This window comes from Arachis ipaensis, chromosome B4 (genome assembly GCF_059453495.1).
Source record: "Arachis ipaensis isolate K30076 ecotype BB chromosome B4, ASM5945349v1, whole genome shotgun sequence".
In the NCBI taxonomy this organism is placed as follows: Eukaryota; Viridiplantae; Streptophyta; class Magnoliopsida; order Fabales; family Fabaceae; genus Arachis; species Arachis ipaensis.
In genome coordinates this window covers 63,910,889-63,982,977 of record NC_142439.1, presented here as the reverse complement: position 1 = coordinate 63,982,977, position 72,089 = coordinate 63,910,889, and the positions used below count along the sequence as shown (strand labels likewise).

The window sequence follows — 72,089 nt, the reverse complement described above, 5'->3', positions numbered from 1 at the left end:
AAGGATGAGTTTATGATTACTAGCAAGGCTTCTTCTTCTCCAAGAAATACATATTTGAGGTGAGGAGGGAGAGGCTTCAACTCTTGTTTTGGCTTATCCTCTTCCTTGTCTTCAATGGATATTTCTACCACTTCCTCTTCTTGCTCCTCCTGATGCTTTTGATATTTGTCCTCAAACATTTCTTCTACCAAGCTTTCTATCACATCCACCTTCATGAAATTTTCTTGCTCAGAGGGATGTTGCATTGATTTGAAAACGTTGATGACCATTTGCTCATTATGCACCCTGAAGGTCATTTCTCCTTTCTTTACATCAATAGTGGTTCTTGCTGTAGCTAGAAATGGTCTTCCCAAGATAATTGAGTTGTTTCCCTCTCCTTCTGTGTCCAAGATCACAAAGTCTATAGGGAAGATAAACTCTCCAACCTTCACTAGTAAATTTTCCATAATTCCATTGGGTGTCTTGATTGATCTATCAGCCATCACTAATGACATCCTAGTTCGTTTGATTTCTTCTATTGCAAGCTTTCTCATTAATGAGAGGGGCATCAAGTTGATGCTGGCACCTAAATCGCATAGAGCGTTTTCCAATGTCATCTTACCTATGGTGCATGAAACCACAAAACTCCCTGGATCTTTGAGCTTTGGTGGGATACCCCTTTGGATCACAGCGCTACATTCTTCAGTGAGCATAATGGTCTCCTTTTCTTGCCAACTTCTCTTTTTGTTTATAAGCTCCTTCAAGAATTTGGCATATAGGGACATTTGCTCAAGTGCCTCAGCCAAGGGTATGTTGATCTCCAATTTCTTGAAAATTTCAAGAAATTTAGGGAAGTGTTGGTCCTTAGTCTCCTTGTTGAATCTTTGGGGATATGGCAATGGAGGTGTGAAGTTCACTCCCTGCCTGTGGTCCTTAGTTGGCTCTTCAATTGCTTCCTTCCCCTTTCTTGAAATTTTTTGCTGTTCCTCCTTTTCTTGGCCTTGCTTTAAAGTTTGCTTGCTTGCTGTTACATCCTCATTATTGGCTTCCTCTTTTTCACCCTGCTTCTTGTCATTTTCCTTTGGCTTCTTGGTTGCTTCTTCATTTTTCACCAAGATTTTTCCACTCCTTAGTTGTATAGCTTTGCATTCCTTTTTTGGATTAGGAATGGTGTCACTTGGGAGTGAGCTCACAAGTCTCTCAATAGCAATTTGCTTGGAGAGCTGTCCAATATGCCTTTCCATATTCTTCATGGAAGCTTCCTGGTTCTTTATTATCATCTCTTGGTGCTTCATCATTTTCTCCATTAAGATCTCCAAGTTGGTAATCCTCTGAGAGTCTTGTGAGATTGGTTGGTTGTGGGGTGTTGAGGGTTGAGGATGTTTTGATTGGTGGCTTGGTTATTGGATGGATGATGGTTAGAGTTGGGATAAGTGTTTTGTGGTTTTCTGTATGTATTTTGGTTATTGTTTTGCTGGTTGTTGTGGTTTGTGTTTTTCCAACTGTTTTGGTTTGAGTTCCTTTGCCATGGCTGTTGAGTTTGATTGTGATTGTATTTCCATCTGAGGTTGGGGTGGTTCTTCCAGGAAGGATTGTAAGTGTCACCATAAACTTCATTTGGCCCAGAATTTTGGTTGTGCATATACTGGACTTGTTCTTGCTGTTGATCCTCTTGAGTTTCTTCATTTGTCCCCCATGTGGATGATGGTTGGTTTGTGTTGACTGCTGCAACTTGGAGGCTATCAATCCTTTTGGCCATTTGCTCAAATTGTTGTTGAATTTGCTGCTGCATCATTTTGTTTTGAGCTAAGATTGAGTCCACTCCTTCCAACTCCATCACTCCCTTCCTTTGTAATAGTTGGTATTACCTTTGGTGAGCAAAGAAATACTGGTTGTTAGCCACCATATCAATAAGATTTTGGGCTTCCTCTGCAGTCTTCATCAATTATAGAGAACCTCCTGCTGAATGATCAAGAGCCTCCTGAGATTTCAATGTCAAACCTTCATAAAAATTCTGCAGTCTGTCCCATTCACTGAACATTTCAGGAGGGCACTTCCTGATTAGAGCATTGTATATCTCCCATGCCTCATAGATGGGTTCAGTGTCCATTTGTGTGAATGTTTGCACTTCAGTCTTCAACTTAATGATCCTTTGAGGTGGATAAAATTTGGCAAGGAACTTGCTCACTAGATCGTCCCAATTGTTGATGCTATCTCTTGGGAAGGATTCCAACCATTGAGTAGCTTTGTCTTTGAGAGAAAATGGAAATAACAGTAGCTTGTAGCTATCAGGATGCACACCATTGGTTTTAACAGTGTCACAAATTCTCAAGAAGGTAGACAAGTGTTGGTTTAGGTCTTCCAGTGGTCCTCCTCCATAGGAGCAGTTGTTTTGAACTAAGGTGATGAGTTGTGGCTTTAGTTCAAAGTTTTTTGCATTGACATTTCAGGTAAGAATGCTACTTCCATAATGTCTAGGATTTGCAAATGTGTAGGAAGCCAAAACTCTTCTCTGTGGTGGATTGTTGTTGTTATTGGCTACTCCTCCTGGTGGATTTGTTGGGTTTGTTGAGTGTTCTTCCATGTCTTGGAACTCTTCTTCCAAATCTTCTTCTCCAACAATATTTTTCCCTCTTTCAGCTCTCCTTAATCTCCTGAGGGTTCTTTCGTCTAGTTCACAAGAGGTGTGTATAGCTCCCCTTGTCCCTGACATACAAACAAAGCATAAAAATCACATACAACCAGAGAGGCAATAATACTTCAATCCATTGCTGGAGTGAAATTTTAGTTAGCTTAAGCAAAAATTCAAACAGTTAGTGTGTTAGTTAAAAATTAAAGAAACAGAAAAGAAAAATGCTTGATCTAGGCCTCCACTTCACTTAATCATTGTCAATCTAATTCAATCCCCGGCAACGGCACCAAAAACTTGATGGATATTTTGAAAAACAAATTCCAACACCCAAAACTAACCGGCAAGTGTACCGGGTCGCATCAAGTAATAATAACTCACATGAGTGAGGTCGATCCCACAGGGATTGAAGGATTGAGCAATTTTAGTTTAGTGGTTGATTTAGTCAAGCGAATCAAGTATTGGTTTGAGTGGTTTGTGATTGACAGAAGCTAAATTGCATGAAATGTAAAGGGAGAGGGAAGAATTGCAGTAAATCTAAGAGAACAGAGAGTAAAAGTGCTGAATCTTAAAGAACAAGTAAATTAAATTGTAGAAGCTTAGATTGCAAGAAATGTAAATGACTGAATCTTAAAGTGCAAGAAAGGTAAATTGCTTGAATTATAAAAGGAATTGGGAGTTGGGATTGCAGAAATTTAAACAAGCAGAAGTAAATTGCAATAAACAGAAGAGCCAAAGATGAGTTGAATTTAAGTAGATCTCAAACAGAAAAGTAAAAATGCTTAAAGAATTAAAACAGAAAGTAAATGTAGCTCAATTGCAGAAATTAAAAGAGAGATTAAATATCTCAGGAGTGGAAGAGACTAGAAAACAGGTCTAGATCTCAAATCCTTCCTTGATTCAACAAGAACAATTGCAAAAGAAATGGAAAATTAAGTTGCAGAAGTAGTAGAAGAGAGAATGAAGTAAACAGAATTTGAAATGTAAATCAAAGTTTCTTAGAATTTCGCAGAAAGATTAAACAAGAGATCTCAAGGTGAGATTGAAACAGAATTTCTTCAATTCTTCACCCAAGATCCAAAACAAGAAGTACAGAGTGCTCAAGCAAGAACCAAGAAGAAGAGAGATCAATTCTCCTTCCAAGATCCCAGAAATCCAAATTCAAAGTAAAACTTTCAAAATTACAAAAATGAAAATTCTCAAAGAAGCCAAAAAAGGTCCATTCTAAATCAAACTAACACTTATTTATACATTTCCTAATTTAGATCTAAGAATTTGGGTGGGCTCTAAAATTTGGTGAAGAAATGAATTAATTTGGATTTTTAATAGATTTTTGGCCCATGGTGCACCTCCCAGGGGATGGCTCAGTTCAAATACCAAGCTGAGTGCCCAATGTTGCCTTGTGTTGCCCAATTTGGTGCGCCAGCCCCCTGTCCGTGTTGCGTTACACTAGAGCTCAATTGAAAAATTGAACTGAGCTCTATGTCTTGCCTTGGTGCATCCCATTGTGCGTGTCACATCTCCTTCATCCGTGTCAATTGCGCACATGACAGCTCCTTGGTGCGCTTCTTGTTGTGCCAAAGTGTGGGGGATGGGGGAAGAGTAGCGCTCAGTTGGGAAAACCAACTGAGCTCCCATTGTAGCGCTTTGCTTTGGCTTCAAGCTCCCAGGTTCGAATCTTGGTGGAAGCAAACTGATGCTAATTTCCTTGGAGGGGTTGGGTGCTCCTTCCTTGCTTTTCATGAAGCTCCTTGGTTCGAACCTTGGGAGAGCCATCTTGGCTCATTTTCTTTGCACCAAGAGTAGCGCTCCTCTCCTTGTCTTGCAAGAGTTCCCAGGTTTGAATCTTAGCCAACTCACCTTGGCTTATTTTCCTTGCAAGCTTGGTAGTGTGAGGTTCCTTGTTCGAACCTTGGAGAAGGCTTTTTGGCCAATTCTTCTTGTTTTTCTTGCAAGGAGCGTTCCTTGCTTTCCTTGGGTCATGAGTTCGAGACCTTGTGGCTTCACTCCTTGGAATTTTGCTTTGAATTAATTTCAGAGAACCCCCGATAAAGCTCACTTAGTGAACTGAGCTTTATGTCCTTGCATTGCTTTCTTTGGTGCTCAGTTAACTAAGTGAACTGAGCTTTGTGCTTTGCTTTCTCCTTTTATTCCTTGTGAAGCTCGGTTCACTCACTCAACTTGGCTTCTTTCCTTCTTTGATGATGCCACGCTTTTCTTCTCTTGGGCACGCTCCTTAGGCCACGCTTTTCTTATTTTTTTTCTTTTCTTCACCTACAAGTAATCAAATCAACCAATCAAAGTATCACCAAATTCATAAAGTTTAAAATTCATTCATAATTCAATTAATTTTAGCTTAAACCTCATGATTTTGTATCAATTAAAGGGTGGTTGGTTGATTTAACAAAATATGCAATTCCACTCCAAATTACTTACTTACAATGCAAGAAAATGCATAAAACCTAATAAAAAACAAAGAAAAAGACTAGTAAAACTAGGCTAGGATGACTTGTCATCATGCATCCAGACATATACAAATTGTTGCTGTTCCCATTTTCATTGAGGGACAAGGCTGCTCAATGGCTTGAAGCCTTCCCACAAGGAAGCATCACTAGTTGGGAGGATCTAGTAAATAAGTTCCTAGCCAAGTTCTACCCACATCAAAGGATTATCAGATTGAAGACAGAGGTGCAAACCTTCACACAGATAGATGCAGAATCCCTCTATGAGGCATGGGAGAGATACAAGGCCTTGATTAGAAAATGTCCCCTTAAAATGTTTAATGAATGGGACATACTACAGAATTTCTATGAAGGATTAACTCTGAAAGATTAGGAAGCACTAGACCATTCAACAGGAGGCTCATTGCAGCTAATGAAGACAGCAGAGGAAGCCCAAAACCTCATTGATATGGTGGCAAACAATCAATACTTCTTTGCTCATCAAAGACAATGCCAACCAGCTCAAAGAAAGGGAGTACTGGAGTTGGAAGGAGTGGACACTATCCTAGCTCAACACAAGGTGATGTAGCAACAAATCTAGCAACAATTTGAGCAGATGGTCAAGAGGATTGATAGCCTACAAGTTGCATCAGTGAATGTCACCAATCAACCACCAACTGGGTGGGGACAAAGTGAGGAAAATGATGAAGATCAGTAGCAGGAACAAGTGAACTACATGCACAACCAAGGATCCAGCCAGAATGAATTTTATGGAGATACATACAACTCCTCTTGGAAGAACCATCCAAATCTAAGATGGGGAGATAACCACACTCAAAACCAGCAAACCTGGCAGAAGAATTCAAACCAAAATAACTCAAGAAACACAACTTACACAAACCACAACAACCAACAAAATACTAACCACAATCTATACAGAAAACCCCAAAACAACTACTCCAATTCTAGCTATTATCCACCCAACAACCCAGCCACTAACCAAAACACCTATCATCAACCTTCAGCACCCCACAACCAGCCACAAATACCACAAGATACTCAAAGGATCTCTAACTTGGAGATACTAATGGAAAAGATGATGAAGCATCAGGAACTGACAAGCAAGAAAAAGAGTCCAAAAGGGTGGAAAAATAAAAAAATCCCAACTGAAGGATTTTCAAAGGGAGATAAAGTGCAGCTAATTTACCAGCAGTTGGGAACAAATCAACAATCTGATGATTACTACACTATCAACAGGATACTCTCACTGGAGCATGCAGAGATTGAACATCAAGGCACTGGAAGGAAGCTTACTGTGAGAGGAGACAAACTGAGACATCACAATCATCAACCACCTTAATGAGGGTCCAATGTCAAGATAGTGACAATAAAAGAGCACTCCATGGGAGGCAACCCATGATTTAATATTCTTGCTTTGGTTTTAATTTCAATAATCAATGGTCCTTCTAGCATGAATTTGAGTTCTCATGAGTATATTTGATAATTGCATACATTGTCTTGAAGCATATACTAAACTTCTAAGTTTGGTGTGCCTGAAGGCATTCCAAAATAGCTTCTCAAGCTTTCTTAGGATATATGCTTACTCATTTTGATGGGGTGTATAGCCAAACATTAAGTTTGGTGTTTACATATGCAGAGAATTTCAGAAAAATCATTTTTGTTCATAGGATCAAATTTATGAGTAGATGGATCATACATTGCTTCATATTTTTTTAGCTTATGGTATCATAGTAAAAAATAAAATGTTCTTTATAATGAATGTGCCAATTGTGGCAAATACTTATTGAGTTTTACATGGATCCTTTTGATGTGTGGAAAACGATCCAACACAAAACTCACTGGCAAGTGTACCGGGTCACATCAAGTAATAATAACTCACGTGAGTGAGGTCGATCCCACAGGGATTGAAGGATTGAGCAACTTTAGTTTAGTGGTTGATTTAGTCAAGCAAACAAGAGTTGATTTGAGTGATTTGTAATTGACAGAAGCTAAATTTCATGAATTGTAAAGGGAGAAGGGAGGATTGCAGTAAATTAAAGAGAACAGAAAGTAAAAGTGCTAAATCTTAAAGAGCAAGTAAAGTAAATGGTAGAAACTTAGAGTACAAGAAATGTAAATAACTGAAACTTAAAATGCAAGAAATGTAAATGGCTTGAATAATAAAAGGATCCGGAAGCTGGGAATATAGAATTTAAACAAGAGAAAGTAAAATGGCATTAAACAGAGAAGTAAAGGGTGAATTAGAATGCAACAGATCTAAATAAGAAAAGAACAATTGCTTGAAAATCCAAACAGAAAGCAAAATGTAGCTCAATTACAATGGTTCAAGAGAAGTCAAAGATCTCAGGGTTAGAAGAGACTAGAGAACAAGTTTAGATCTCAATCCTTCCTTGATCCAACCAAGAACAATTGCAAAAGAAGTAGAAAAGTAAATTGCAGGAGAAGTAGAAGATGAAAGCAATAAATGGAATTTTGATTCAAATATCAGTTTCTAGAATTATGCAGAAAAATAAACAAAGAGATCTCAAGGTGAGATTGAAACAGAATTTTTTCAATTCTCCACCCAAGATCCAAGAAAAGAAGTAAAGAGTGCAGAAGTAAGAACAAGGAAGAAGAGAGATCAATTCTCCTTCCAAATTCTCCAAGATCCAAAATCAAAGTAAAAAAAACTCTCAAAATTACAAATGAAAATTCTCAAAGAAGAAAAAGGTTCCTTTCTAAATCAAACTAACACCTATTTATACACTTCCTAATTTGGATCTAAGAATTTGGGTGGGATCTAAAATTCGGTGAAGAAATGAATTAATTTGGATTTTTGATGAATTTTGGCCCATGGTGCACCTCCTAGGGGAAAGCTCGGCTCTTGGCAAGAGCTTTGGCCAAGAGCTTTGATTCCCTTCCTTGCCAAAGTGTGTGCACATTCCTTCCTTGTAACAAGAGAACAAAGCTCTTTGCAAGAGCTTTAAGCTCTTGGCAAGAGCTTTGCTTGTCCTTGAGGTCCATGGTTCAAGCCTTGAGTGAAGCACTTGCTGGCCATTTTCCTTGGCACAAGAGTAGCGCCCAAAGTCTCCCTTCCTTGAGGTGTCCGGTTCAATCCTCGGGGAGTGCAAGAGCTGCCCATTTTTCATGGCACAAGAGTAGCGCCTGAAGCTTTGCTTCCTTAAGGTACATGGTTCGAACCCCATGGAGTGAAAATAAGCCAATCTTGGCTTGTTTTCCTTGTGAGGTAGCGCTGCCCCCTTCCCACTTGGTCTTGGGTTCAAGCCTTGGTGAGTGCATTGTTGAGCTCTTTTTCCTTTGATTTTTCCTTGAAGAAGCCCGAAAAAGCTCTTGGAGGAAGCTCTTGGCAAGAGCATTGTCTTGGGTTTGCCTTGCTTCCTTCTTCCTTGTGCGCTTGGTTAAGCTCTTGGCAAGAGCTATAGGCTCTTGGCAAGAGCTTGGCCTTTGATTTGTTTGAAGTAAAGCTCTTGGCAAGAGCTCTAAGCTCTTGGCAAGAGCTTTGTGCTCTCACTCTTTGTGTGAACCACGCTTTTCCTTTCCTTGGGCCACACTTCTCTTCCTTGTGCACGCTTTCTTTATTTCCTTAGATCATGCTCCTTAGGCTACGCTTTCCTTATTTTTTTCTTTTCTTCACCTACAAGTAATCAAAACAACCAATCAAAGTATCACAAAATTCACAAAGCTTAAAATTCATTAAAAACAAATTAATTTTAGCTTAAACTTCATGATTTTTGGTCAATTAAAGGGTGGTTGATTGATTCAAAGAAACCATGCAATTCCACTCCAAATTGCTAACTTACAATGCAAGAAAGTGCATAAAAACTAATGAAACAAGTGAAAAATGTTTGAAAAACTAGTATAAGATGACTTGTCATCACCCTTAACAGAGAACAAGTTTGGTGTTCACCAAATCTTTATTCAAAATCTAAGGAGCATGATTGGTCATTTAAATAAAGAACATGTAGAATTATCTTTCTTTGTTACTCTGATGCATTCGCATATTTGTTATATTAGCTAGTTAGTTTAGTTAGTTTTAGCTTAGTTTCATTCATTATCGTTAAAATAAATAAGCATTTTCATGAGTTTCACTTCCATGCATAAAAATACCAAGGACTAGGTTAGTTGTGGCCAATTTCATGCAAATAAGTCAAGGAGTTAATAAACAAGCTTATATGAATGATTCCCTTGAAATTTATTGCATAAGATGGCAAGACTTTGAGGAAGTATGTTTGGTTTATGTTAGGTAATGAAGCAGGAAGGCACCAGAGCAAGAAACGGAGCAAGGAAGCTTGAAGATACACCAATGTTGGACAAGAAAGCAGAGGAGTCCTGGGGAATGATCCTGGGAAGAAGTGGCACGTTGTCAGTGTGGGTTACCACTGGCGTGTTTGGTAATAACGCCAAGTAGCCCTGGAGAGTGATCCTAGAGGGCTCAAGCACGTTGCCAACTCCATAATGCATGGACGTGTTTGATGAAAACTCCAGCAACATAGACAATCCAAGGCAAGCCAAGGAAAAAGCTCGAGCACGTTGCCAAGGTGCTGCTTCACTAGCGTGTTCATAGACAACGCCAGGGCTGGAGAGAGCGTTGCCAACGCCAGTTCCTAAAGGCGTGCTCCAAGGCAACGCAGCAAGCAAATTTGGGGCTAGGAAGGAAGCAACCGTGGAGGGCACTTCGAAGCCTTCCACCCATCGAGCACGTTATTCACCCTTGGAGGCTTGGGCGTGTCCAACAACAATGCCAGGGAGCAAAAACCTGGAAGAAAGCAGCTCCCTAGCATGTTCCCAACGCCAAAAACAAGGGCGTGTTTGATGGAAACACCAGCAGCCATGGATCCTCACTCATGCACGTTGCCAACGCTGAGTATATGCGCGTTCTTCAAAACAACGTGGCAAAAAAGCAAGGCCTTGGAGAGGAGCTAGGAAGGCTCGAGCACATTACCAACGCCAGCTCTTACTGGCGTGTTTCAAAGCAACGCTAGGCACTCACTCAAGGCACCCCTGGCCTCCACTCTAGCATGTTGCCAACGCCACCAACAAGGGCGTGTTTGGTGACAACGCCAGCAGCAAGAAAGCTTAGTGCCATTAGGAAGGCTCGAGCACGTTATTGGGCTGGGAGAGCATGGGCGTGTTCCAAGGCAACGCCAAGAAAGGAAGCAGCCCTGGAGAGGTCATCGAACGCGTTGCTAACTTGAAGTAAGGGTGCGTGTTCCTTGGCAACGCAGGCAAGCAAGGATGCTGGGCTAGGAAAGAGCTCGAGGGCGTTGCCAACTTGAGGATGAACTAGCGTGTTCATCAACAACGCCAGCTCTATGTCTCAGCCCTGAGAGGTTTGGCACGTTGCCAACTTGGAGGAAAGGGTGCGTGTCCAGCAACAACTTCAACAAACTTGGCAGCCTGACCTTACCTTCTTTGAGGAAGCATAACTTGAGATAGGAAACTCCAATTGAGATGATTTCAAATGCATTAGAAAGAAGACATTCTGAGCTAACCAATGATGTTTGATAGTCCATATTGACGCAGAGGATTGAAACTCAAATTCTGGGCAACATTAGGCATGCAAGTAAAGTCAAGAAGAAGAAAAGCCAAGTTGTTAGCAACAACTTGGGCTACCAACGCCCAGCACAAAGCCCCCAGCCCAGGAAACTCATGAAGCACGTTGCCAACATGCCTTTACCCTGGTGTGTTTGCCAGTAACGTCCCCATTGGGCCAGGAGCATTCTGAATGAGCTCCTTCTTCCCTGTTTAGCAACAATTCTTCGATTGACTCCTCCCATTGAGCCAAGAACTCAACAAAGAAAAAGCCCACATTGCTAGCCCAATTGAAGATCTCTAAAGGAGTTTTAGGAGGAGTATAAACAGAGAAGAAATTTGTATTAGAGGGGACTTTTTTGACACTTAGACATTTTTCTATTACACTAGCATTTTTACTCTTTACTTTTTCTCACCGGTCTTCTATTTTGTTTTTCTTGCAACTTTGAATTTCAGTTTTAAGAACTTCTTCTTCTTCATTCTTCTCTACACTTAGTTTGATTTTCATCTTTGTAATTGTTGTTGAAATTTGAGCTATGATTCACTAAACTCCACTTTCATTAGGGGGAAGAGCTCTGTTTATTTGAATGGGTTGATAACTTTTCTTTTCCTTCTCAATTCAAGTGGTTCATCCAAGAGGAAACTTGGTGCACGAAATTGTGATGTCCAGGCTCAAACTATTCCTGGCACGTGAGCAACTTGGTACGCGTAATCGTGATTACACGTTCATAATTTGTCACAACTTCGATACAACTAACCAGCAAGTGCACTGGGTCGTCCAAGTAATACCTTACGTGAGTAAGGGTCGAATCCCACGGAGATTGTTGGTATGAAGCAAGCTATGGTCACCTTGCAAATCTCAGTTAGGCAGATATAAATTGATAATGGTGTTTTCGAATTTGATATAATAAAATAGGGATAGAAATACTTATGTAATTCATTGGTAGGAATTTCAGATAAGCGAATGGAGATGCTTTCGTTCCTCTGAACCTCTGCTTTCCTGCTACCTTCATCCAATCAGTCTTACTCCTTTCCATGGCTGGCTTTATGCAAGGGCATCACCGTTGTCAGTGGCTACATCCCCTCCTCTCAGTGAAAAATATGCTCTCATGCTCTGTCACAGCACGGCTAATCATCTGTCGGTTCTCGCTCATGCTGGAATAGGATTCACCCTCCTTTTGCGTCTGTTACTAACGCCCAACAATCGCGAGTTTGAAGCTCGTCACAGTCATTCAATCATTGAATCCTACTCGGAATACCACAGACAAGGTTTAGACTTTCCGGATTCTCTTGAATGCCGCCATCATTCTAGCTTACGCCACGAAGATTCTGGTTAGGAGATCTAAGAGATATTCATTCTAGCTTATTTCATGTAGAACGGAAGTGTTTGTCAGGCACGTGTTCATAGGGGAGATGGTGATGAGCGTCACACATAATCATCACCTTCATCATGTTCTTGGGTGCGAATGGATATCTTAGAAGCGAAATAAGATGAATTGAATAGAAAACAGTAGTACTTGCATTAATCTTTGAGGAACAGCAGAGCTCCACACCTTAATCTATGGAGTGTAGAAACTCTACCGTTGAAAATACATAAGTGAAAGGTCCAATCATGGCCGAGATGGCCAGCCCCCTAAAACGTGATCAATAGTCTCCTAAGATGAACAATGGATTAAAACTGAGACCAAAGATGTCTAATACAATAGTAAGAGGTCCTATTTATAATAAACTAGTCACTAGGGTTTACATGAGTAGGTAATTGATGCATAAATCCACTTCCTGGGCCCACTTGGTGTGTGTTTGGGCTGAACCTAAGTGTTGCATGTGTAGAGGTCCTTCTTGGAGTTGAACGCCAGTTTTTGTGCCAGTTTGGGTGTTCAACTCTGGTTTTGGCTTTTTTTCTGGCGCTGGACGCCAGATTTGGGCAGAGAGCTGGCGTTGAACGCCAGTTTACGTCGTCTATTCTTGGCCAAAGTATGGACTATTATATATTTCTGGAAAGCCCTGGATGTCTATTTTCCAACTCAATTGGAAGCGCGCCATTTCGAGTTCTGTAGCTCCAGAAAATCGACTTTGAGTGCAGGGAGGTCAGAATCCAACAGCATCAGCAGTCCTTCTTCAACCTCTGAATCTGATTTCTGCTCAAGTCCCTCAATTTCAGCCAGAAAATACCTGAAATCACAGAAAAACACACAAACTCATAGTAAAGTCCAGAAATGTGAATTTAACATAAAAACTAATGAAAACATCCCTAAAAGTAACTAGATTCTACTAAAAACATACTAAAAACAATGCCAAAAAGCGTATAAATTATCCGCTCATCACAACACCAAACTTAAATTGTTGCTTTTCCCCAAGCAACTGAAAATCAAATAGGATAAAAAGAAGAGAATATACTATAAATTCCAAACTATCAGTGAAACATAGCTTCAATCAAATGAGCGGGACTTATAGCTTTTTGCCTCTTGAATAGTTTTGGCATCTCACTTTATCCATTGAAGTTTAGAATGATTGGCATCTATAGGAACTTCAGATTTCGAATAGTGTTATTGACTCTCCTAGTTCAGTATGATGATTCTTGAACACAGCTTCTTTATGAGTCTTGGCCGTGGCCCTAAGCACTTTGTTTTCCAGTATTACCACCGGATACATAAATGCCACAGACACATAATTGGGTGAACCTTTTCAGATTGTGACTCAGCTTTGCTAAAGTCCCCAATTAGAGGTGTCCAGGGTTCTTAAGCACACTCTTTGTTTTTGCCTTGGACCTTGACTTTAACCGCTCAGTCTCAAGTTTTCACTTGACACCTACACGCCACAAGCACATGGTTAGGGACAGCTTGGTTTAGCCGCTTAGACCAGGATTTTATTCCTTTAGGCCCTCCTATCCACTGATTCTCAAAGCCTTGGGATCCTTTTTATATCCCTTGCCTTTTGGTTTTAAGGGTTATTGGCTTTTTGCTCTTGCCTATTGGTTTTAAGAGCTTTTTGCTTTTTCTGCTTGCTTTTTCTTTCTATTTTTTTTTTCGCCTATATTTTTTTTATTTTTTTTTTCTGCAAGCTTTGTTCTTTGCTGCTTTTTCTTGCTTCAAGAATCATTTTTATGATTTTTCAGATTATCAAATAACATGTCTCCTAGTCATCATTCTTTCAAGAGCTAACATATTTAACATTCTTAAACAACAACTTCAAAAGACATATGCACTGTTCAAGCATACATTCAGAAAACAAGAAGCATTGTCACCACATCAATATAATTAAGCTAAGTTCAAGGATAAATTCGAAACTCATGTACTTCTTGTTCTTTTGAATTAAAACATTTTTTCATTTAGGAGAGGTGATGGATTCATAGGACATTCATATCTTTAAGACAAAGTTACTAACTACTAATGATCATGTAATGAAGACACAAACATGGATAAGCACATAACATATAAAACGAAAAAACAGAGAAGGTAAGAACAAGGAATGAGTCCACCTTAGTGATGTCCTTGAGCTCTTCTATGTCTCTTCCTTGTCTTTGCTGCTCCTCCTTCATTGCTTTTAGATCTTCTCTGATTTCATGAAGGATGATGGAGTGCTCTTGATGTTCCACCCTTAGTTGCTTCCAATAATTGTGTGGAAGAAAATGTATCCCCTGAGGTATCTCAGGGATCTCTTGATTTGCAGTCAAATATTCTACCACTGAGCTATAGACCCTTGATGGAAGCTTTTGTCTTCCCTTTCCTCTTTCTAGAGGCTTCTCTGGCCTTAGGTTCCATCAATGGTTATGAAAAAAAAAAAACAAAAAAGCTATGATTTTTACCACACCAAACTTAGAATGTTGCTCGCCCTCGAGCAAAAGAAGAAGGAATAGAAGAAGAAGAAGATATGGAGGAGATGGAGGGATGTGTGTATGGATGGAAAACAAAAGGGATGGTCATGAATGGAGAGAGAGAGGGCGAGGTGGGTGGGGATCCTGTGGGATTCACAGATCCTGAGATGATCCTGTGGGGTCTACAGATCCTGGGGTGTCAAGGATTTACATCCCTGCACCCATTATGCATGTAAAATGCTCTTGCACACAACTCTGGGCGTTCAGCGCCAGGTTGGTGCCCATTTTGGGCGTTCAACGCCCATTTGCTGCCATTTCTGGCGTTGAACGCCAGAACCATGCTTGTTCTGGGCGTTCAGCGCCAGGATCATGCCCATTTTGGGCGTTCAGCGCCAGAACCATGCTCTGTTCTGGCGTTTGAACGCCAGACAGATGCTCCTCCAGGGTGTGATTTTTCTTCTGCTGTTTTTGATTCCGTTTTCAATTTTTCTATTTATTTTGTGACTCCACATGATCATGAACCTAAGAAAACATGAAAAACAAAAATAGAATTAGATAAATAAACATTGGGTTGCCTCCCAACAAGCGCTTCTTTAATGTCAATAGCTTGACAGTGGGCTCTCATGGAGCCTCACAGATGTTCAGAGCATTGTTGAAACTCTCCAACACCAAACTTAGAGTTTGGATATGGGAGTTCAACACCAAACTTAGAGTTTGGTTGTGGCCTCCCAACACCAAACTTAGAGTTTGACTGTGGGGGCTCTGGTTGACTCTGCTTGGAGAGAAGCTTTTGCTGCTTCCTCTCCATGGTTGCAGAGGGAGATCCTTGAGTTTTGAATACAAGGGAGTTCTCATTCCATTGAAGGACTATTTCACCTCTGTCAACATCAATCACAGCTCTTGCTGTGGCCAGGAAAGGTCTTCCTAGGATGATGGATTCATCCTCTTTCTTTCCAGTATCCAGGACTATGAAATCAATAGGTATGTAAAGGCCCTCAACCTTTACTAATACATCTTCTACTTGTCCATAAGCCTGTTTTCTTGAGCTGTCTGCCATCTCTAGTGAGATTTTAGCAGCTTGCACCCCATAGATTCCCAGTTTCTCTATTACAGAGAGGGGCATGAGGTTTATTCCTGAACCAAGGTCACACAGAGCCTTAAAGATCATGGTGCCTATGGTACAGGGTATTATGAACTTTCCAGGATCCTATCTCTTCTGAGGCAATGTTAGTTGATCCAGATCACTTAGTTCATTGATGAACAAGGGAGGTTCAACTTCCCAAGTATCAATGCCAAATAATTTGGCATTCAGCTTCATGATTGCACCAAGAAACTTGGCAGTTTGCTCTTCAGTAACATCCTCATTCTCTTCAGAAGAGAAATACTCATCAGAGCTCATGAAGGGCATAAGGAGGTTCAATGGAATCTCTATGGTTTCTAGATGAGCCTCAGAGTCCTTTGGTTCCTCAGAGGGAAGCTCTTTATTGATCACTGGACGTCCCAGGAGGTCTTCCTCCTTGGGATTCACGTCCTCCACTCCCCTTGTAGGTTCGGCCATGGTGCTTATGTCAATGGCCTTGCACTCTCCTTTTGGATTCTCTTCTGTATTGCTTGGGAGAGTACTAGGAGGGATTTCAGTGATCCTTTTACTCAGCTGGCCCACTTGTGCTTCCAGATTTCTAATGGAAGATCTTGTTTCATTCATGAAACTTACAGTGGCCTTAGACAGATCAGAGACTAAGTTTGCTAAATTAGAAGCATTTTGTTCAGAGTTCTCTGTCTGTGGCTGAGTGGATGATGGAAAAGGTTTATTATTGTTAAACCTGTTTCTTCCACCATTATTAAAGCCTTGTTGAGGCTTTTGATCCTTCCATGAGAAATTTGGATGATTTCTCCATGATGAGTTATAGGTGTTTCCATAAGGTTCACCTAAGTAATTCACCTCTGCTATTGCAGGGTTCTCAGGATCATAAGCTTCTTCTTCAGAAGATGCCTTTTGAGTACTGTTGGATGCAGCTTGCATTCCATGCAGACTCTGGGAGATCATATTGACTTGCTGAGTCAATATTTTATTCTGAGCCAATATGGCATTCAGAGTATCAACTTCAAGAACTCCCTTCTTCATAGACGTCCCATTGTTCACAGGATTCCTTTCAGAAGTGTACATAAACTGGTTATTAGCAACCATGTCAATGAGTTCTTGAGCTTCTGCAGGCGTTTTCTTTAGGTGAATGGATCCACCTGCAGAAGTGTCCAGTGACATCTTTGATAGCTCAGACAAACCATCATAGAATATATCCAGGATGGTCCATTCTGAAAGCATGTCAGAAGGACACTTTTTGGTCAACTGTTTGTATCTTTCCCAAGCTTCATAGAGGGATTCACCTTCTTCCTGTCTGAAGGTTTGAACATCAGCTCTAAGCTTGCTCAACTTTTGAGGAGGAAAGTACTTGGCTAAGAAAGCCGTGACCAGCTTATCCCAAGAGTTTAGGCTGTCTTTGGGTTGAGAATCCAACCATAATCTAGCTCTGTCTCTTACAGCAAAAGGGAAAAGCATGAGCCTGTAGACTTCAGGATCTACTCCATTAGTCTTAACAGTATCACATATCTGTAAGAATTCAGTTAAGAACTGAAAAGGATCTTCAGATGGAAGTCCATGAAACTTGCAGTTCTGCTGCATCAGAGAAACTAATTGAGGTTTCAGCTCAAAGTTGTTTGCTCCAATGGCAGGAATGGAGATGCTTCTTCCATGTAAATTGGAATTAGGTGCAGTAAAGTCACCAAGCATCTTCCTTACATTATTATTATTTTCGGCTGCCATCTCCTTTTCCTGTTCGAAAATTTCTGAAAGGTTATCTCTGGATTGTTGTATTTTAGCCTCTCTTAATTTTCTCTTCAGAGTCCTTTCAGGTTCTGGATCTGCTTCCACAAGAATGTTCTTATCCTTGCTCCTGCTCATATGACAAAGAAGAGGGCACAGAAAAATAATAATAATAATAGAGATCCTTTATACCACAGTATAGGGATCCCTGTGTGAGTAGAAGAAGAGGGGGAGACAAAGAATGTAATATAATGGAAGAAACACAACTGTGAGGATGGCAGAGATGTGAGATGAGATGTTAGGATATGAATGAATAAATAGAATAGGATGGGGGAGGGATAATTTTCGAAAATTATTTTGAAAAAGAGTTAGTGATTTTCGAAAATGGTTTTTGAAAACTGTTAGTATTTTTTTCGAAATTTTTTTTTAAAATTAAAAATAAAAATAAGAATAATTAGTTAATTAAAAAGAAATTTTTGAAAAAGAGGGAAGATATTTTCGAAAAGTAGAGAGAGAGAGTTAGTTAGGTATTTTTGAAAAAGTTAAGAAACAAACAAAAAGTTAGTTAGTTAGGTGAAACAAATTTTGAAAAGATAAGAAGTTAGGAAGTTAGAAAAGATATTTTGAAAAGATATTTTTTTGAAAAAGATAAGATAAGAAGATATTTTTGAAAAGATATGATTGAAATTAGTTTTGAAAAAGATTTGATTTTTAAAATCACAATTAATGACTTGATTCATAAGAAATCACAATATATGATTCTAGAACTCAAAGTTTGAATCTTTCTTAACAAGCAAGTAACAAACTTCAAATTTTTGAATCAAAACATTAATTGATTATGTTATTTTCGAAAATTTGATTTAAAAATAAGAAAAAGATTTTTGAAAAATATTTTTAGAATTTTCGAAAATAACTAAGAAATTTGAAAAAGATTTGATTTTTGAAAAAGATTTTGAAAAAGATAAGATTTTCAAATTGAAAATTTGATTTGACTCATAAGAAACAACTTGATTTTAAAAATTTTTGAAAAAGTCAACTCAAATTTTCGAATTTGATGAGAGAAAAAGGGAAAGATATTTTTTTGATTTTTGAAATTTTTTATGAAAAACATGAAAATTATGCAATGCATGAAATTTTTAGATCAAAACAATGAATGCATGCAATAATGCTATGAATGTCAAGATGAACACCAAGAACATTATGAAGATCATGATGAACATCAAGAACACATTTTTGAAAAATTTTTAATGCAAAGAAAACATGTAAGACACCAAACTTAGAAATCTTTCATGTTTAGACTCTAACAAACGAAAAATGTACATGAAAAACAACTAAAAGATGCAAAACAAGAAAACATCAAGATCAAACAAGAAGACTTACCAAGAACAACTTGAAGATCATGAAGAACACTATGAATGCATGAATTCTCGAAAAATGCAAGATGCATATGCAATTGACACCAAACTTATGATATGACTCAAGACTCAAACAAGAAACAGAAAAATATTTTTGATTTTTTTTTATGATTTTCTAATTTTTTTTTGTATTTTTTTTGGAAAATTATATGAAAAAGAAAAAAATAAGGATTCTAAAATTTTTAATATGAATTCCAGGAATCTTGCCATGTTAGTCTAAAGCTTCAGTCCAGGAATTAGACATGGCTCACTAGCCAGCCAAGCTTTCAATGAAAGCTCCAGTCCAAAACACTAGACATGGCCAATGGCCAGCCAAGCTTCAGCAGATATGGATACTTTTCAAGTATAGAGCAAATAAGTGTGTGAGAATCTCTTCTTTTGTGATGGTAAGTTGAAACCCCAGTCCAAAAGATTAGACATGGCTTACAGCCAGCCAAGATTCAACAAATCATCTTGAAACACTAGAATTCATTCTTAAAAATTTTGAAGAAAAATATATTTTTGAAAACATTTTTTTATTTTCGAAAACAGATGAAAAAGTTTTAGAAATATTTTTGAAAAATTTTTGAAAAATAAAATAAAAAGAAAATTACCTAATCTGAGCAACAAGATGAACCGTCAGTTGTCAAAACTCAAACAATCCCCGGCAACGGCGCCAAAAACTTGGTGCACGAAATTGTGATGTCCAGGCTCAAACTATTCTTGGCACGTGAGCAACTTGGTACGCGTAATCGTGATTACACGTTCATAATTTGTCACAACTTCGATACAACTAACCAGCAAGTGCACTGGGTTGTCCAAGTAATACCTTACGTGAGTAAGGGTCGAATCTCACGGAGATTGTTGGTATGAAGCAAGCTATGGTCACCTTGCAAATCTCAGTTTGGAAGATATAAATTGATAATGGTGTTTTCGAATTTGATATAATAAAATAGGGATAGAAATACTTATGTAATTCATTGGTAGGAATTTCAGATAAGCGAATGGAGATGCTTTCGTTCCTCTGAACCTCTGCTTTCCTGCTACCTTCATCCAATCAGTCTTACTCATTTCCATGGCTGGCTTTATGCAAGGGCATCACCGTTGTCAGTGGCTACATCCCCTCCTCTCAGTGAAAAATATGCTCACATGCTCTGTCACAGCACGGCTAATCATCTGTCGGTTCTCGCTCATGCTGGAATAGGATTCACCCTCCTTTTGCGTCTGTCACTAACGCCCAACAATCGCGAGTTTGAAGCTCGTCACAGTCATTCAATCATTGAATCCTACTCGGAATACCACAGACAAGGTTTAGACTTTCCGGATTCTCTTGAATGCCGCCATCATTCTAGCTTACGCCATGAAGATTCTGGTTAGGAGATCTAAGAGATATTCATTCTAGCTTATTTCATGTAGAACGGAAGTGTTTGTCAGGCACGTGTTCATAGGGGAGATGGTGATGAGCGTCACACATAATCATCACCTTCATCACGTTCTTGGGTGCGAATGGATATCTTAGAAGCGAAATAAGATGAATTGAATAGAAAACAGTAGTACTTGCATTAATCTTTGAGGAACAGCAGAGCTCCACACCTTAATCTATGGAGTGTAGAAACTCTACCGTTGAAAATACATAAGTGAAAGGTCCAGGCATGGCCGAGATGGCCAGCCCCCTAAAACGTGATCAATAGTCTCCTAAGATGAACAATGGATTAAAACTGAGACCAAAGATGTCTAATACAATAGTAAGAGGTCCTATTTATAATAAACTAGTCACTAGGGTTTACATGAGTAGGTAATTGATGCATAAATCCACTTCCTGGGCCCACTTGGTGTGTGTTTGGGCTGAGCCTGAGTGTTGCACGTGTAGAGGTCCTTCTTGGAGTTGAACGCCAGTTTTTGTGCCAGTTTGGGCGTTCAACTCTGGTTTTGGCTCCTTTTCTGGCGCTGGACGCCAGATTTGGGCAGAGAGCTGGCGTTGAACGCCAGTTTACGTCGTCTATTCTTGGCCAAAGTATGGACTATTATATATTGCTGGAAAGCCCTGGATGTCTACTTTCCAACGCAATTAAAAGCGCGGCATTTCGAGTTCTGTAGCTCCAGAAAATCCACTTTAGTGCAGGGAGGTCAGAATCCAACAGCATCAGCAGTCCTTCTTCAACCTCTGAATCTGATTTCTGCTCAAGTCCCTCAATTTCAGCCAGAAAATACCTGAAATCACAGAAAAACACACAAACTCATAGTAAAGTCCAGAAATGTGAATTTAACATAAAAACTAATGAAAACATCCCTAAAAGTAACTAGATTCTACTAAAAACATACTAAAAACAATGCCAAAAAGCGTATAAATTATCCGCTCATCAAAACTCTTGTTCTTCAAAGACTTAATCACCATCGAGAGAGGGGTTAAATCTATATGAATTGTGTGGTGAACTTGAGAAAGAAGCCATATAATTCAGTTTAGAGTTCATCCTTTCATAATTTCCTTGATTAATACACTTTGGGTTGGTATGTGAGATGTAACCACCCTTGGTTGAGATCCTGGGAATTGTGTGGCTTGAAGGATTAGTTAATGAGCTTCATCTCTTCTCATGAACAATTAGATCACGAGAGTGGCAATTGGTTGTGTTGAGAGAAATTGAGTTACCAAGAGATTGGAACTCAATTACCTACAATCTGCCATGGATCTATACCCATGATTGAGAAGGAATTGATCAACATCAATTCATGAGAATTTGCATCTCTGATCCCTAATGATCTCTCCATCATTAATTCTCATCTCTTTTGTTCTATAGTTCTTTGAATACCCACTACCCAATTCCCTTCTACATTTTTGCAATTTATCATTCTTGCCATTTACATTCTGTTTCTCTATTTCTTGCAATTTACTCTTCTGCTCTTTACGATTCCGCAATCTTTACTTTCCAACAATTTGTCTTTAATGTCATTTAAGTTTTTTGCATTTTAAGTTTCAGTTATTTACTTTTATTGTTCTTCTTTATTCTAGTTCTTTAAATTCCTTGTCATTTAACTTTCTGTAATTACATTCAAAAATCAAATCTCATGAATTCAAAACCATGTTTGCTTGACTAAAATTTCCATTTAACTAAAGTTGATTAATCTACCAATCTCCGTGGGATCGACCTCACTCGTAGTGAGTTTTATTACTTGACACGATCCGGTATACTTGTCGGTAATTACGTGAATTCAAATTTTTGCGTATCAAGTTTTTGGCGCCGTTGCCGGGGATTGGAAAAGATTGACGATGATTACAAGAATGGTAGTTTAGATTAAGAATTTTTCTTTTCTTTGTTAAAGCCCACTAACTGTTTGATATTTTGTTTGCTAACTTTAACTTCACTCTAGTAATAGAGTGTTTCATTTGTGTTGTTAGTTTGTGTGTTTGTATATGTCAGAGGCAAGGAGATTTAATCCTGAAGACGAGAGAACCCTTCGAAGGTTAAGAAGAAAAGCAGCAGGAAAAGGGATAATTGGTGAGGAGGATTCAGAAGGAGAAGACCAAGTCATGGAGGGCAACTCACATAACCCTGCTGAGGGAGTTGCCAACAATAACAACCCACCTCAAAGGAGAGTTCTAGCTTCTTACACTCTCCCAAATCCAAGACACTGTGGGAGCAGTATACTCGCTCCCAATGTTCATGCAAACAACTTTGAATTGAAGCCTCAGCTCATCACTCTCGTGCAAAACAATTGCTCCTATGGAGGAGGCCCCCTTGAAGATCCAAATCAACACCTATCTGTCTTCCTAAGAATTTGTGAAACTGTCAAGACAAATGGTATGCACCCAGATGTTTACAAGCTGCTATTATTCCCATTTTCTTTGAGGGACAAGGCATTTCAATGGCTGGAGACATTCCCCAAAGAAAGTATCAACAATTGGGACGATCTGGTGAGTAAATTCCTATCCAAGTTTTACCCGCCTCAGAGAATCATCAGGTTGAAAACAGAGGTGCAAACGTTCATTCAAATGGATGGGGAATCATTGTATGAGGCATGGGAAAGATACAAAGCTCTGATTAGGAAACGTCTACCTGAGATGTTCAGTGAATGGGATAAACTTCAAAATTTCTATGAAGGGTTGACTCAAAGATCTCAAGAGTCCTTGGATTACTCTGCAGAAGGTTCGCTACAATTGATGAATACAACCGAAGAAGCTCAGAATCTCATAGACATGGTGACAAATAACCAATACTTCTTTGCTCATCAGAGGCAACGCCAACCTATTCAAAAGAAGGGTGTATTGGAACTAGAAGGAGTGGACACAATCTTGGCACAGAACAAGTTGATGCACCAATAAATCCAACAACAAATGGAAATGATGGCTAAGAGAATAGATAGCCTCCAACTAGCTTCAGTGAGCACAACAAATCAACCTTCAACTGAATGGGGCCAAAGAGAAACAGGCAATGTTGAGCAGCAACTAGAACAAGTTCAATACATGCATAATACCTCAAATTCTTCTCAAAATGACTTCCATGGTGACACATACAACTCATCCTGGAAGAATCACCCTAACCTGAGATGGGGTGATAATCAAAATCATTGGCAGAAGAACAACAACTCCAACCATTCCCGCAACACACACAGCCAAAATCTCTCATCTAACAACACTAACCAATACAAGAAACCACAAAACACATATCAACCACCCCACAACAATTCACAAACTCATCAAAATAACTTTCCCGCACCAACATCCAACCCACAAAACTACCACACCAGCCCTTCAAACAATTTCCAGCAACAACAATCAGCCCCCATCATACCACCAATTGACCATCATGAAAATAGAATTTCAAGTCTTGAGGCAGCTCTACAAACAATTGCTCAGTCTACTCAAACCTTGATCAAAGGGCAAGAGAGGTATGAAGCTACCATGAAGAACCTTGAAAGGCAAGTGGGACAATTAGCCAAACAAACTGAACGGCCAACTAATGTGCTTCCAAGTGATATAATCCCCAATCCAAGGGAAGAATGCAAAGCGGTGCAGTTGAGAAGTGGCAAGATAGTTGGAAAAGAAGTCAACAAAGAAGCAACAAAGCATGAAGTGGAAGATACAATAGACAAGAAGGAGGATGAAAAGGCATCAACATCCAAAAAGAGCAACAAAGCTGAAGAGCCACTAAGCAAGTTACCAACTCAAAACAACAATACCAATAGCAAGGAAATTGTGAAGCCACAGCAAGAGGAAAGAAATGAAGGGGTAAAATCCTATACACCCAAGCTCCCTTACCCAACAAGGATACACAAAGGAATAAGAGACCAGCAATTCCCTAAATTTTTAGAGATCTTCAAGAAGCTTGAAATTAACATTCCATTGGCCGAAGCTTTGGAGCAAATGCCATTGTATGCAAAGTTTCTTAAAGAATTGATCACCAAGAAGAGAAGCTGGCAAGAGAAAGAAATCGTATTCCTCACTCAAAAGTGTAGTGCCATTATTCAAAAGGGACTGCCACCAAAACTCAAAGACCCAGGCAGCTTCCTCATACCATGCACAATTGGGAATATGGCCATTGATAAATCACTTTGTGACTTGGGAGCAAGCATTAACTTAATGCCTCTTGCCATGATGAAAAAGCTGATGATAGAAGAGGTTAAACCTACAAGGATATCATTGCAACTTGCTGACAGATCCCTCAAAATACCAAATGGAGTAGTGGAGAATCTCTTGATAAAAGTGGAAAATTTTATATTCCCAGCTGACTTTGTGGTGTTGGACATGGATAAAGAGGGAAGTAATTCGGTCATTCTTGGTAGACCCTTTCTGGCCACTGCTAGAACAATCATTGATGTGGAGAAGGGGGAGATGATTTTCAGAGTACATGATGAGTAAATGACTATAAATGTCTTCAAAGCAATGCAGTACCCAGCTGAGAAAGAAAGTTGCATGAGGGTTGATGTGGTGGATTCTTTGGTTGAAGAAGTATTTGAAACAAACAATCAAGTAAAATAGGAGGAAGTCTAGGACATCCAAGAACAAGAAGAGAACAAATTGGAAGCACCAGAGGAACCAAGTGAATCCAAGAAAGAAGAGGCACCACAACAAGAGTTGAAACCATTACCCCCTCATCTTAAATATGCATTCCTTGGTGAAGAGGACAACTTCCCAGTAATCATCAACTCTACATTGAGTGCAGAGGAAGAAGAAAAACTCCTTGTGGTATTAAGAGCTCACAAAGATGCATTGGGATGGACCATTAATGACTTGAAGGGCATAAGCCCTGCCATATGTATGCACAAAATTCTCTTAGAGGAAAATTCTAAACCAGTGGTACAACCTCAGAGAAGATTGAATCCCACAATGAAAGAGGTGGTCCAAAAAGAAGTACTGAAGCTATGTAAAGCTGGGACCATTTACCCTATCTCTGACAGTCCATGGGTTAGCCCAGTTCAAGTAGTACCAAAGAAAGGTGGGATGACTGTCATTGTCAATGAGAAAAATGAGCTTATTCCAACAAGAACAGTGACTGGATGGAGGATGTGCATTGACTATAGGAGGCTGAATGATGCCACACGAAAGGACTATTTCCCCTCCCTTTCATTGACCAGATGCTGGAAAGGCTGGCTATCCATGCTTATTACTGTTTCCTTGATGGATACTCTGGATATAACCAAATAGTAGTTGACCCCATGGATCAAGAGAAGACCTCCTTTACCTGCCCTTTTGGAGTCTTTACTTATAGGAGAATGCCATTCGGATTGTGTAATGCCCCAGCTACCTTTCAGAGATGCATGTTATCAATTTTCTCAGACATGGTAGAAAATTTTATTAAAGTTTTTATGGATGATTTTCCGTTTTTGGTGATTCTTTCAATACTTGCTTGCACCATCTTACCTTAGTCTTGAAAAGGTGCCAAGAAACTAATTTGGTTTTGAACTAGGAGAAATGCCATTTTATGGTACCCGAAGGAATTGTTCTTGGTCACAAAATTTCAAGAAAGGGTATAGAGGTGGACAAGACAAAAGTAGAGATTATAGAAAAACTTCCACTACCAACAAATGTAAAAGCTATTAGAAGCTTCTTGGGCCATGCTGGATTCTATAGATGATTCATCAAAGATTTTTCCAAAATAGCAAAACCACTAAGCAATCTGCTTATGGTGAGCAATCCTTTCTCCTTTGATGATGAATGTAAACAGGCCTTTGAAACTCTAAAAGCTAAGCTCACCACAGCACCAATTATCACACCCCCAAGTTGGGGATTACCTTTTGAATTTATGTGTGATGCAAGTGACCTTGCAATTGGTGCTGTGCTGGGGCAGAGGAAGGACAAGAAGCACCATGTCATCTACTATGCAAGCAAAGTATTGAATGAAGCTCAAAGAAATTACACCACAACGGAGAAAGAGCTGCTAGCTGTGGTGTATGCTTTTGATAAGTTTAGGCAATATTTGATTGGATCCAAAATTTTAGTTTATACTGATCATGCTGCTCTCAAGTATCTAATGTCAAAACAGGATGCCAAACCAAGGCTAATTAGATGGATATTGCTTCTACAAGAGTTTGACATTAAGATCAAGGACAGAAAGGGTAGTGAGAATCAAGTTGCTGACCATCTATCAAGGTTGCCACAAGAGACAAGTCAAGATACTTCTCAACCAGTGAATGAGAATTTCCCAGATGAGTACCTCTTGCAAATCCAACAAACTCCTTGGTTTGCAGACATGGCCAACTACAAAGCAGGAAGGAGTATTCCACAAGAGTATACAAGGCAACAAGTTAAGAAGCTGCTACATGAGGCTAAGTTATTCTTGTGGGATGAGCCCTTCCTATTCAAAAGATGCCCAGATGGAATGATTAGAAGATGTGTACCGGAAGTTGAGATGAAGGACATACTATGGCATTGCCACAATTCAAGCTATGGTGGTCATTTTGGAGCTGAAAAGACTGCTGCAAAGGTCCTCCAAAGTGGGTTCTATTGGCCTTCTATCTTCAAGGATGCTAGAGATTTTGTGAGTCACTGCAATGAATGCCAAAGAACAGGAGGCTTGACAAAAAAGAATGAGATGCCTCAAAAGTTCATTTTGGAAGTGGAACTCTTTGATTTATGGGGAATAGACTTCATGGGACCCTTCCCTCCATCCTACACATTCAAATACATCTTGGTGGCAGTGGAATATGTTTCAAAATAGGTAGAGGCAATAGCCACCACTACATGTGATGCTAATGTGGTATTGCAATTTCTAAGGAAAAACATCTTCACTAGGTTTGGGGTGCCAAAGGGACTTATAAGCGATGGAGGAAGCCACTTTTGTAACAAACAATTGAACTCCCTCCTCCATAGATATGGAGTAACCCACAAGGTAGCCACACCTTCTCACCCACAGACAAACGGACAAGCTGAACTTGCAAATAGAGAGTTAAAGAGAATTTTGGAGAAAACTGTGGGAGCAACGAGAAAGGATTGGGCAAGGAAGCTGGATGATGCACTCTGGGCATATAGGACAGCATTCAAAACTCCCATAGGAAGATCTCCATTTCAGTTGGTGTATGGAAAAGCATGCCATTTACCTGTAGAGTTTGAACACAAAGCTTTTTGGGCCACAAAACTTCTAAATCTTTATGTCCAAGCAGCAGGAGAAAAGAGACTATTGCAACCCAATGAGTTGGAGGAATTCAGACTTGAAGCATATGAGAATGCAAGAATATACAAGGAAAGAGCAAAGAGGTGGCATAACAAGAAGATCTCTCCAAGGACATTTAAACCAGGCCAAAAAGTGTTACTCTTCAACTCTAGGCTAAAAATTTTTCCTGGAAAGCTTAGATCCAAATGGACTGGTCCATACACCATCACAAGAGTTTTTCCTCATGGTTATGTGGAATTACTCGATGAAGCCTCAAAGGGGACATTCACGGTCAATGGTCATCGGGTGAAGCTCTATCTTGGTGGCCCCTGGAGCAAGGAAGAAAGTGTGCACTTGTTAACATGAGCAAAGGAGCTGCAATGTCAAGCTAAGGACAATAAACAAGCGCTTCATGGGAGGCAACCCATGCACAGGAGCCTTTTATTTTCATGCTTTAGTAATCAATAATGAGAGGTTGCATCATATACATCTAAGAGAATAAAGATTGAACTAGCACATAGTGTATGCAAAGAACTAAGTTTGGTGTGGTCAATCTTGAAGCAAATGCAAAAAAAAAAAAAAAAAATTTAACACTTAGTCGCAAACTAAGTTTGGTGTCCACACATACACGAAAATGCTAGACCATGGAGCAACAGTGTAGTTATCTCTTCTAGTTATATGAAAGCAACCATTAGATTTATATTTTTTTCCTTGTAATCTCGTTGAATTTCTTTAGTATGAGTCCAAGCATTACAAGCAATTCTAAAGTCTTTGTATTCTTGCTACAGGGAGGTGAAAGAAAGAAGTGATGGGAGAATCTTGAAGGGAGGATCACGGGCACACAAGAAAGGAGGAGTCACATGTGCCTTGGGTTATGTGCACCCACATAAACCTTGGATTGTGTGCATTGAGGAAAACACCATAGCATGCATTAGGCAACAAAGATGCATGCTTCCCATGCTGTGACCGAACCATCAAAACCATTCCCCCATCATAAATATGACTTTAAAACACTCCAACCACAACCATCAAACCTCATTTTGTCCTCACTTCTATATCTACTACTCTCCATCACCACATTTCATCAAATTCCCTCAGCCGAAATCACACTCAACCATTTGAGTACCCTTGCTTCACAGATTTTTGCCTTGATCCTAAGAATTGCTCAGAAAATTCAGGATGCACCATTTCCCCTAGCCTACCCAAACCACGCCCCTTCTTCATTCCTTCTCACAATCACTTTCAAGCTTGCACTCCTTACCTTGTCGCCATATCCATCTAAACTCCCTTCATGAACATTTTCTTTATGCTTGAGGACAAGCATTCTTCTAAGTTTGGTGTTGGAAGATTTGACCCTTGTGCAATTAAATTTCAATGGCCACATCATCAAGAGCTAGGAAGAGAAAGGACAAGCAACCCGTAGAAGATGAAGAACAAAACACCTTTGATCGAAGAAGATTCAAATCCAAACACAATGAGCGCGTCTTTAGTTGGATGACAAGCAAAGACGTTGTCCCGGAGTTACCTTTCAAGCTGAAAAAGGAGGAATACTCTGAGATACAAAAAATAATTAGAAAGAGGGGATGGGAGCTTCTCTGCAATCAACCTCAAGAAGTGAGCATGGTTCTCATCCATGAGTTTTACACTAATGTGATAAGAGAATTTGATGATGAAGAGCTATACATGAGATATGTAAGAGGGGTGACTGTTGACTTTAGTCCAGACACCATCAACAGGGTGTAAAGACCAAACCAAAACGGTTCAAACAAGCTAGCTATGAGGAAAGGGTTGAAAATGATCCAGGATATGTAGATGTGCTAAGTGTCCTGTGCAAAGTAGGCACGGATTGGATGTTAGATTCACAAGGACAACCACTCAAACTCAGAAGAGGTGATCTCATACCTCAAGCAAAAGGATGGCATGACATAGTGAGGAGATCATTAATTCCTACTTCAAATAATTCTGAAGTGACAGTGAATAGAGCAATAATGATCCACTGCATAATGAAAGGAGGGGAGATCAATGTGGGAGAAATTATAGCCAAGAACATCATTGACATAGCCGAGAAGGTCAAACAGGACAGTTGGCTAGGATATCCTAGTACTATTCAGTGCTTATGTGAAGAAGCTAAAGTGCCTCCCGAAGAATTTGAAGAAACTGACGTGGTATCTATTGGAAAGCCTCTCACCAAGGAAAGATTGGAATTTGTCACCACGACCCAATTGGAGAGGCAACCTTTAGCAAGAAAAAAGAAAAGGAAAGAAGCAAGACAAGAGGGAGAGCACCAAGAAATGGAAGAACTGAGTACTTTGAACATGAATCAACTCCAAGCCGCTTTGGAAGGAATCTCTGGGCAATATTCACAACTTCAAAGAAGCCAAGAGGAACAAGCTCAACAACAAATGGACTTTTGGCAAGTAATAAATCAACAAAGAGAAGTTCAAGTTCAATGGATGGGTCAGCAAAGTGAATATCAAACATACATGATGGAACTACAACAAGAACAATATGACAAGATGTGTGAAGTCATCAACAACTCAGCTGCTGAATATGGAAGATCCATGGAGAAGATAATACAAGAACAAGCTCAACTAAGGAAAGAGCAAGCTCAGCAAAGGGAGCTTCTCCATAGGATGGAGGCTAGACAAGACACAGTTCACAGAGAATTCAATGAAAGTAGAATGTTCAAGGAGGCTAGACATAGAGACAGAATTGATTATGATATATGCACCCAAGAAAAACTCAGCTACCTTTGTGGAACACTCCCAGTGCTCAACCCACAAATCCAAAAATTTAATGATGCGCACAAGATATTAGAAGAGCAGGAAATTGCAAGGGTGAAATTTAATGCTGAGAGGCTAAAGGAGAGGATGATAAGCTCAGGAATATGGAAAAGAGAAGAGGAGGACTCAACAACAAAACAACAAGGAGAAGTAAGAAAGAAAAAGAAAGAAGATCCAAAGGGCAAAGGAAAGGGACATAAAGACTAAAGGTGGTGAAGTTCTTTTTTTTTAGTGCTTTATTAAATAAAGAAGATGTATGTTTGAAACATGGTATACCTTCTAAGTTGTTTTCCTTTATGCATTCTCAGTTATGTTGCTTATTCCATGTATCACTCACATGCTTGGAATGTTTGCTTGTCTTAAGTACTTTTACTTGGCAATGGAATAAAAGATGTAGTTTGAACAAAAACAGAGAGGAATCTAGTTTAGGAGAACAAGGTTGTCTAATAAAAAGTGTTAGTACTTATATGCTTTCATTGTGAACGAATCAAGGCTCAAGAAATTAAAAGGAGTTAAGATGCTTGCTTACGCAAAACTAGTTGGTTAAGGGTTATAAGACTCAAGAAGTTAGAAGCACAAAGATCTTTGACAATAGAGTAATACACAAAAATTTTGAAGAGCAGAAAAAGAGAAATGAAGAAAACAAAGAACAAAGAATGAAAGGCTAGGCATCAATGACAAAATTTGGATTTGTGTCTGTGGTGATTGATGTTAGGAGACATACTTGGGCTAGTAAATCCGAGGGGTGCTTCATCACCTGGTAATTTGAGTTAACTAACTCGGGATTATCGATTGAAAACTCACATTCAAGAGTAGATCTATAACAGAACATTTAGCAACCCAAAGAGGTGCTGGACACCACTATCCAAATAAAATTTCAATGTTATATGCCTGTGATTGAATGTGTTAAAGAGAAAGGCTTGAGTTAGTAAATATTTAAGAGTGCTTCAACACTTAACAACTTAAACCAACTGGTTTGGGATTGTTGATTGAAAGCTTATGCTAAAGAGCCGCCTTAAGACAAGATTTTTAGCTCAATTGAAACAAAGGAAATTTGAAAAAAAAAAGGGGAGAAAAGAGAAGTAGAGAAAAGAATAGTTTAAGGATTATGTGCTAAGGTATAGAAAAAGAGTATAGTGAAATTAACCAACCTAGTATTGAAGCAAGCATTTCAACTAAGAATTTGGATTAGCCTTGATCAGTTGCACTAAACAGATAACTACACAAATGAGGATGACATATTCCATGGAAGAATTCTTCTCTGTTAAGACATTCAATTTTTGCATCTTAAATTCTTTTGTCAAATTATTTCACCCGTTGCTTGAGGACAAGCAATATTTTCAGTTTGGTGTTGTGATGCATTCGCATATTTGTTATATTAGCTAGTTAGTTTAGTTAGTTTTAGCTTAGTTTCATTCATTATCGTTAAAATAAACAAGCATTTTCATGAGTTTCACTTCCATGCATAAAAATACCAAGGACTAGGTTAGTTTTGGCCAATTTCATGCAAATAAGTCAAGGAGTTAATAAACAAGTTTATATGAATGATTCCCTTGAAATTTATTGCATAAGATGGCAAGACTTTGAGGAAGTATGTTTGGTTTATGTTAGGTAATGAAGCAGGAAGGCACCAGAGCAAGAAACGGATCAAGGAAGCTTGAAGATACACCAATGTTGGACAAGAAAGCAGAGGAGTCCTGGGGAATGATCCTAGGAAGAAGTGGCACGTTGTCAACGTGGGTTACCACTGGCGTGTTTGGTAATAACGCCAAGCAGTCCTGGAGAGTGATCCTAGAGGGCTCAAGCACATTGCCAACTCCATAATGCATGGACGTGTTTGATGAAAACGCCAGCAACATAGACAATCCAAGGCAAGCCAAGGAAAAAGCTCGAACACGTTGCCAAGGTGCTGCTTCACTAGCGTGTTCATAGACAACGCCAAGGCTGGAGAGAGCATTGCCAACACCAGTTCCTAAAGGCGTGCTCCAAGGCAACGCAGCAAGCAAATTTGGGGCTAGGAAGGAAGCAACCGTGGAGGGCACTTCCAAGCCTTCCACCCATCGAGCACGTTATTCACCCTTGGAGGCTTGGGCGTGTCCAACAACAACGCCAGGGAGCAAAAACCTGGAAGAAAGCAGCTCCCTAGCACGTTGCCAACGCCACAAACAAGGGCGTGTTTAATGGAACGCCAGCAGCCATGGATCCTCACTCATGCACGTTGCCAACGCTGAGTATATGGGCGTTCTTCAAAACAACGTGGGAAGAAAGCAAGGCCTTGGAAAGGAGCTAGGAAGGCTCGAGCACATTACCAACGCCAGCTCTCACTGGCGTGTTTCAAAGCAACGCTAGGCACTCACTCAAGGCACCCCTGGCCTCCACTCTAGCACGTTGCCAACGCCACCAACAAGGGCGTGTTTGGTGACAATGCCAGTAGAAAGAAAGCTTGGTGCCATTAGGATGGCTCGAGCACGTTGTTGGGCTGGGAGAGCATGGGCGTGTTCCAAGGCAACGCCAAGAAAGGAAGCAGCCCTGGAGAGGTCATCGAACGCGTTGCTAACTTGAAGAAAGGGTGCGTGTTCCTTGGCAACGCAGGCAAGCAAGGATGATGGGCTAGGAAAGAGCTCGAGGGAATTGCCAACTTGAGGATGAACTAGCGTGTTCATCAACAACGCCAGCCCCACGTCTCAGTCCTGGGAGGTTTGGCACGTTGCCAACTTGGAGGAAAGGGTGCGTGTCCAGCAACAACTTCAACAAACTTGGCAGCCTGACCTTACCTTCTTTGAGGATACATAACTTAAGATAGGAAACTCCAATTGAGATGATTCCAAATGCATTAGAAAGAAGATATTCTGAGCTTTCCAATGATGTATAATAGTTCATATTGAAGCAGAGGATTGAAACTCAAATTTTGGGCAACATTAGGCATGCAAGTAAAGTCAAGAAGAAGAAAAGCCAAGTTGTTAGCAACAACTTGGGCTAACAACGCCCAGCACAAAGCCCCCAGCCCAGGAAATTCATGAAGCACATTGCCAACGTTCCTTTACCCTAGCGTGTTTTCCAGTAACATCCCCATTGGGCCAGGAGCATTATGAATGAGCTCCTTCTTCCCTGTTTAGCAACAATTCTTCGATTGACTCCTCCCATTGAGCCAAGAACTCAACAAAGAAAAAGCCCACATTGCTAGCCCAATTGAAGACCTCTGAAGGAGTTTTAGGAGTAGTATAAATAGAGAAGAAATTTGTATTAGAGGGGACTTTTTTGACACTTAGACATTTTTCTATTACACTAGCATTTTTACTCTTTACTTTTTCTCACCGGTCTTCTATTTTGTTTTTCTTGCAACTTTGAATTTCAGTTTTAAGAACTTCTTCTTCTTTTTCTTCTTCATTCTTCTCTACACTTAGTTTGATTTTTATCTTTGCAATTGTTGTTGAAATTTGGGCTATGATTCACTAAACTCCACTTTCATTAGGGGGAAGAGCTCTGTTTATTTGAATGGGTTGATAAATTTTCTTTTCCTTCTCAATTCAAGTGGTTCATCCAAGAGGAAACTCTTGTTCTTCAAAGACTTAATCACCATCGAGAGAGGGGTTAAATCTATATGAATTGTGTGGTGAACTTGAGAAAGAAGCCATATAATTCAGTTTAGAGTTCATCCTTTCATAATTTCCTTGATTAATACACTTTGGGTTGGTATGTGAGATGTAACCACCCTTGGTTGAGATCCTGGGAATTGTGTGGCTTGAAGGATTAGTTAATTAGCTTCATCTCTTCTCATGAACAATTAGATCACGAGAGTGACAATTGGTTGTGTTGAGAGAAATTGAGTTACCAAGAGATTGGAACTCAATTACCTACAATCTGCCATGGATCTATACCCATGATTGAGAAGGAATTGATCAACATCAATTCATGAGAATTTACATCTCTGATCCCTAATGATCTCTCCATCATTAATTCTCATCTCTTTTTTTCTTTAGTTCTTTGAATACCCACTACCTAATTCCCTTCTACATTTTTGCAATTTATCATTCTTGCCATTTACATTTTGTTTCTCTATTTCTTGCAATTTACTCTTCTGCTCTTTACAATTCCGCAATCTTTACTTTCCTGTAATTTGTCTTTAATGTCATTTAAGTTTCTTACATTTTAAGTTTTAGTTATTTACTTTTATTGTTCTTCTTTATTCTAGTTCTTTAAATTCCTTGTCATTTAACTTTCCGTAATTACATTCAAAAATCAAATCTCATGAATTCAAAACCATGTTTGCTTGACTAAAATTTCCATTTAACTAAAGTTGATTAATCTACCAATCTCCGTGGGATCGACCTCACTCGTAGTGAGTTTTATTACTTGACACGATCCGGTATACTTGCCGGTAATTACGTGAATTCAAATTTTTGCGTATCATACTCATCACCACACCACCGTAACAAAATGTATTCCAATGCTTACCATTGCTTTGACTTAATTTTGTAGGACAAAGAAGATCAAGAAGAGGAGAAAATGGAGCATGCACGGCCATGACAAGGTGAAAAGAGAGTCACATGTGCCTAGGGAATGGTACCTTCTTGGAGACAAAAATCTACATGCATCAATGTCTTGGAGGCCAAACCACATGCATCCAATGGGGGAGCAATCCTTGTCAACCTTCAACTATGCATGCAAGCCGTCCATGCTATGAGTTCCCCACAATATTTTGCTCAATCTTCACCCTTCATTCTTGCTTAACCGAACTTCCCTCACTTGTGGTTATGTTTTCATGATTCATGCTTTAATAATGGTGGAAGAAATAGGTTTAGCAATAGCAAACTTTTTCCATCATCCACACAGCAACAGATAGAGAATTCTGAGCAGAACCCATCTAGCTTAGCAAATATAGTCTCTGATCTATCTAAGGCCACTGTAAGTTTCATGAATGAAACAAGGTCTTTATTTAGAAATTTGGAGGCACAAGTGGGCCAGCTGAGTAAAAGAGTCACTGAAACTCTTCCTAGTACTCTCCCAAGCAATACAGAAGAAAATCCAAAGAGAGAGTGCAAGGCCATTGATTTAGCCATCATGGCCGAACCTACAAGGGAGGGGGAGGACGTGAATGCTAGTGAGGAAGACCTCTTGGGACGTCCAGTGATCAATAAGGAGTTTCCCTCTGAGGAACCAAAGGAATCTGAGGCTCATCTAGAGACCATAGAGATTCCATTGAACCTCCGTATGCCATTCATGAGCTCTGATGAGTATTCTTCTTCTGAAGAGAATGAAGATGTTACTGAAGAGAAAGTTGCCAAGTACCTTGGTGCAATCATGAAGTTGAATGCCAAATTATTCGGTAATGAGACTTGGGAAGATGAACCTCCCTTGCTCACCAATGAACTGAGTGATCTGGATCAACTGACATTGCCTCAAAAGAAACAGGATCCTGGAAAGTTCTTAATACCTTGTACCCTAGGCACCATGACCTTTGAGAAGGCTCTATGTGACCTTGGGTCAGGGATAAACCTCATACCACTCTCTGTAATGGAGAAACTGAGAATCTTTGAGGTGCAAGCTATCAGAATCTCATTAGAGATGGCAGACAACTCAAGAAAACAGGATTATGGACAAGTGGAGGACGTGTTAGTAAAGGTTGAAGGCCTTTACATCCCTGCTGATTTCATAATCCTAGACACTGGGAAGGATGAGGATGAATCCATCATCCTTGGAAGACCCTTCCTAGCCACAGCAAGAGCTGTGATTGATGTGGACAGAGGAGAGTTAGTCCTTCAACTGAATGAGGACAACCTTGTGTTTCAAACTCAAGGATCTCCTTCTGTAACCATGGAGAGGAAGCATGAAAAGCTTCTCTCACTGCAGAGTCAATCAAAGCCCCCACATTCAAAACTCTAAGCTTGGTGTTGGGAGGCCACAACCAAACTCTAAGTTTGGTGTTGAACCCCCACATTCAAACTCTAATTTTTGTGTTGGGAGGTTCCAACCTTGCTCTGATTATCTGTGAGGCTCCATGGGAGCTCACTGTCAAGCTATTGACATTAAAGAAGCGCTTGTTGGGAAGCAACCCAATGTTATTTAATCATATCTATTTTATTTTCTCTTTGTTATTTCATGTTTTATTATGTTGATAATCATGTGGAGTCACAAAAACTACTGAAAAATCAAAAACAAAATGAAAAGTAGCATTAAAAACAGCACACCCTAGAGGAAAGCAGTTTGGCATTTAAACGCCAGAAACAAGCATCTGTCTGGCGTTTAACGCCAAAAACAGGCACCAAGCTGGCGTTTAACGCCAGAAACAAGCATCTACCTGGCGTTAAACGCCAGAAACAAGCTACATTTGGGCGTTTAACGCCAGAAACAGGCAGCAGTCTAGCGTTAAACGCCAGGATTGCACAGCAAGGGCGTTTTACACGCCTAATTGGAGCAGGGATGTTAAGTCCTTGACCCCACTTGATCTGTGGACCCCACAGGATCCCCACCACTTCTTCTCTCCTCTTCACACCTTTTCATAACTCTCTTCCCCAAAATAACCATTCACACACCTCCATCTCCTCCATTTCTTCTTCTTCTACTCACTTCTTTCTTCTTTTGCACGGGGACGAGTAAACCTTCTAAGTTTGGTGTGGTAAAAGCATTGCTTTTTATTTTTTTATAACCATTTATGGCACCTAAGGCCAGAGACACCCTCATTGAAGAGGACAAGTCCATCACTAAGAAAAGGATGTAGCAAACAAGAGATCATGGACCTCAACAAGAGCATGAGGAAATCCCCCACCATGAAATCCCTGAGATGCCTCAAGGGATGCACTTCCCTCCATAAAACTATTAGGAACAAATCAACACTTTCCTAGGAGAATTAAGTTCCAACTTGGGACAACTAAGGGTGGAGCACCAAGAGCACTCCATTATCCTCCATGAAATTAGAGAAGATTAAAGAGCTATGAGGGAGGAGCAAGAAAGACAAGGAAGAGACATAGAGGAGCTCAAGAGCACCATTGGTTCTTCAAGAAGAGGAAGACGCCACCCTCACTAAGGTGGACTCATTCCTTAATCTCCTTGTTTATTTATTTTCCTATTTTTCGATTTTTGAGCTTTATGTTTATTTATATTTGTGTCTTATTACATGATCATTAGTATTTAAGTGTCTATGCCTTAAAGTTATGAATATGAATCCATCACCTCTCTTAAATGAAAACTGTTTTAAAAACAAAAGAACAAGAAGTACAGGGTTTCGAATTCATCCTTGAAACTAGTTTAATTATTTTGATGTGGTGACAATACTTTTTGTTTTCTGAATGAATGCTTGAACAGTGCATATGTCTTTTGAATTTGATGTTTATGAATGTTAAATATGTTGGCTCTTGAAGAATAAGGAAAAAGGAGAAATGTTATTTGATAATCTGAAAAATCATAAAAATGATTCTTGAAGCAAGAAAAAGCAGTGAATACAAAAGCTTGCAAAAAAAAAAAAAAAAGAAAAAATAGCGAAAAAAGAAAAAAATAAAAGAAAAAGAAAAAGCAAGCAGAAAAAGCCAAAAGCTCTTAAAACCAAAAGGCAAGGGTAATAAAAAGGATCCAAGGCTTTGAGCATCAGTGGATAGGAGGGCCTAAATGAATAAAATCCTGGCCTAAGCGGCTAAACCAAGCTGTCCCTAACCATGTGCTTGTGGCGTGAAGGTGTCAAGTGAAAACTTGAGACTGAGCGGTTAAAGTCAAGGTCCAAAGCAAAAAGAAGAGTGTGCTTAAGAACCCTGGACACCTCTAATTGGGGACTTTAGCAAAACTGAGTCACAATCTGAAAAGGTTCACCCAATTATGTGTCTGTGGCATTTATGTATCCGGTGGTAATACTGGAAAACAAAGTGCTTAGGGCCACGGCCAAGACTCATAAAGTAGCTGTGTTCAAGAATCAACATACTGAACTAGGAGAATCAATAACACTATCTAAATTCTAAGTTCCTATAGATACCAATCGTTCTGAACTTCAATGGATAAAGTGAGATGACAAAACTATTCAAGAGGCAAAAAGCTACAAGTCCCGCTCATCTGATTGGAGCTAAGTTTCATTGATATTTTGTAATATATGGTATATTCTCTTCTTTTTATCCTATTTGATTTTCAGTTGCTTGGGAACAAGCAACAATTTAAGTTTGGTGTTGTGATGAGGGGATAATTTATACGCTTTTTGGCATTGTTTTTACATAGTTTTCAGTATAATTTAGTTAGTTTTTAATATATTTTTATTAGTTTTTAAATAAAATTCACATTTCTGGACTTCACTATGAGTTTGTGTATTTTTCTGTGATTTCAGGTATTTTCTGGCTAAAATTGAGGGACTTGAGCAAAAATCAGATTCAGAGGTTGAAGAAGGACTGCAGATGCTGTTGGATTCTGACCTCCCTGCACTCAAAGTAGATTTTTTGGAGCTACAGAACTCCAAATGGCGCTCTCTTAATTGCGTTGGAAAGTAGACATCCAGGGCTTTCCAGCAATATATAATAGTTCATACTTTTCTCGAGTTTAGATAACGCAAACTGGCATTCAACGCCAGTTCCATGCTGCATTCTGGAGTTAAACGCCAGAAACAGGTTGCAAAGTGGAGTTAAACGCCAGAAACAGGTTATAAACTGGCGTTCAACTCCAAGAAGGACCTCTACATGTGTAAAGCTCAATGCTCAGCCCAAGCACATACCCAGTGGGCCCCAGAAGTGGATTTCTGCATCATTTACTCATTTCTGTAAACCCTAGTAACTAGTTTAGCATAAATAGGACTTTTTACTATTGTATTTACATCTTTAATTTCATCTTTAGATCACGTTTGGGGGCTGGCCTCTCGGCCATGCCTGAACCTTCATCACTTATGTATTTTCAACGGTAGAGTTTCTACACACCATAGATTAAGGTGTGGAGCTCTGCTGTTCCTCATGAATTAATGCAAAGTACTATTGTTTTTCTATTCAATTCAAGATTATTCCTATTCTAAGATGTTCATTCGCACCCAAGAACATGATGAAGGTGATGATTATGTGACGCTCATCATCATTCTCACTTATGAACGCGTGCCTGACAAACACTTCCGTTCTACATGCAAACAAGCTAGAATGAGTATCTGACAGAAATTTTCGAAAAAAGAAGAAAACATGGCCGAAAATAATAACAATGCAAGGAAGATGCTTGGTGACTTTACTACACCAAATTCCAATTTACATGGAAGAAGCATCTCAATTCCTGCCATTGGAGCAAACAACTTTGAGCTTAAACCTCAATTAGTTTCTCTGATGCAACAGAACTGCAAGTTTCATGGACTTCCATCTGAAGATCCTTTTCAGTTTTTAACTGAATTCTTGCAGATCTGTGATACTGTTAAGACCAATGGGGTTGATCCCAAGGTCTACAGGCTTATGCTTTTCCCATTTGCTGTAAGAGACAGAGCTAGAATATGGTTGGATTCTCAACCTAAAGATAGCCTGAACTCTTGGGAAAAGCTGGTCACGGCTTTCTTAGCCAAGTTCTTTCCTCTTCAAAAGCTTAGCAAGCTTAGAGTGGACGTTCAAACCTTTAAACAGAAAGAAGGTGAATCCCTCTATGAAGCTTGGGAGAGATACAAGGAACTGACCAAAACATGTCCTTCTGACATGCTTTCAGAATGGACCATCCTGGATATATTCTATGATGGATAGTCTGAATTATCTAAAATGTCATTGGACCATTTTGCAGGTGGATCCATTCACCTAAAGAAAATGCCTGCAGAAGCTCAAGAACTCATTGACATGGTTGCAAATAACCAGTTCATGTACACTTCTGAAAGGAATCCTGTGAATAATGGGATGCCTCAAAAGAAGGGAGTTTTTGAAATTGATACTCTGAATGCCATATTGGCTCAGAATAAAATATTGACTCAGCAAGTCAATATGATTTCTCAGAGTCTGAATGGATTGAAGGAATCATCCAATAGTACTAAAGAGGCATCTTCTGGAGAAGAAGCTTATGATCCTGAGAATCCTGCAATAGCAGAGGTTAATTACATGGGTGAACCCTATGGAAAAACCTATGATCCCTCATGGAGAAATTGTCCAAATTTCTCATGGAAGGATCAACAAAAGTCTCAACAAGGCTTTAATAATGGTGGAAGAAACAGGTTTAGCAATAGCAAACCTTTTCCATCATCCACACAGCAACAGATAGAGAATTCTGAGCAGAACCCATCTAGCTTAGCAAATATAGTCTCTGATCTATCTAAGGCCACTGTAAGTTTCATGAATGAAACAAGGTCTTTATTTAGAAATTTGGAGGCACAAGTGGGCCAGCTGAGTAAAAGAGTCATTGAAACTCCTCCTAGTACTCTCCCAAGCAATACAGAAGAAAATCCAAAGAGAGAGTGCAAGGCCATTGATTTAACCATCATGGCCGAACCTACAAGGGAGGGGGAGGACGTGAATGCTAGTGAGGAAGACCTCTTGGGACGTCCAGTGATCAATAAGGAGTTTCCCTCTGAGGAACCAAAGGAATCTGAGGCTCATCTAGAGACCATAGAGATTCCATTGAACCTCCGTATGCCATTCATGAGCTCTGTGAGTATTCTTCTTCTGAAGAGAATGAAGATGTTACTGAAGAGAAAGTTGCCAAGTACCTTGGTGCAATCATGAAGTTGAATGCCAAATTATTCGGTAATGAGACTTGGGAAGATGAACCTCCCTTGCTCACCAATGAACTGAGTGATCTGGATCAACTGACATTGCCTCAAAAGAAACAGGATCCTGGAAAGTTCTTAATACCTTGTACCAGAAAACATTTGAGAACCCATATTTCACTTATCAAGAGCCATCTTCACTTGAACGTACCTCCAATTCACCTATGCAAAATTTTCCAACCTCATCTTCCAGTTTTTCATCTGAAAATTCTTCATCACTGGACTTTGTCTCCACACAAACTCCTTGCCAAAACTCACCATCCACACAAATTTCCATGAACCAAGGCCCCTCAAAGCTTGAAACCATGTTTGAAAGACATGAAATGGAAGTACAAAGATCATGAAAAGAACAAGAGAACTCTTCCAAAAACATAGAAGTGTTGATCAATCAAACGCTAAATGAGAAGGAGGAGGTGGAAGAGCAAAATGAAGATCCACTTCAAAAATCCAGAGAATTGTTGAAAAGACAAGAACAATTCATGAAGGAACAACAACAAGCCTGGAAAAGGGAAGAAAGTCTCTTAAAAAATATGAATGAAGATTTAGAGAAAATAAGGAAACACTTAGAACCATCAAACAGTAAAAATCAATCTGTGGGAGAGGAGGTGGAAAAACAAGAACAAAAGGTCATTATGTTAAGTGAAAGTGCAATGAAGAAGGAGGAAAAGCAAGAGGAAGAAGCTACTGAGTCAAGTGGATTTTTAATGAAGAATGAGGTGGTTGAAAATGAAACTACACTTGAGGTATTAGAGTCTTCATGGTATAAGTTAGAATCCATGGATGGCCATTCCTGAGATCCAAAAAGTCTAAACCTTGTCTGTGGTATTCCGAGTAGGATCTGGGAAGGGATGACTGTGACGAGCTTCAAACTTGCGAGTGCTGGGCGTAGTCACAGACGCAAAAGGATAGTAAATCCTATTCCAGTATGATCGAGAACCGACAGATGATTAGCCATGCAGTGACAGCGCATTGGACCATTTTCACAGAGAGGATGGGATGTAGCCATTAACAACGGTGATGCCCTACATAAAGCTTGCCATGGAAAGGAGTAGGAATGATTGGATGAAGACAGCAGGAAAGTAGAGGTTCAGAGGAACGAAAGCATCTCTATACGCTTATCTGAAATTCTTACCAATAAATTACATAAGTATCTCTATCCTATTTTATATTTTAATTATATTTTAATTATCAATTCACCATAACCATTTGAATCCGCCTGACTGAGATTTACAAGGTGACCATAGCTTGCTTCAAGCTGACAATCTCCGTGGGATCGACCCTTACTCACGTAAGGTTTATTACTTGGACGACCCAGTGCACTTGCTTGTTAGTTGTATCGAAATTGTGAAAAAGAACTAAAATTATGAACGTGCGTATTAAGTTTTTAGCGCCGTTACCAAAGAATGAACGATCACGATTTCGTGCACCAAAGACCACAAGTGGAGGAAGAGCAAGCTCCTGGTGCTATAGACATGAGCCAATTGCAAAGAGCTATTGAAGAAATATCTCAACAAACTATGAGAGCACAGGAGCAGTATATGAGGCAACAAGAGCTATACTTGTAACAGCAAGAGCAATATTTGAAGGATCGTGAGCAACAACAACATTGGCAGCAACAAATGATGGACAAGCAAGACAATTTCCAACTCCAGATGATGGAAAAACAAAGAGAATTTCAAGCTAGAGTTCTTGAGGGGCAAAGGGAACAGTCCACAAATTTTGAAGAGTCATATGACAGATTGTCCCTAAGACAGGCCAAGTATGGGGAATACACTCAAAATTTATATCAGTGGAAGAACATATATCATACTGTTGGAAAGCATAGGCACTATGATAGAATGGAGTATGATATAGACACCCAATCAATGTTGGATTACTTGGTCCATAGCATGCCAGCATTGGAACCACAGATCAAGCCATTTGAGCAATGCCAAGAGCTAGTAGACCAGTAGAGAGCAAGAACCCAGAAACATACAGCACACATGCAGCATGGGTTAGAGGAAGCTAGACTCTCAGGTCTTATAGACCCTATTTGGGATAGAAGGTGCCCTGTTGAAGAACCTCAAGATGCAACCAAGAAGAGGAAGAAGAAGAAAGGAGAGTCAAGCAAGAGCAAGGAGCATGACAATTAGGAGGTGGTGGAGTTTCTTTCATATTTTTCAATTGAATAAGGATGATGCATACCTGAAATATGACATGCCTCCAAATGCTTTATGTTTTGCACCTTCATTTTCTAAGTAGTTTTCTTACAAGCAATATGCATTGTGCTTGTCATAAATTATTAGCTTAAATCTTGTTTTGTTCCCTTTCTGCATAAATAAAAGAAAAGTGTTTGATTTAGAAAAGTGATTGTCCAATGTTATAGAAATTAGAATGAAATTTAGTGGTGGTACTTGTTTGATTTAATGATTAGCTCAAAAATAAAAGCTGCATAATAAAATGTTTCTTGAAGTGTGAGTTAAGATTGCTGCTATAAAACATTTTGTCAATGAATATCCCTTGAGAAGGAAGCAAAATGAGAAAGAAAAAGAAAAGAAAAACCAAGAATGGGAAAAGAAACAAACAATAAGGCTAGACACCAATAGCTTGGACCATAGGACATATGCCTGTGGTGTTTTTGTACTAGGATATGCTTGGACAAGTAGGTTCTGAGGAGTATTTCAAAACTTGGCCACTTGAATCATCTGATCTGGGATTGCCAACCCAAAGTCCACTATCAAGAGCAACCTAGTTTCAAAACATTTAGTAATCCAAAGAGATGCTGGGCATCAATTTTCCTAGGAAGAAATTGTGAGCCATGTGTCTGTGGTGAAGAAATGTTGAGCAAAATTGAGCCAAAATGCTGCTGCAACATTTTCCACCAAGCCTTCATTAATAAATAAGCTTTCTAAAGCAAAAGAAAGAAAGAAAAAGCAAGCAAGGGATCAATCAAAAAGCAAGGCAGCATAGCAGCAATTCTAGTGAACCTTTGAGGAAACATTTCTTATCTATCAGCAAAGAATAATGGAGCTACATTTGTCTGCATAAAACCCCATGAACCAAGTTCAATTATCTGCTAAAGAAGGACATACATACTTCTCTGTTTCATTTCATTTTCTCTTATGTTTAGTGCTTGCTTGGGGACAAGCAAGGTTTAAGTTTGGTGTTGTGATGACAAGTCATCTTATGCTAGCTTTTCAAGCATTTTTCACTTGTTTCATTAGGTTTTATGCACTTTTTTGCATCCTAATTAAGTGATTTAGAGTGGATTTGTATGGTTAAATCAATTCAATCAACCATCAATTAATTGCCATAAAATCATGAGGTTTAAGTTAGAATTGGTTGGTTTTTAAATAATTTATAAACCTTGTGAATCTAGTGATGCTTTGATTGGTTGTTTTGGTTACTTGTAGGTGAAGAAAAGAAAGAAAAGGAAAGCGTGCTCAACCAAGTGTGGCCCAAAGAAACAAAAGCATGGCACTCACTCAAGGCCAAGCATAGCGCTCAATAATTGAGCCGAGCGTTCATTAATTGAGCGCTAGAGCAAAGACCAAAGGAGCAAAGGCATGGTGCTACGTTGGCTTCACCAACTGAGTGCTACAAGAACCAAAGAAAGCAAGGGTGCTCCGTTAACTATTTCACCTTTTTCGTGGCCTCCCCAAAAGGAAAATCAAGGCACTACAATTGCTAGTGAAGGAGCCAAGAATCAAACTGTGTACATATGGGAACCAAGAGAAGCGCTACTACAAAGGAACTGCTGGTACAAATGCAACCACCAGGGCTTGAAATGGGGAACGAGGCAAACAACAAAGGGGCGCTACGTTAGAAGCACTAACTGAGCGCTACTCTTCACAAAGGAAATTGGCAAAATGAACTCACCAAGGCTCGAAAGAGGGAGCCTCACCTTGCACACAAAGGGCGCTACGTTCACTCACTTAACGTAGCGCCATGAACAAGGCTGGTTTGAAGAAGGTTGACACGGGCTTAACACAAGGAGGGGGCTCTACGTTACATTACTTAACGTAGCACCACGAACAATTGAGCTATGCACAAGCCTGGGACCAAGCAAATTGAGCGCTGCGTTGTTGCATTTAACTGAGCGCTTCCTTGGGAGGTGTCCCTGGTTCCATTTTTCAAGCAAAGGCCAAATTGGATCCAATTCTTCACCAAATGAAAAAGCCCACTCCAAAATTCTAAAATCAAAATTAGAAAGTGTATAAATAGGACTTGGTTTGATTTAGAGAGGACCTGCTTTTCATTTTTTAGTTTTACCTTTTATTCAATTTTACTTTTAGCTCAATTTTAGTTTTCATTTTGAATTTGGGAATTGGGATTGAGAGCTGAGTTCTCTTCCCCCTTGTTCTTACTTCTGCATTTCTTAATTTCTGTTTTGAATTTTGGATTGAGATTGAAGAAGTTCTGTTTTAATTTTTTATCTGAAATTCAACTTTGTCCTTCTTCTGCATAATTCTAATTTCATTTGCTGTTTTCATTTCTCTTCTTCTGCAACTTTTTCTTTTCTGTTTTGGATCTTGAATTGAGATTGAAGAGCTTCATTGATTCAAATTCTGAGAATCATTTTCCACTCTTCCTTTCAATCGATCTAAGGATTGGGTTTTAATCTTCTCTGCTATTTTTAAATTTCATTTTCTTCTGCAAATTGTTTTCTATTTGATCAAGGAAGGAATTGAGATCTATATCTACTTTCTAGTCTCATTGATCTCCTGAGATCTTCAATTTCTCTTTTAGATTTCACAATTGAGCTAAATTTACTTTCTGTTTTGTTACTCAAGCAATTTTACCTTTTTGTTCAGATTTTCTGTAACTTATTTCATCTTCTACTTCTCTGATTAATTTCCCTTTACATTCTCTTGTTAAATTCTGAATCCCAGCTCCCACATCCCTTTACTATTCAAGCAATTTACACTTCTTGCACTCTAAGCTTCAGCTATTTACATTTCTTGCAATCTAAGCTTCAGTCATTTACATTACTTGCACTTTAATATTAAGTTCTTTTACTTTCTTGCACTTTAAGTTTCATGCAATTTACTCTTCTGCACTTTAATTTTCTATCAATTTCCCCTCTCTCTTTTATTTTCATGCAATTTAGCTTCTATTGAATCAAAATCACTCAAATCACCAACTATTTGCTTAACTAAATTCATCACCTAACAAAAATTGCTCAATCCATCAATCCCTGTGGGATCGACCTCACTCATGTGAGTAATTACTACTTGATGCGACCCGGTACACTTGCCGGTGAGTTTAGGTGTTGGAATCGATTTCTAACCCATCACATGGTTGGAGGCATCACACATAATTTCAAATGGTTGGCTCCAGTCTGGTCCTCTCACTATTGGAGCTTGAGTCAGGGCGATCTTCAGCTTATCAAATGCTTGCATGCAATCCTCACTGAACTCGAACTCAACATCTTTCTGCAGCAGTCTGGATAAAGGCAATGCTACCTTACTAAAGTCCTTAATGAATCTCCTGTAGAAACCTGCATGGCCAAGGAATGAACGGACTTTCCTCACAGAGGATGGGTAAGGTAAACTAGAAATGACATCTACCTTTGCTGGATCTACAGAAATACCAGTGTTAGACACAACATGTCCTAGTACAATCCCTTGTTTTACCATAAAGTGACACTTTTCAAAATTCAATACAAGGTTTGAACTAACACACCTGTCTAATACTCTAGCTAAACTATCCAAGCAAAGGTTAAAGGAATCACCATATACGCTAAAATCATCCATAAATACTTCCATACAGTTCTCAATAAGATCTGAAAAGATACTCATCATGCATCTTTGGAAAGTAGCTGGTGCATTACATAAGCCAAAAGGCATCCTTTTGTATGCATACGTTCCAAAGGGACATGTAAAAGTAGTCTTCTCCTGATCTTCAAGAGCTATATGAATTTGAAAATAACCTGTATAGCCATCTAAAAAGCAGTAATGGGATTTACCTGACAGACGATCGAGCATCTGATCAATAAATGGCAAGGGGTAGTGATCCTTGCGAGTAGCTTGGTTGAGACGCCTATAGTCAATGCAAACCTTCCATGAATTCTGTACTCTAGTTGTCAAGAGCTCTCCATGCTCATTCTTTACTGTTGTGACTCTAGACTTCTTGGACACCACTTGTACTGGATTGACCCATTCACTGTCTGAGATGGGATAAATGATATCTGCTTCAAGTAGCCTGGTCACTTCTTTCTTGACAACTTCTAGGATGGTGGGATTTAATCTTCTTTGGGTTTGACGGACAGGCTTTGATCCTTCTTCTAAGAATATTCTGTGCTCACAAACTTGAGGTATTTGCCAAGCTCCACCCAATTGCTTTCTTATGTTTTCTCAACACACTAAGTAGTTGCTCTTCTTGTTGGGAAGTGAGTTCCCTTGCAATGATAACTGGGAACTTCTGATTGTCCTCAAGGTAAGCATATTTGAGGTGTAGAGGAAGTGGCTTTAATTCTAAATTCTTCTCATGGCTAGGCTCTGGATCATCCGGGGCTAGTGATAATGGCAAGGTGTTTTCATTAGGTTCAGAGGGTGTCCCCACACTTGGATCTTGCTCCATGTGCTTCTCTTCTACTTCTTCTTGGTGAACTTTAGCTATAGTTTCATCAATGATGTCGCACTGAAAAATAGAATGATCTTTCGGAGGGTGCTTCATAGCTTCATTCAAACTGAAACTCACTGCTCTGCCATCTATCTCAAAGGAGTAAGTTTCTGAGAATGCATCTAGCTTGAACTTCGAAGTCTTCAAGAATGGTCTTCCAAGCAGGATTGATGATGGTCTTTGGTGCACGAAATTGTGATGTCCAGGCTCCAAAGCTTGGTGCTTTGATCTTAATTCATAATTGTCACAACTTCGATACAACTAACCAGCAAGTGCACTGGGTCGTCCAAGTAATACCTTACGTGAGTAAGGGTCGAATCCCACGGAGATTGTTGGTATGAAGCAAGCTATGGTCACCTTGCAAATCTCAGTCAGGCGGATTTAAACATGATACTTTATTAGATTAAAATAAACATTAAAAGGGATAGAGATACTTATGTAGATTCATTGGCAGGGATTTCAGATAAGCGAATGGAGATGCTTTTCGTTCCTCTGAACCTCTGCTTTCCTGCTATCTTCATCCAATCAGTCTCACTCCTTTCCATGGCTGGCTTTATGTGATACATCACCACTGTCAATGGCTACTTTCGGTCATCTCACGGGAAAATGATCCAATGCCCTGTCACGGCACGGCTAATCGTCTGGAGGCATCACCCTTGCCAATGGTTTCATCTTATCCTCTCAGTGAATAATATGCTCACGCACCCTGTCACGGCACGGCTATTCATCTGTCGGTTCTCGATCATGCTGGAATAGGATTTACTATCCTTTTGCGTCTGTCACTAACGCCCTGCAATCGCAAGTTAGGAGCTCGTCACAGTCATTCAATCATTGAATCCTACTCAGAATACCACAGACAAGGTTTAGACCTTCCGGATTCTCTTGAATGCCGCCATCATTCTAGCTTACACCACGAAGATTCTGGTTAGGAGATCTAAGAGATACTCATTCTAGCTTAATTCATGTAGAACAGAAGTGTTTGTCAGGCACGCGTTCATAAGGGAGAAGGATGATGAGCGTCACACATAATCATCACCTTCATCACGTTCTTGGGTGCGAATGGATATCTTAGAAGAGAAATAAGAAGAATTGAATAGAAAACAGTAGTACTTTGCATAAATCTTTGAGGAACAGCAGAGCTCCACACCTTAATCTATGGAGTGTAGAAACTCTACCGTTAAAAATACATAAGTGAAAGGTCCAGGCATGGCCGTGTGGCCAGCCCCCTAAAACGTGATCACAGGATCAATACAATCCAGGATGGTCAAAAAGACTAGTAAAGGGTCCTATTTATAATAAACTAGTCACTAGGGTTTACATGAGTAAGTAATTGATGCATAAATCCACTTCCGGGGCCCACTTGGTGTGTGTTTGGGCTGAGCTTAAGTGTTCCATGTGCAGAGGCCATTTGTGGAGTTGAACGCCAGTTTCTGTGCCAGTTTGGGCGTTCAACTCTGGTTTTGGATCCTTTTCTGGCGCTGGACGCCAGATTTGGGCAGAAGGCTGGCGTTGAACGCCAGTTTACATCGTCAATTCTTGGCCAAAGTATGGACTATTAGATATTGCTGGAAAGCCCTGGATGTCTACTTTCCAACGCAATTAGAAGCGCGCTATTTCGAGTTCTGTAGCTCCAGAAAATCCACTTTGAGTGCAGGGAGGTCAGAATCCAACAGCATCAGCAGTCCTTTTTCAACCTCTGAATCTGATTTCTGCTCAAGTCCCTCAATTTCAGCCAGAAAATACCTGAAATCACAGAAAAATACACAAACTCATAGTAAAGTCTAGAAATTTGAATTTAACATAAAAACTAATGAAAACATCCCTAAAAGTAACTAGATCCTACTAAAAACATACTAAAAATAATGTCAAAAAGCGTATAAATTATCCGCTCATCACAACACCAAACTTAAATTGTTGCTTGTCCCCAAGCAACTGAAAATCAAATAGGATAAAAAGAAGAGAATATACTATAAATTCCAAACTATCAATGAAACAGAGCTTCAATCATATGAGCGGGACTTATAGCTTTTTGCCTCTTGAATAGTTTTGGCATCTCACTTTATCCATTGAAGTTTAGAATGATTGGCATCTATAGGAACTTCAGATTTCGAATAGTGTTATTGACTCTCCTAGTTCAGTATGATGATTCTTGAACACAGCTTCTTTATGAGTCTTGGCCGTGGCCCTAAGCACTTTGTTTTCCAGTATTACCACCGGATACATAAATGCCACAAACACATAATTGGGTGAACCTTTTCAGATTGTGACTCAGCTTTGCTAGAGTCCCCACTTAGAGGTGTCCAGGGTTCTTAAGCACACTCTTAGTTTTTGCTTTGGACCTTGACTTTAACCGCTCAGTCTCAAGTTTTCACTTGACACCTACACGCCACAAGCACATGGTTAGGGATAGCTTGGTTTAGCCGCTTAGACCAGGATTTTATTCCTTTCGGCCCTCCTCTCCACTGATGCTCAAAGCCTTGGGATCCTTTTTATTTGCCCTTGCCTTTTGGTTTTAAGGGTTATTGGCTTTTTCTGCTTGCTTTTTCTTTTTCTTTCTATTTTTTTTCGCCTATTTTTTTTTCTTTTTTTTTTCTGCAAGCTTTGTTTTTTGCTGCTTTTTCTTGCTTCAAGAATCATTTTTATGATTTTTCAGATTATCGAATAACATGTCTCCTAGTCATCATTCTTTCAAGAGCCAACATATTTAACATTCTTAAACAACAACTTCAAAAGACATATGCACTGTTCAAGCATACATTCAGAAAACAGGAAGCATTGTCACCACATCAATATAATTAAGTTAAGTTCAAGGATAAATTCGAAACTCATGTACTTCTTATTCTTTTGAATTAAAACAGTTTTTTATTTAAGAGAGGTGATGGATTCATAGGACATTCATATCTTTAAGACAAAGTTACTAACTACTAATGATCATGTAATGAAGGCACAAACATAGATAAGCACATAACATAGAAAACGAAAAACAGAGAAAGTAAGAACAAGGAATGAATCCACCTTAGTGATGGTGGCGTTTCCTTCTTGAGGAACCAATGATGTCCTTGAGCTCTTCTATGTCTTTTCCTTGTCTTTGTTGCTCCTCCCTCATTGCTTTTTGATCTTCTCTTATTTCATGAAGCATGATGGAGTGCTCTTGATGTTCCACCCTTAGTTGTCCCATATTGGAACTCAATTCTCCTAGGGAGGTGTTGATTTGCTCCGAATAGTTATGTGGAGGAAAGTGCATTTGAGGCATTTCCGGAATCTCATGGTGATGAGCTTCTTGCGCCTCTTGAGCTCCATGACGGGGCTCTCTTGCTTGCTCCATCTTTTTCTTAGTGATGGGCTTGTCCTCTTTGATTAGGATATCTCCCTCTATGTCAATCCCAGCTGAATTGCATAGGTGGCAAATGAGGTGAGGAAAGGCTAACCTTGCCATGGTGGAAGACTTGTTAGCCACCTTGTAAAGTTCTTGAGGTATAATCTCATGAACTTCCATCTCTTTTCCAATCATGATGCTATAGATCATGATGGCCCGGTCTATAGTAACTTCAGACCGGTTGCTAGTGGGAATGATTGAGCATTGAATAAACTCCAACCATCCTCTAGCTATAGGCTTGAGGTCCACTCTTCTTAGTTGAACCGGCTTGCCTTTGGAGTCAATCTTCCATTGAGCTCCTTCTACACATATGTCCATAAGGACTTGGTCCAACCTTTGATCAAAGTTGACTCTCCTTGTGTAGGGGCGTGCGTTTTCTTCCATGTATGGCAAGTTGAACGCCAACCTTACATTCTCCGGACTGAAATCTAAGTATTTCCCCCGAACCATTGTAACATAGTTCTTTGGATCCGGGTTCTTACTTTGATCATGGTTCTTGGTGATCCATGCATTGGCATAGAACTCTTGAACCATTAGGATGCCGACTTGTTGGATGGGTTTTGTTAGAACTTCCCAACCTCTTCTTTGAATTTCATGTCGGATCTCCGGATACTCATTTCTTTTGAGTAAAAAAGGGATCTCAGGGATCACCTTCTTCTTGGCCACAACATCATAGAAGTGGTCTTGATGGGCTTTGGAGATGAACCTTTCCATCTCCCATGACTCGGATGTGGAAGCTTTTGTCTTCCCTTTCCCTCTTCTAGAGGATTCTCCGGTCTTGGGTGCCATCAATGGTAATGGAAAAACAAAAAGCTTATGCTTTTACCACACCAAACTTAGAATATTGCTCGCCCTCGAGCAATAAACAAAAGAGTAGAAGAAGAAGAAGAAGTAGAGGAGATGGAGAAGGGAAGGTGTTTCGGCCAAGAAGGGTGTAGAGGGGTGTGTTGTGTGAATTTGATGAAGAATGGAGGGCTTTATAAAGGGAAGGGAGGGGGGATATTGGTTCGGCCATATGGGTGGGTTTGGGTGGGAAATTGGTTTTGAATTTTGAAGGTAGGTGGAGTTTATGAGGTAGGTTTATGGGGAAGAGTGGATGGATGTGAGTGGTGAAGAGGTGATGGGGAAGAGAGTTTGAGGTGATTGGTGAAGGGCTTTTAGGGAAGAGTGTTTATGGGGTTGCGTGAAAGAGAGTGGTGAGAAGAAGTGAGTGGAGGTAGGTGGGGATCCTGTGGGGTCCACAGATCCTGGGTGGATCCTGTGGGGTCCACAGATCCTGGGTGGATCCTGTGGGGTCCACAGATCCTGAGGTGTCAAGGCATTTACATCCCTGCACCATTAGGCATGTAAAAATGCCTTTGTATCCAACTCTGGGCGTTCAGCGCCAGGTTGGTGGCCATTTTGGGCGTTCAATGCCCATTTGTGTGCCATTTCTGGCGTTGAACGCCAGAACCATGCCTGTTCTGGCGTTCAGCGCCCAGAAGCTGCCCATTTTGGGCGTTCAGCGCCAGAACCATGCTCTGTTCTGGCGTTTGAACGCCCGGCAGATGCTCCTCCAGGATGTGATTTTTTTTCTGCTGTTTTTGATTCCGTTTTCAATTTTTATATTTATTTTGTGACTCCTCATGATCATGAACCTAAGAAAATATGAAAAACAATAATAATAGAGTTAGATAAATAAACATTGGGTTGCCTCCCAACAAGCGCTTCTTTAATGTCAATAGCTTGACAGTGGGCTCTCATGGAGCCTCACAGATGTGCAGAGCTTTGTTGAGACTCTCCAACACCAAACTTAGAGTTTGGATATGGGAGTTCAACACCAAACTTAGAGTTTGGTTGTGGCCTCCCAACACCAAACTTAGAGTTTGACTGTGGGGGCTCTGGTTGACTCTGCTTGGAGAGAAGCTTTTGCTGCTTCCTCTCCATGGTTGCAGAGGGAGATCCTTGAGTTTTGAATACAAGGGAGTTCTCATTCCATTGAAGGACTATTTCACCTCTGTCAACATCAATCACAGCTCTTGCTGTGGCCAGGAAAGGTCTTCCTAGGATGATGGATTCATCCTCTTTCTTTCCAGTATCCAGGACTATGAAATCAGTAGGTATGTAAAGGCCCTCAACCTTTACTAATACATCTTCTACTTGTCCATAAGCCTGTTTTCTTGAGCTGTCTGCCATCTCTAGTGAGATTTTAGCAGCTTGCACCCCATAGATTCCCAGTTTCTCTATTACAGAGAGGGGCATGAGGTTTATTCCTGAACCAAGGTCACACAGAGCCTTAAAGATCATGGTGCCTATGGTACAGGGTATTATGAACTTTCCAGGATCCTGTCTCTTCTGAGGCAATGTCAGTTGATCCAGATCACTTAGTTCATTGATGAACAAGGGAGGTTCAACTTCCCAAGCATCAATGCCAAATAATTTGGCATTCAGCTTCATGATTGCACTAAGAAACTTGGCAGTTTGCTCTTCAGTGACATCCTCATTCTCTTCAGAAGAGGAATACTCATCAGAGCTCATGAAGGGCATAAGGAGGTTCAATGGAATCTCTATGGTCTCTAGATGAGCCTCAGAGTCCTTTGGTTCCTCAGAGGGAAGCTCCTTATTGACCACTGGACGTCCTAGGAGGTCTTCCTCCTTGGGATTCACGTCCTCTCCTCTCCTCATAGGTTCGGCCATGGCACTTATGTCAATGGCCTTGCACTCTCCTTTTGGATTCTCTTCTGTATTGCTTGGGAGAGTACTAGGAGGGATTTCAGTGATCCTTTTACTCAGCTAGCCCACTTGTGCTTCCAGATTTCTAATGGAAGACCTTGTTTCATTCATGAAACTTACAGTGGCCTTAGATAGATCAGAGACTAGATTTGCTAAATTAGAAGCATTTTGTTCAGAGTTCTCTGTCTGTTGCTGAGTTGATGATGGAAAAGGCTTGCTATTGCTAAACCTGTTTCTTCCACCATTATTAAAGCCTTGTTGAGGCTTTTGATCCTTCCATGAGAAATTTGGATGATTTCTCCATGTTGAGTTATAGGTGTTTCCATAAGGTTCACCTAAGTAATTTACCTCTGCTATTGCAGGGTTCTCAGGATCATAGGCTTCTTCTTCAGAAGATGCCTCTTGAGTACTGTTGGATGCAGCTTGCATTCCATGCAGACTCTGAGAGATCATATTGACTTGCTGAGTCAATATTTTGTTCTGAGCCAATATGGCATTCAGAGTATCAACTTCAAGAACTCCCTTCTTCATAGGCGTCCCATTATTCACAGGATTCCTTTCAGAAGTGTACATGAACTGGTTATTAGCAACCATGTTAATGAGTTCTTGAGCTTCTGCAGGCGTTTTCTTTAGGTGAATGGATCCACCTGCAGAGGTATCCAATGACATCTTAGATAACTCAGACAGATCATCATAGAATATATCCAGGATGGTCCATTCTGAAAGCATGTCAGAAGGACACTTTTTGGTCAACTGTTTGTATCTTTCCCAAGCTTCATAGAGAGATTCACCTTCTTTCTGTCTGAAGGTTTGAACATCAGCTCTAAGCTTGCTCAGCTTTTGAGGAGGAAAGTACTTGGCTAAGAAAGCCGTGACCAGCTTATCCCAAGAGTTCAGGCTGTCTTTAGGTTGAGAATCCAACCATAATCTAGCTCTGTCTCTTACAGCAAAAGGGAAAAGCATGAGCCTGTAGACTTCAGGATCTATTCCATTAGTCTTAACAGTATCACATATCTACAAGAATTCAGTTAAGAACTGAAAAGGATCTTCAGATGGAAGTCCATGAAACTTGCAGTTCTGCTGCATCAGAGAAACTAATTGAGGTTTCAGCTCAAAGTTGTTTGCTCCAATGGCAGGAATGGAGATGCTTCTTCCATGTAAATTGGAATTAGGTGCAGTGAAGTCACCAAGCATCTTCCTTACATTATTATTATTTTCGGCTGCCATCTCCTCTGCCTGTTCGAAAATTTCTAAAAGGTTATCTCTGGATTGTTGTATTTTAGCTTCTCTTAATTTTCTCTTCAGAGTCCTTTCAGGTTCTGGATCTGCTTCCACAAGAATGTTCTTATCCTTGCTCCTGCTCATATGACAAGGAAGAATGGCCAGAAAAATGATAATAATAATAGAGATTCTCTTTACCACAGTAAAGAGGATCCTTATTGTTAGTAGAAGAAAAGAAGAAGAAATTCGAACACAGATAGAGGAGGGGGTTCGAATTTGGTGATGATGTGAGGAAGAGATGTTAGTTATGAATGAATAAATAGAATAGGATGTGGGAGGTATAATTTTCGAAAATTATTTTGAAAAGGAGTTAGTGATTTTTGAAAATTGGTTTTTGAAAATTTGTTAGTATTTTTCGAAAATTTTTTGAAATAAAAATAAAAATAAAAATAAAAATAATTAGTTAATAAAAAAGAATTTTTTGAAAAAGAGGGGAGATATTTTCGAAAATTAGAGAGAGAGAGAGTTAGTTAGGTAGTTTTGAAAAAGTTAAGAAACAAACAAAAAGTTAGTTAGTTAGTTGAAACAAATTTTGAAAAGATAAGAAGTTAGGAATTTAGGAAAGATATTTTGAAAAGATATTTTTGAAAAAGATAAGATAAGAAGATATTTTTGAAAAGATATGATAGAAATTAGTTTTTGAAAAAGATTTGATTTTTAAAATCTCAATTAATGACTTGATTCATAAGAAATCACAAGATATGATTCTAGAACTTAAAGTTTGAAACTTTCTTAACAAGCAAGTAACAAACTTCAAATTTTTGAATCAAAACATTAATTGATTATGTTATTTTCGAAAATTTGGTATAAAAATAAGAAAAAGATTTTTGAAAAATATTTTTGAAATTTTCGAAAATAACTAATAATTTTGAAAAAGATTTGATTTTTGAAAAAGATTTTGAAAAAGATAAGATTTTCAAATTGAAAATTTGATTTGACTCATTGGCAACAACTTGATTTTAAAAATTTTTGAAAAAGTCAATCCAAATTTTCGAATTTGATGAGAGAAAAAGGGAAAGATATTTTTTTGATTTTTGAAATTTTTATGAAAAACATGAAAAATATGCAATGCATGAAATTTTTAGATCAAAACAATGAATGCATGCAAGAATGCTATGAATGTCAAGATGAACACCAAGAACACTTTGAATGTCATGATGAACATCAAGACACAATTTTGAAAAATCTTTAATGCAAAGAAAACATGCAAGACACCAAACTTAGAATTCTTTAATGCTTAGACACTAAGAATTCAAGAATGCATATGATAAACATGAAAATACACAAAACAAAAAATCATCAAGATCAAACAAGAAGACTTACCAAGAACAACTTGAAGATCATGAAGAACACTATGAATGCATGATATTTTCGAAAAAATGCAAGATGCATATGCAAGTGACACCAAACTTATAATGTGACTCAAGACTCAAACAAGAAACAGAAAATATTTTTGATTTTTATGATTTTCTAATTTTTTTGGATTTTTATTTTATATTTTTCGAAAATTAAAAGAAAAATAAGGATTCCAAAATTTTTAATATGAATTCCAGGAATCTTGCATTCTTAGTCTAAAGCTTCAGTCCAGGAATTAGACATGGCTCACTAGCCAGCCAAGCTTTCAAAGAAAGCTCCAGTCCAAAATACTAGACATGGCCAATGGCCAGCCAAGCTTCAGCAGGTAGATCAGGAAGAGTAGCAGGTGGATTAGCTCCAACTAGCTTGCTCTTGATAACAAATTGCAAGCCTCAGTCCAAATAAATTTAGACATGGCTTTACAGCCAGCCAGGCTTTACATGCTTCATGAAACACTAGAATTCATTCTTAAAAATTTTGAATAAAATTTTTGAAAACATTTTTATTTTTTTCGAAAACAGATGAGAGATTTTTGAAATTATTTTTGAAAAATTTTTGAAAAGAAAATAAAAAGAAAATTACCTAATCTGAGCAACAAGATGAACCGTCAGTTGTCCAAACTCAAACAATCCCCGGCAACGGCGCCAAAAACTTGGTGCTGTTGCCGGATCAAAAGGGAATCTGGCACTGATGTTACCGGACCAAAAGCTTGCCGAAAACTCAAACAATCCCCGGCAACGGCGCCAAAAACTTGGTGCACGAAATTGTGATGTCCAGGCTCCAAAGCTTGGTGCTTTGATCTTAATTCATAATTGTCACAACTTCGATACAACTAACCAGCAAGTGCACTGGGTCGTCCAAGTAATACCTTACGTGAGTAAGGGTCGAATCCCACGGAGATTGTTGGTATGAAGCAAGCTATGGTCACCTTGCAAATCTCAGTCAGGCGGATTTAAACATGATACTTTATTAGATTAAAATAAACATTAAAAGGGATAGAGATACTTATGTAGATTCATTGGCAGGGATTTCAGATAAGCGAATGGAGATGCTTTTCGTTCCTCTGAACCTCTGCTTTCCTGCTATCTTCATCCAATCAGTCTCACTCCTTTCCATGGCTGGCTTTATGTGATACATCACCACTGTCAATGGCTACTTTCGGTCATCTCACGGGAAAATGATCCAATGCCCTGTCACGGCACGGCTAATCGTCTGGAGGCATCACCCTTGCCAATGGTTTCATCTTATCCTCTCAGTGAATAATATGCTCACGCACCCTGTCACGGCACGGCTATTCATCTGTCGGTTCTCGATCATGCTGGAATAGGATTTACTATCCTTTTGCGTCTGTCACTAACGCCCCGCAATCGCGAGTTAGGAGCTCGTCACAGTCATTCAATCATTGAATCCTACTCAGAATACCACAGACAAGGTTTAGACCTTCCAGATTCTCTTGAATGCCGCCATCATTCTAGCTTACACCACGAAGATTCTGGTTAGGAGATCTAAGAGATACTCATTCTAGCTTAATTCATGTAGAACAGAAGTGTTTGTCAGGCACGCGTTCATAAGGGAGAAGGATGATGAGCGTCACACATAATCATCACCTTCATCACGTTCTTGGGTGCGAATGGATATCTTAGAAGAGAAATAAGAAGAATTGAATAGAAAACAGTAGTACTTTGCATAAATCTTTGAGGAACAGCAGAGCTCCACACCTTAATCTATGGAGTGTAGAAACTCTACCGTTAAAAATACATAAGTGAAAGGTCCAGGCATGGCCGTGTGGCCAACCCCCTAAAACGTGATCACAGGATCAATACAATCCAGGATGGTCAAAAAGACTAGTAAAGGGTCCTATTTATAATAAACTAGTCACTAGGGTTTACATGAGTAAGTAATTGATGCATAAATCCACTTCCGGGGCCCACTTGGTGTGTGTTTGGGCTGAGCTTAAGTGTTCCATGTGCAGAGGCCATTTGTGGAGTTGAACGCCAGTTTCTGTGCCAGTTTGGGCGTTCAACTCTGGTTTTGGATCCTTTTCTGGCGCTGGACGCCAGATTTGGGCAGAAGGCTGGCGTTGAACGCCAGTTTACGTCGTCAATTCTTGGCCAAAGTATGGACTATTATATATTTCTGGAAAGCCCTGGATGTCTACTTTCCAACGCAATTGAAAGCGCGCCATTTCGAGTTTTGTAGCTCCAGATAATCCACTTTGAGTGCAGGGAGGTCAGAATCCAACAGCATCAGCAGTCCTTTTTCAACCTCTGAATCTGATTTCTGCTCAAGTCCCTCAATTTCAGCCAGAAAATGCCTGAAATCACAGAAAAACACACAAACTCATAGTAAAGTCCAGAAATGTGAATTTAACATAAAAACTAATGAAAACATCCCTAAAAGTAACTAGATCCTACTAAAAACATACTAAAAACAATGTCAAAAAGCGTATAAATTATCCGCTCATCAGTCTTCCTGAGTCATTAGGGGACATTTCCAGGGTATAAAAGTCAATGAGAAATGTGGTCCCCTTAATGCTCACTAATACATCTTCAGCAATTCCAACTACTGTAATAATGCTTTTATCTGCTAACACAAAATGAGCTGCCGACCTTTTTAAGGTAGGGAGCCTCAAAGCATCATATATAGACAATGGCATTATATTAACACACGCTCCTAAATCACACATGCAGTCAGAAAATATTACACCCCCAATGGTACAATTAACCATGCATGGACCTAGATCACTACATTTTTTAGGTATACCTCCCATTAAAGCATATATAGAACTACCTAAAGAAATAGTTTCTAATTCATTAATTTTGTCTTTATGTATGCATAAATTTTCAAAAACTTTGCATATTTAGGTACTTGCTGAATAACATAAAAAAGGGGAACAGTTACCTCAACCTTTTTGAAAATTTCTACCATTTTAGGATCAAGTTCCATCTACTTTCTGGACTTCCTTGCAAGGTGTGGAAATGGGATAGGAATGGCGCCACTTGCAGCCTCTGCATCCTTTGGTGCTCCACTCCTTGGCTGAGCTACATCTTCTTCAACCTTGTCTTGTACTTCCTCTTCCTCTTTAGAATCTTCCACTTCAACTATGTCTTCATCTTGTGCGTGTTCTATTGGGCTTGGCTCCTCATGATTCTTCTCTTGCAGTGTGGTTCCGGACCTCAAAGTGATGGCATTGATGCCACCTTTGAGATTAGGTAAGGGTTGAGAAGGAATTCCACTGGAGCTTGAAGCCTGGTTGGTGGGAGCAGGTAATGAATCTATCCGGGAGACGAGAGCTTGTAAAGTGGAATTTAGACCATTTAGAGTAGAGTTCAATGTAGTTTGCATGTCTTGTTGTCCTTGTGCAAGAGAACAAAGCATCTCGTCATTTAATGAGGAAGTTTGATAAGTGATCTGAGGGACCTGTTGTTGGTTGTGCTGGGGTCCTTGTGATTGTCTCAGGTGAGGTGCTCTGTAAAGCTGGTTCTGATTTTACTGTATGTTGTTGTTATTCCACCTCTGATTTTCATTATTGTCTCTGTCTCCTCTGTTATAGTTGTCCCTCCAACCATGGTTGGAATTATCTCTCCAACCTTGGTTGGAGTTGTCCTGCCATCCTTGGTTATAGTTCCCACCTTGGTTGTAGTTGCTGCCTTGTTGATTGTATCTTTGATTCGGGCGGTCATAGATGTTATGAGTAGCTGCCACAGTGTTGTCTTCTTGTTAGAGCTGCAGGCATTCATCAGTATAATGACTATAATCAGCACAAATTCCGTATACTCTTTGGGAAACTAACTGTTGGCTTTGTTATGGTGGGAAAGGCTGAGTTTGTTGTTGATTCAACTACATCTGCTTCAGTAGGTTGGTCATTTCACATATACTCTGTGTAAGAGCAGTAGTCTCACTGCTAGAGGAAACCTCTGCAACAGCCTTTGAGTGGCTGCTCCTGTGCTTGTGATTCCTGGTGGACTCAGCTAAGTCGCTGATCAGTTGCCAAGCTTCATCTGCGGTCTTGTACTTCTTCAGAGAACCGTTACTAGTACCATCTAATGTAGTTTTATCCCTAGGCTTCATGCCTTGAGTAAAGTAACTGATTAACACTAGCCTGTCAATCATGTGATGGGGGCATGCGTCTAGAAGGTTTTTAAAGCACTCCCAGTACTCATAGAGAGTTTCTGATTCACCTTGAACAATGCAGGAGATATCTTTCCTCAATCTATTTGTAACATCAGCTGGGAAGTATTTTTCCAGGAATTTTCTCCTGAGCGTATCCCAGTTGGTAACAGTTGCTTCAGGTTGGGAGTAGTACCACTCCCTCGCCTTTCCCTCAAGAGAAAACGGGAAAGCAGTTAACAGAATAGAAGTTTCATTTGCACCATGACGCCTAACAGTAGAACAGGCAGTCTGAAAATCCCTTAGGTGCATGATAGGCTCCTTAGCAGGTAAGCCATGAAACTTGGGCATCAAGTTGATTAGTGCAGTCTTCAGTTCAAAATCTGCAGCCAGGGTTGGATGATGCACTTGATACGGCTACAGTGTAAAATCTGGAGCTCCAGCTTCCTGGAGAGTAATCCTCCTAGGTGCTGCCATTCTATCTGCACGTGAATCAACTGAATCAGTAGTAAAGGAGCTTGTTTCGCTCTCAGATGGCAGTTCAGATTCGCCCTCAGATGAGACTGGTGAATCGATAACAATCATTTTACCACCCTCAGAGGCTAACCGATGTCGAGCTCGCCTAATACGTGAAATAGTTCTTTCAATTTCAGGATCAAATGCAGCTAAGCTCGGATCAGGCAGTGAATGCGTCATTCAATGGGAGAAATATATAGCTCATGGTAACAAAATAAAATAAAATATGTAAATAAAATAAAAATATGTACACTAATTAATAATTTAGCACACAATTGCAACTCCCCGGCAACGGTGCCAAAAATTGATGGAGGGCAGAAATCAGACCAATTAAGAGATTGTAATATAAGAACAGCGTTGCGAGTATAGCTTTTAACCAGCAAAGATCCGCCTCATCAATTTAAAAGGGTTGTCACAAAAATTAGAATAAAAATATTAGGAGTATGAGTCCCAGGTTGTCTCCCAACGAGTTGCTAAAAAGGGTGCTAATTTATTAATCAGGAGTTTTCCAAAAGATTTTGAGTTTGAGTGACAAAAAATAAATAATTGTAAATAAATGCAATGAAAATTAAAAAAAAATTATATTATTCAAAATAAAAAGCCTTGACTGGGGGAATGATTAATTGGAAGTTCTCTCCTTATTGGGATTTTTTCAAATGTAGTATAAAGAGGTTGTTATTTTCACTTTAGTTAACCCTTACTAAATAAAGGAAAGTCAAGTGATTGAGCTAACTCTTATTCGCAAATCCTAGTCCTCTCCCTTGGGAAGGTCTAGCGTTAGTAAATACAAAATTTGCCAATAACTTCCAATTTAACTAATCACTTGAGCATTCCAACTCAAGTGTCTCCTCTTAATCAACCCCATGTCAAGTATGGAATCTACTCCATTGACATGAATATAACGCTCATAAAAATATAAGAAGAAGACATGATAAATTAAATAAAATAGGGATTGAAAATTAATTAAAGATAAAAGTAATCTTTTGCATTAATAAATCCAAAATAATCCAATTACCACTCTAAACAAGAATTAAGAATATGGAATAAATAAAAGAGCAAGTAAGGAAACAAACTAGAATAGTATCTTCAACGGAGGTGATGACTCTTCAATATCCAAAAGCAAAAGCATAAAACTAATAAACTATGAATGTAAAGAAAACCTAGAGAAAGTGTAGTCCTCTCTAGATTCAGATTTAAAAATCTAAAAACTATCCTAATGAGAATGTGTGTTGAGTCTGTGCATGTTCCCTGGCTCTAGTCTGTGTTTCTGGGCCAGAAACTGGGTCAAAACTCGGCCCGAAATTGCCCCCAGCATTTTCTATTATTTTTGCAGATCGCGCATGTCACACGTACGTGTCATTCACGCGTGCGCGTCATTTGGCGAATTTCCTTGTCAAGCGTATGCATCGTCCACGCGTGCGCGTCTTTTGTGCAGACTCTAATCCATGCGTACGCGTCAGGCACATGCACGCGTCGCTGCAATTTTCTCCATATCGCGCGCTCGCGTGAACCATGCGTGCGTGTCGACGCTCACTGGTTATCTCCTTAGTTTCTTGTGTTCCTTCCATTTTTGCAAGCTTCCTCTTCATTCTCTAAGCCATTCTTGCCCTATAAAGCCTGAAACACTTAACACAGGATCACGGCATCGAATGGTATAAAGGAGAATTAAAATATACAAATTAAAGACCTCTAGGAAGCAAGTTTTCAACCATAGAATAAAACTAGGAAGGAAAATGTAAAACCATGCAAATCAAATGAATAAGTGGGTGAACACTTGATAAAACCACTCAATTAAACACAAGATAAACCATAAAATAGTGGTTTATCAATCACCAAGGGAATGAACTGCAGGAGCTTCACCATCATTCAGACTGGATGCGCACTAAACCTGGTGTTCAGCCTAGAGGAAGATTGGCGGCCTCTCAACTGGCGTTAATCACATATAGCCTGCTATAGAAGAAATCATTCACAATTGGAGTAGACAGTAAGAAAGTATTGATCAAGAAGAGCAAAGTATCTTCGAAGCCTTAACCATCTTCTTATCATTAGATTCAAAACCACTGAGGAATGTTATCTTTATTTTACTTTTATGCACTTAAACAACTAAATAACATTTCTATCCGACTAACTAAGATTTACAAGATAACCACCGTTTGATCCAAGCCAACAATCCTCGTGGGATCGACCCTGACTCACCTCGGGTATCACTTGGAGGACCCAGTGCACGTGCTGGTTCAGTTGTGTGAAGTTAAATTCTGCGCACCAAGTTTTTTGGCGCCGTTATTGGGGATTGTTCGAGTTTGAACAAACTAACGGATTATCTTGTTGCTTAGATTAGGTACTTTTACGGTTTAGTTTTGCTTTTGTTTGAGTCTTTTCTTTTCTTTTCTTTATCAATCTTTATCTTTTGTTTGAGTCTTTTTTTCTTGTTCTTGTTTGGGTCTTTTCGAATTTCTTGTCTTTTTTTCAAAAAAAATTTCCAAAAAATAGTGTCTCTTGTTTGAGTCTAGTGTCAAGTTTTAAGTTTGGTGTCCTATGTGTGTTCATTTTTGGCTTTGAATTTTCAAAAAGTGTTCTTGGTGTTTATCTTGATCTTCAAGTTGTTATTGTTTCTTTTCTTGTTTTGATCTTAAAATTTTTAAGTTTGGTGTCTTTTTGTGTTTTTCTTTGAAATTTTTGAATTCTGGTGTCTTTAGATCTAAAAATTTTATGTTTGGTGTCTTTTTGTTGTTTTCTCTTTCTTCATTAAATTCAAAAAAAAAATATTTTTATATCTTTTCTTATCTTTCCTCAATTTTCGAAAATCTTGCATATTTGATTTCAAAAATTTTAAATTAGGTGTTTTCTTGCAAGTCAAGTCAAGATTTAAATTTTAAAATCATATCTTTTTAAAACCTTTTTCAAATCTTTTCTTTTAATTTGATTCTTTCTTATCTTTCTTTTAAAACTTAAATTTCAAATCTTTTTAAATTAAAAACTATCTTTTTGATTTTGATTTCAATTCTTTTTAAATCTTATCTTTCTTAACTTCTTTTTCAAATCTTTATCTTATCTTGTTTCAATTTCAATTTCAAAATCAAATATTTTTCAAATCTTTTCAATTCTTATATTATCTTGTTGACTTTTTCTTTCTAATTTCAATTTCAAATTTTAAAATCAAATCTTTTTCAATTCCTCTATCTTATCTTATTCTCAAATCTTTCTTAATTAGTTACTTATTTTCTCTTTCTTCTTTTTCAAAACTTCCTAACTAATTCTTCTCTCTCTCCTTTTTCGAAAACTGCCTTCTAGTTTTCAAATCTTTTTTAATTAATTAAGCTTTTATTTTTAAATTTAATTAATAAATAAAAATAAAAACAAAAATAATTTAATTCTATTTTCTCTTTACTTCTTTCTTCTACCTTTCTTTTACCATGAACCCAAGTGGGAATGAACAGTTAAAAAGAACTTTGGGGTCCTACATGTCCCACAGTCCTAACTTCTATGGAAGAAGTATTAGTATACCTCCCATTAGAGCAAGCAACTTTGAGCTCAATCCTCAGCTCATTATTCTGGTGCAGCAAAACTGCCAGTTCTCTGGACTTCCACAGGAAGAACCTGCTGAGTTCCTGGCAAACTATCTACAAATTGCTAAAACAGTATTGATAAACTCCATTTTTAGGGTTTATCTTGTGTTGAATTTAGGGGATTTTATCACCTTTTTCCCACATTTATTCAATAAAATAACATTATTTTGTAGATTCCCCTTTAATTATGCTTAAGTGTGAAAACATGCTTTCTAGGCCTTTAAATTGGTGATTTTAATTCACCTTAATTTCATTTGATGCCTTGACGTGTGTGTTGAGTGATTTCAGGTTCATAAGGCAAGTATTGAATGGAAGAAGTGAAGAGAAAAGTATGCATAGTAGAGAATGAAGAAACAAGGATTTGGGATGCTGAGATCGACATGCACGTGCAGCAGATGCGCACGCGTGGAATTTGGAGTCGCATGGCGATGTGTACGCGTGATGTACACGTACGCGTGTAATGTAAAAAAGCCAAGCGACGCGTACGCGTGACCCACGCGTACGCGTCATTTCTCGCACGTGACTTCATTAAAGTGAATCCGCTGGGGGCGATTTCTGGGCTTCCCAGGCCCAAATCTAACTCACTTATGATGTTATTAAACCTAAGGATTGAAGGGGGATGAGAGGAGTTAGTTACCAAGTAGTTTAGTTTTAGTAGTTGAGTTGAGTTTTATCATGCTTTAGGTTAGGTTTCTAGAGAGAGAAGCTCTCTCTTCTCTCTAGAATTAAGATTAGGGTTAGGTTAATTTCTTCTTAGATCTAGGCTTTAATTCTTCTTCTCATCTACTTCTCCTTCTCAATTCTTTGTTGTTACATCTTGTTCTTTTTTTCTTTTGTATTCATCTCCTTTGTTTGTATACTTTGTTGTTGATACACTCTTGTTTCTTTTATTTTCTTTTAATGTAATTTGAGGTAATTCATGTTAATTGTGCTTTCTTTGATTATTGTTGTTAATTCTTTACAATTAGTAGTTGTTAGATTTCATTCTTGTTGTCATTTTACTATGCCTTCCTTTTATGCCTCCCAAGTGTTTGACAAAATGTTTGGAAGGATGTTAGAGTAGATTTTTGTGTTCTTGGCTTGGGATGCTAACTTAAGAATTCTTGAGTTACTAATATCCAAGTGATTGATAATTGGTAGCCATTGACTTTAGCCTTCATTAATTCAATTAGTGAGTAGCTAGGACTTATGGACTTGGATTGATAAAGCTCATTTGATTTTCCTTTACTTGTTAGAGGATGACCTAATGGGATTAATCCTTGCAATTATCGTATTGTGGTTAGTGATAAGGATAGAGACCCTTGACCACCAACCCTTGCCAAGACCTTTTCATCATTTGAATTTCATTCACTTTCTTACAATTTACTTTTCTTGTTTCTTCTTCAAAACCCCAAAAATATACATCTCCATAACCAATAATAAGAACACTACCGTGCAATTCCTTTGAGAGACGACCCGAGATTTAAATACTTCGGTTATTAGTTTTATTAGGGGTTTGTTCTTGTGACAAATAAATTTTTTATTGAGGAATTGTTTGTTGGTTTAGAACTATGCTTACAACGAGATTTCATTTGTGAAAGTCTAAACCACACATACAATTTTCTGTTCATCAAGTACACACTGAGGGAGTAGATCAGGATGTTTACAGACTGCTACTTTTTTCCTTTGCTATAAGAGACCAAGAAAAGAGGTGGTTGGATAACCAGCCTAAATCTAGCTTGAAAACATGGAAACAACTAGTAGATAAGTTCCTGAATCAATACTTCCCTCCGAGGAAGTTAACCCAGCTAAGGCTGAATATCCAGGGCTTCAAACAAGAGAACAATGAATCTCTTCATGATGCATGGGGAAGGCATAGAAGGATGCTAAGAAAATGTCGCACTGAAATATTTTTAGAATGGGTAAAGCTAGACATCTTTTATTATGGACTTTCAGACATGAATAAAATGTCTCTGGACATCTCTGCTGGTGGCTCCATACATATGAGAAAGACAATTGAAGAGGCTCACGATCTTATTGAGATAGTTGCCACTAACCAGCATCTATACTCAGTTGTTGAGACTTCTATGAAAGGAGAGGTAAAGGCAATATCTACTGGACCTAACCCTCCAGAACAGGATGGCCCATTAACTTAGCACCTACACGCCCTTGCCCAGCAACTGCTGGAATTGAAAGAGGCTTTGAGAGAAACTCAGGCTTCCAACAGGAATGTAGAAGCCCAGCTAAGTCAAATAAGGCAGCAGTTATCTAAGTAGATAACAGAAGAGTGTCAGGCTATCCAACTGAGGAGTGGGAAATCATTAAACACCCAACCTTAGTGCAACAGGAGATCAAAGGAAGAAAAGCTAATAGAGGGATACCAGACCGATATCCAAGACATCTCTGAGGTCGTTAAACGCCCAAAGAGGAATGTCATTGAATCTCAATGCCAAGAAGGGGTATCCACCCCTAGCGTTGAACATCCAAATGGGGGCAGCAATCTTGGCGTTCAACGCCAAGAAGAGATACCTACGCTTGGTGTTGAACGTCCAACAGGGGATAATGTTCCTGGCATTGAATGCCAGGAAGGGGGCAGTAACAAGGGTGTTGAACGCCCAAATAGGGGTAGTCACACACATACAAGTGCTGACAACACCCCTCATAAGCAAGTTAGTAACCCCCCTTCCAGTACATTAGGCACTCAGCCTATAGCAACTAGGATTGATGAGTACAAGGCCAAGATGCCATTTCCTTAAAAACTCTGTCAAGCAGAAAGAGATAAACAGTTTTCCTGCTTTGCGGATTATGTTAGAACATTAGAGATCAAGATCCCTTTTGCAGAGGCTCCTGAACAGATACCCTCTTATGCTAAGTTCATGAAGGATATCTAACTCATAAGAAGGATTGGAGAGAGGCAGAAACAGTCCTCCTCACTGAAGAATGCAGTGCAGTCATTCAAAAGAGCTTACCAGAGAAACTTAAGGATCCTGGCAGCTTTATGATACCATGAACCTTGGGAGATGCCTGCACAAAGAGAGCCTTGTGCGATCTTGGGACAAGCATTAACCTTATACCTGCATCACTCATAAAGAAGCTAGATTTAACTTACAAAATTAAACCAACTCGCATATGTCTCCAACTCGCTAATGGGTCTATTAAACTTCCATTAGGCGTAATTGAAGATATGATTGTTAGGGTTGGACACTTTGCTTTCCCCACAGACTTTGTGGTGTTAGAAATGGAAGAGCACAAGTGTACAACCCTTATTCTAGGAAGAGCCTTCCTAGCAACAGAAAGAACTCTCATTGACGTTCAAAAAGGGAAAGTAACCCTAAGAGTCAACAAGGATGAGTTCGTGCTGAATGCTGTCAAAGCCAAGCAGCATCCAGACACCCCATAGTAGTGTTTGAGCATTGATATCATTGACTCCCTGGTAGAAGAAGTGAACATGGTTGAGAGAGTTAAAGAAGAGCTGGATGACATTTTTTATGATGCCCAGCTCGAGTTGGAGGTAGCAAATAAAATACAGGAAACTTTAACTGCTCCTAAGGAAGAGGAGAAGCCTCCTAAACTCGAGCTCAAACCATTACTATCATCCCTAAAATATGCATTTTTAGTGGATGAGGTGATGATGGAAAGATTTATACTGGTTCGGAATTTAACCAATTAATTTCGTTGTGAGCATAGCCCAAACCGGTAATCGATCTTCAAATCAAAGTTTAGAATTTTTTTTTTAGTTATCACAAGTCCAACCCAATAAAAGCAACCGAAGTATTTAAATTTTGGGTCGTCTCTCAAAGGAATTTCAGTGAGGTATGCGTGCTATTGGTTATGGTATCCAAGGGGTGGGTTGGTAAAGGTGCAAGAAAATAAATGGCAAGGAAATAGAAAAAACAACTAAATAAAGCAAGTAACAAAGAGAGACATTCATAGAAAGGGTTGAGAATATAGGCTTTCTATCCTAGTCATCAATCATAATACAATAATGAACAAGAGCTAATCCTATTTAGTTATCTCCAACAATGGAAGAAGGTGCAATGTTATCTTCACATGAGAGAAAGTCAAATAAGACTAGTTAATCTAATCCAAAAGTCCTAATCAACTTACTAATTAAATTAGCAAGAGATTAGAGTCAATGGAAATAATATTAACTAACAACTCTAGATCACCAATCTAAATTGGGTATTAATGACTCAAGATTGCCCAATTTCTCTTTCCAAGCCAAGAATTCTCAAAAAGCTACTTTAACATCCAACCAAGCATTTTGTCAAACACTTGGTAGGCATTGATACGCGAAAATTTAGAAATTCACGTATGAGTACCGGCAAGTATACCGGATCGTATCAAGTAGTAAAACTCACTTAGAGTAAGGTCGATCCCATGGAGATTGGTAGATTAAGCAACTTTAGTTAATTGGTATTCTAGTTGAGCAAACATGGTTTTGATTCATGAGATTTGAACACTTGAAAGAAATTGCAAAGAATTAAATGACAAGAAATTTAAAGAACTAAAGTAATGACGGAAAATTAAATGACTAAAAGTAAATGAAGGAAACTTAGATTGCAAGAAATTTAAATGACATTAAAGATAAATTGCAAGGGAGTAGAGTGCAGGAATATAAAGTGCAGAAATTAAATTGCAAGTAATTTAGAGTAGAATGTAAATGGCAGAATGATAAATTACTTTGATATAAAAGGGAATTGGGTAGTGGACAATCAAATAACTAGAGAACAAAAGAAATGAGAATTAATGATGGAAGAGATCATTAGGGATCAGAGATGTAAATTCTCATGAATTGATGTTGATCAATTCCTTCTCAATCATGGGTATAGATCCATGGCAGATTGTAGGTAATTGAGTTCCAATCTCTTAGTAACTCAATTTTTCTCAACACAACCAATTGCCACTCTCGTGATCTAATTGTTCATGAGAAGAGATGAAGCTCATTAACTAATCCTTCAAGCCACACAATTCCCAGGATCTCAACCAAGGGTGGTTCCATCTCACTACCAACCCAAAGTGTATTGATCAAGGAAATTATGAAAGGATGAACTCTAAACTGAAATATATGGCTCCTTTCTCAAGTTCACCACACAATTCATATAGATTCAACCCCTCTCTCGATAGTGATTGAATCTTTGAAGAACAAGAGTTTCCTCATGGATGAACCACTTGAAGTGAGAAGGAAAAGAAGAGTTATCAACCCATTCAAATAAACAGAGCTCCTCCCCTTAATGAAAATGGGATTTAGTGAATCATAGCTCCAATTTCAACAATAATTGCAAAGATCAAAATTAAACTAAGTGTAGGGAAGAATGAAGAAGAAGAAGAAGTTCTTAAAACTGAAATTCAAAGTTGCAAGCAAAACAAAATAGAAGACCGGTGAGAAAAAGTAAAAAGAAAAAAAATGCTAGTGTAATAGAAAAAATGTCTCCGTGTCAAAAGTCCCCCTAAAGTACAAACTCCTTCTCTATTTATACTAGTCCTAAGGGCCCTTAGAGAGATCCTCAATTGGGTTAACAATGCGGGCTTTATCCTTGTTGAATTTGCTGCCCCTGGGAGAGGAGTTGCTGGCCTTTATCAGAAACAGAGGAAGCAGAGCCAATTATCATCAATTCTGGCCCAGTGAATGGGCGTTACTGGCAAACACGCCAGTGTAAATGCACGTTGGCAACGTACTCATGGGTTTCCTGGGCTGGGAGCTTTGTGCTGGGCGTTGTTAGCCCAAGTTGTTGCTAACAACTTGGCTTTTCTTCTTCTTGGCTCCACTTTTAATGCCTAATGTTGCCTAGAATTTGAGCTTCAATCCTCTGCTTCAATATGAACTATCATACATCATTGGAAAGTTCATAATGTCTTCTTTCTAATGCACTTGGGCTCATCTCAATTGGATCTTCCTAGCTTAAGTTATGCTCCATTGAAGAAGGCAAGGTCAAGTTGCCTTAGTTGTGGGCGTTTTTATCAAACACGCCAGTTCATTCCAAGTTGGCAACGTGCTAGTGCCCTTCCTTGGCCCAAATTCTTGGCCCCTTGGTGTTGTTAATGAACACACCTCCTTGCTAGGACATTGGCAACGTGCTTGATGCTTGTGATCTTTCCTTCCAGGGATACCTTCCAACTCTTCAAGATTTTCTTGCCTTGCTTGTTTGGCGTTGCTAGCAAGCACGCCCATGTTGCCAGCATTGGCAACGCTAGCTTCTTGCATGGTCAGGCTTTCTTGCTTGGCGTTGTTTGCTGGCGTTAGTCTCAAACACGCCTTTGCTCACCCAATGTCAACAACGTGCTCGATTCTTCCTTATGGTGTCGAACTTCGCTTGCTATGTTGCCTTGAAAAACGCCCATAGAACTTAGCGTTGGCAACGTGCCCCTTCCTGGACCAAGTCTTCTAGCTAAGCGTTGCCTTGAAACACGCCAATGGAAGCTGGCACTGGAAATGTGCTCGAGTGGAAGCCAGGGTTGCCTTGAGTGAGTGCCCAGCGTTGCCTTGAAACACGCCAATGGAAGCTGGCGTTGGCAACGTGCTTGAGTGGAAGCTAGGGTTTCCTTAAGTGAGTGCCCAGCGTTGCCTTGAAACATGCCAATAGAAGCTGGCGTTGGCAACGTGCTCGAGCTCTTAGTTGGCCCAAAATCTTGTTGCTGCGTTTCCATCAAACACGCCCATATAGACTGGCGTTGGCAACGTGCTTTTCCCTTTCCTGGGCAATCTTTCTTGCTGCGTTGCTTGCCTGCGTTGCCATCAAACACGCCCCTTCATCTCTTGGCTGGCAGCGTGCTCGAGGTTAGAAGTTGCCCTCCAAGGTTGCTTGGTGCGTTGCCAAGGAACACGCCTTCAGAACTTGGCGTTGGCAACGTGCTCCACATCATTCCTATCCAAGCCTTCTTGCTGCTGGCGTTGTCACCAAACACGCCCTTGTTGGTGGCGTGGGAACGTGCTCGAGCCCTCTCCCCTCTTGCCAAGTCTGGCCTCTTGACGTTATTGCCAAGCACTCAAGTAGTAGTGCAAGTTGGCAACGTGCAAACTCTTCTAGGATCACTCTCCAGGGCTGCTAGCGTTATCATCAAACACGCCAGTGGTAGCCCAAGTTGGCAATGTGCGATCCTCTGCTTCCTTGCCAAGCTTGATGTATCTCCAAGCCTTCTTGCTCCAATTCTTGCTGGCTTGACCTTGCTACTCAATCACCTATCATTAACCAAAGAAACTTCCTCAAAGTCTTGCCATCTTATGCAATAAATTTCAAGAGATTCATTCATACTAATTCATTTGTAAACTTCTTGAGTCATTTGCATGGATTATGCTAAATTTCACCTAGTTCTTGGTTCATGAATGCATGGAGAGAAAACTCACACAAATGCTTATTTATTTTAATGATAATGAAGGAAACTAAGCTAGAACTAACTAAACTACCTAGCTAATATAGCAAATATGCGAATGCATCACAACACCAAACTTAAAATATTGCTTGTCCTCAAGCAAAAGATAGAAGAAATTGACAAAAGAATTTAAGATGCAAGAATTGAATGTCTTAACAGAGAGACATTACTTTCATGAAACGTGTCATCCTTATTTGTGTAGTCACTTGTTTAGTGCAACTGATCAAGGCTAATCCAAATTCTCTAGTTAAAATGCTTGCTTCAATACTAGGTTGGTTAACTTTTCTAGACTCTTTTTCTATACCTTAGCACATAATCCTTAAACTATTCTTTTCTCTGCTTCTCTTTTCTCTTTTTTTTTTCAAGTTTCCTTTGTTTCAATTGAGCTAAAAATCTTGTCTTAAGGCGGCTCTTTAGCATAAGCTTTCAATCAACAATCCCAAACTAGTTGGTTTAAGTTGTTAAGTGTTGAAGCACTCTTAGAGATTTACTAACTCAAGCCTCTCTCCTTAACACATTCAATCACAGGCATATAACAT

At 39.3% G+C, this 72,089-nt stretch overlaps 3 non-coding genes across 3 annotated transcripts; 2 read left to right on the top strand and 1 right to left on the bottom strand.

Moving 5' to 3' along the window:
• Nucleotides 1-16,733: 16,733 nt before the first annotated feature.
• Nucleotides 16,734-16,841, top strand: LOC148567726 (small nucleolar RNA R71). The gene has a single exon (XR_015881923.1). It is a non-coding gene; the product is annotated as a small nucleolar RNA R71 (small nucleolar RNA).
• A 22,682-nt stretch (nt 16,842-39,523) lies between these two features.
• On the bottom strand, nt 39,524-39,631 carry LOC148567725 (small nucleolar RNA R71). Its single transcript, XR_015881635.1, has one exon. It is a non-coding gene; the product is annotated as a small nucleolar RNA R71 (small nucleolar RNA).
• Nucleotides 39,632-54,094: 14,463 nt separating this feature from the next.
• On the top strand, nt 54,095-54,202 carry LOC148567724 (small nucleolar RNA R71). The gene has a single exon (XR_015882583.1). It is a non-coding gene; the product is annotated as a small nucleolar RNA R71 (small nucleolar RNA).
• The last annotated feature ends 17,887 nt before the right edge of the window (nt 54,203-72,089 follow it).